The sequence below is a fragment of the Megascapheus bottae genome, chromosome 10 (genome assembly GCF_031878675.1).
Source record: "Megascapheus bottae isolate mThoBot1 chromosome 10, mThoBot2.hap1, whole genome shotgun sequence".
Classification (NCBI taxonomy): Eukaryota; Metazoa; Chordata; class Mammalia; order Rodentia; family Geomyidae; genus Megascapheus; species Megascapheus bottae.
Genome location: NC_143518.1, coordinates 28,149,993 through 28,222,081, shown reverse-complemented (window position 1 = coordinate 28,222,081; position 72,089 = coordinate 28,149,993). Strand labels below are relative to the sequence as shown.

General features: G+C 36.9%; 1 protein-coding gene across 4 annotated transcripts; it reads left to right on the top strand.

Annotated features, from left to right (window-relative positions):
• The first annotated feature begins 40,087 nt into the window (after nucleotides 1–40,087).
• Nucleotides 40,088–64,460, top strand: Gorab (golgin, RAB6 interacting). 4 transcript variants are annotated; one of them, XM_090340473.1, is made up of 6 exons: nucleotides 40,088–40,228; nucleotides 44,804–45,173; nucleotides 47,242–47,343; nucleotides 50,192–50,332; nucleotides 56,555–56,801; nucleotides 64,282–64,460. In XM_090340473.1, the coding sequence occupies exons 1-6, from the start codon at nucleotides 40,093–40,095 to the stop codon at nucleotides 64,300–64,302; spliced, it is 1,017 nt and encodes a 338-aa protein (XP_090196599.1). In that variant the 5' UTR covers nucleotides 40,088–40,092; the 3' UTR covers nucleotides 64,303–64,460. The 4 variants fall into 4 exon arrangements, with proteins under 4 accessions (XP_090196599.1, XP_090196598.1, XP_090196597.1 ...); XM_090340472.1 differs by lacking the exon at nucleotides 64,282–64,460 and having other exon boundaries at nucleotides 44,804–45,161; nucleotides 56,555–58,624; XM_090340471.1 differs by lacking the exon at nucleotides 64,282–64,460 and having other exon boundaries at nucleotides 56,555–58,624.
• The last annotated feature ends 7,629 nt before the right edge of the window (nucleotides 64,461–72,089 follow it).

Here is a 72,089-nt window from a genome sequence, read left to right as displayed (position 1 = left end):
CAGCCTGTGTGGAGCTATTGTCCAACTTGCAGGCACCTGTAGGTTGAGAACTCCCTTGTGTGGCTCTATGGCCAGTAGTATTAAATGGATAAGAACGTAGGATCCAATTCTAACAGGGTCTACAAAAGTAGAGAGCAGAAAAGATGTGGTACCCATCTTGTTAACTTTTGATTCTGAAAGCTTAAAGCCTGGAGTTTCAGTGAGAAGTCTCCTGCTCAAATTCCAGGTTCAGGAGTTATGGATGTATCTTGCTCAGTGTCATAGTTCTGTACTTAACTTTTCTCTCTGCCTGGATTTTTTTTCTCCAGATGCTTAACATCATACATTCTTACATGCCACCTGCTCAGAAGCACCTTTTCAGACTATTTGATCTAAATAAATAAAACTTCAAGCACTCTACCACATTACTATTTTCTTTTACTTTTTCCTGTTCTGTGGCTTAACTCAGTATTTTGTGCTCTTGTTTGTTTATGGCTGACACTCTATCCACTTGAGATTTTTGCTAGATGATTGGAGTCTTGAAAAATAGTTTTTAATACCATTATATAGGTGAAGAATCATTTAACTACTTGGGATATTAAATGCCTAGAAAATTTTATTTTAATAATACTTGCCTTACCAGGATGGGAATATTACCAATTAGGTATTTGTATCAAGGCTATTCCTTGTGTGACTATAAATTACACCAACCAGCAAATTGTAGCTTGGCAGGTGAATAGCTAATTCTTTTGTACAAAATAAGAACTATAATGTACACATAAATAGCTGTATATTTGCATAAAACACCACTGTTTACAGAAGGAAAAACTGTTGTTAGCTTATAGATCAAATCAATCGCCAAAAGTGAATTAAATTGTTGGTAAGAGCAAAAGTAGTTCACTGCGCTCTTCTAGTGTCATGGTCACAGAGGAAGCTGGTTTGTGATTCACATGTGGTGGTACAAAGATGAGTTTGTTATGTCCTTCACTAGACTTGTGCCTTTAAACAAATCATTTATTGTGGCTGAGGCTCCATGCTTTTGCTTTTCTCCCTAAGAGAGATAAGAATATAAGAATATTTACTGCCCTGAACTTTTCTAAAGTTTGAATTTTATAATAAAAACCAGAGAACATTGCTCTCTCTAAAGATTCAACATATGGTAACTGCCATTGTCATCAGCAACATCATTAATATCATGAGATACTAAAATAGCTCAGTCTCATTATTTTAAAGTGATATGATTTGGTGAAGACAATGGAGCTGGGAAATATATTCATTGCTGGAGCCCCTGGGATGAATATCTAAAAGTTCTACTCTCCTGTGGCCATTGTGATGGCAATATTTACCTTCTATACATAGCCTCACACTCACAAACTACAGGCAACTTCTCCTATCCTTTCCATAGATCGTCTGGCTACTTATAACACATTTTTTCCCTTTTGCTGATGGAGCATGTAAAGAAAAAATAAAGAGTTGGCTGAGGATCATAAGACAAGCCATAATTACCATAAATCCCCAAAGTCTACTCCTGAGTTTAGTCAAACAAACTAGGGTTACCATGGGTTTAACAGTGAGTCAAATTTGCAGAGATATTTGGAGCCATTTTCAAACAATTTGTGTGTATGTTACAGTTCTTATTTTGTACAAAAGAATGAATTGAATTAGCAAATTGGAGAGTACATGAAGTAGGGTAAAGGAAGTATGAGGGTCTGCTTCAAAAACAAACTAGAACTGATTCATGAGCTCTAAGATTATTTTGTCAACAGAAAACCGAAAGAATAAGTTTAGTTCAAGGGAAGATAATTAAATGATTGGTATGGTAAAGTACTTTCATGAAGACCTTTTAATGCAATAAATTGAGAGGCCAGAGAGTAGAATAGAAAGAATGTAGAAGAAGTAAGAAAGCCAAGTGTAGTGGAACTTACTTGTAACCCCAAGCAGGAAGATTGCAAGTTCTAGGGCAACTTAGGCTATATGAGAGATCCTGTGTGAAGTATACTCCAGAAAAAAAGGAGAAAGAATGAGATGCAAGAGGCAGAAAGAGACCAGATAATTAATCAGACTACTTGACAGAGATCATATAGTTGCTCAAATATGAAAATTTAACCAATTCTATAGAATGTATAAAGACACAGCACTAGTTTTGTTTTCTTGGTGCTACTAGGGTTTGAATCCAAGGCCATATCCCCTATCTCTTGGGCCCAATACTAGAATTTTTATGAATTTGCCTTTTTTTAGTATCTTTAAGTATCTGTACAAAGGAGTTGGTTTACAAATACAATGCATTTTGATTGATGTTACCCCTTTCAACATCAATACTAGTATTTTTAAAAGTAAAAATACACATATACTTGGTATCCTTGCAATGTTTTAGTAAACACTGATTATTTTATGCCACCAAACTGGCTCCCAAGACAAAAAATGTAATATTAAATCTTATTTTCCTTTGCCCACAAATAAATGTTTATTATCCATGAGACACTTGATATTATAAAGTAATCAAGACCTACAAACATGACCCCTACCACGGAAAACCTGAGTTGGAGGATAAAACATAAAAGGCACATAGTTAATAGAGTTAAATCAAGACATAGTTTGATATTATCTACAAATATAGTTGTAGAAATTCATGTTGATGAGAGTTAAGTTACAGAAAGAAAAAATAAGAGGAAATTTAATTTGAAATCAAGCATGATTAATTCAATCATTAGAATATAAGAGTGGGTTTCCACTGAAAGAATGAGAACTAGACATGAAGAATCAAGAAAATTTTCAGTAAGAAAAAATTTTTACAAAACTCATCAAACACAGGTGGGTTGGAAAGGAAATAAAAAGTAAGAAAACCTACTATAAGATATCTGTAATAGCTCAAAGGTAGGAACAAAGGTCTATAATAGAATGTTTTATTGTGGGAATTAAAATGAGATAAACCTTGAGACATATTTTTGAGATATTTCTTGGAAAAAAATCTCTAAAAGAACAAATTTGATTGAATGGTGAAAATAAAGATAAGAATAAGAAAGAACCAAGAATGTCTGTGGTTTTAAACCTCAGTATGGAAATAGCTGAAACCACGTAGTAACATACAATGCAAAGTGCTTTGAAAGTGGCAATAGCTCCGAGATGTCACAAGGAATTAAAGATAGGTCACAGAAAATCAGACAGTGGTAATCAAAAAAAATTAGAGCTATAGTTAGCCAAATCCCAATTGTCTGTAAATATGCTATGTATCTTGTAGGTAAGGAACTATAGCCCATGTCAGAAGCAGACCTACTAACTTCATGTAACTTTAGAAAATGATAAGCTACATTTGCTCATGTGACCTAATTCCTTTTAGGGTGTGTGCAGAATAAATCAATAGATTATCTTTTGCTACAGTACACTAAGAATGAGAATTGATAGCTCATGTTCAAGACCTTACTAAATGTAGCTGGAAGAATAATGGTTCCCTAAAGAAACCCATTTTTGAACCCTTGTGAAAATGACAGCTTATACAGCATACTTTGTAGATGCGGTATAGTTAAGGGTCTTGCATTTAAAAGATGAGCCTGGACTATCCAGTTGGGCTCACTGTAATTACAGGGTTCTTTAAAGTACAAGAGGGAGGAAAGAAAATCTGCTCTGAAAGAGAATAAAAGATGCTATGTTTCTGAATTTGACAATGGAAAAAATGACCAGAGGCCAAGGAATGTAGGCAACCTTTAAAAACTGGAAAAGGCAAAGAAACAGATTCTCCCCCAGAGCCTCTAAAAGATATGCAGCCCTGTCAACACCTTGATATTAGCTCAGTGAGACCCTCTCTGGACTTCAGGTCTGCAGAATTGCAAAGTAATAAATTTGTGTTTTTTCAAAGCCACTCAGTGAGTGATAACTTGTTACAAAAGCAACAGGAAACTCACAGAATAATGCTTTGCATATTTCCTGAGCAAGTCATGCTCATTATAGAAAGCTTAGAAATTAGAAAAAAAAGCATTCTTTGTAATAATATGAAGATCAGATTTATTTTTCTGGTCATGACAAAAATAACTGGTTTCTGACTTGTCTTCAGGTTTTTACCAAGAAAACTTTTGATAAAAAAGAAGAAAGAACTTTAGACACTCTTGTGTAGACTGTATTGTCTACAAAATGGGAAGAAAATAAGGTAGGTTCAGTTTCCTAGCTTTCCCGTGAAAACCTTTTTGAGACCATGCTGAAAATATCACATTTCCAGAGAAAATATATATCTAGGATGTTGAGCTAAAATTCAGGTAGTCTATTTGCAGTTAAACAAAACCCAACAGTTTTAAATGAAGAAAACAAGACATATAAACTCATTAATATAATATTCATAATGCCTTGCAACAATCATAATATTAAGTGTTCAAAGAAAGTAGCAACAAGGACCCATATTCAACAGAACCATAAATTAATAGAGACATGCAGATGTGATATAGATGGTACAATTAGTAGACACAAATGTTAAGACACTAGAAATATGACTGTGAATTTAAAGTTAGAGACAAACACAAGAACCAGAGTAGAAATTGTAAAGAAGAAAATTAAATTTGTAATCATAAAATTCATCTATAGAATTTTACTACAAGATAATAATAATAGATTGTACTTTTCAGAAGAAAAGATAAAAGTTTTAAAGCATGGCAGAAGAAAAAGGAAAAATTATGAAAAGCTAGGAGCTGTGTTTGGGAACCAAAAAAGTGAAAGACAACAAGTCGTAGAAAAAAAGTAACATGTTACCAAAGGTGTTTAAATTGCTAGCTAAAAATTATATTTAGATGATTTGCTGCAGGTTTGTTCTTTTTGTTATTGGTGGTGGTGGTGTTATTGGTGGTTTGTCTTCTTTGTTTTAACTAAGGGTCTCAAGCTCACTTATCTTGCTTGCTAGACTGATGCTCTTTGAGTCATACCTTAGCACTCCTTTATTCTGGTTAGTTGTGGAGATGGATTCTAATGGACTTTTCTGCTCAGGATAGCTTCAGATTGTAATCCTCCAGGTCTTAATCTAAAAAATAGAATTACAGTCATGAGCCACTGGTGCCAGCTGCTGTATGTTTTTGATGAACACTCAACACTTATCTCCTATTCTCTTAAAAAAAAATCTTCAGTTAAATCAACAGTTTGTGAAATTCGGATTGTGCTGAGTTCAATAACAAGTTTGACACGCAACTTTCAGAGTCTTCCAACAAAGCTCTGGTAGATAAATTTTGAACTTTCTGAATCTATGGTTCTTAACTATAGATCATGTTGTGAAGAATGATTCACTATTTGTGACTGCAGGGATGTTAGATTTTACGCCCACAATTTAGGAAAATGCACAATATTCTTTTCAGAGAAATGCCAAGGAAGATAAGAATGTAGTCAATTTTATCATGGGAAACTTCAGAATTAAACAGATATTAAAATGGATGAAGATTTGGGGTCTTAAAATTCATAAACCCATTCATAAACCACAGTGAAAGGTACTTTGAAATACCATTCAACATGACTATATTTCTCATTTTATAACTGTATATTAAAATTATGTTAGTAGCTCCTTTATCCTGACTAGATAGGGCTGAGAATTCCATACCATGAAAACTGTTCAGCAGAACAGTAATGTTTTACATATTTTCCAAATGTGGTGGTGGTAAAAAAAAAAAGTCCTGATGATTGCTTATTAGTTCCATTCTAATAAAATCAAAAGTTGACATTTTTTTTATTTTAAGGTGCCTTTAACGGTCATAGGCACTGTTAATAAGAATGAAGGTAGGTTGCACTACAACTTTAAAAAACATCAATTGAGCTTCCTTGGTTCCCAGGTACCTGACCCAGATTATTCTGTTTCTCACTGAGAGATGGAGGAAGCAGAAGTCAGATCAGATGGTCTTGGCATTTAAGTATTCTATGCAGAAGGCTCTAAGGTTTCATGTCTACTTAATACAATTAATTGAACACAAGTAACTCCTAATTCAATTAGTTGATACAAGCACGGTGGTCACTTGCATTCTCATCTCAACCTCCACCACTCTCAGAGAATTTCCACTATGGCAACCCTTAATTTTGGAGAGAGGGGCCTTGAACTCAGTGGGCTTGAGCAGCTGATGAGTCACTCTTGCTTCATAAAAATCTTCGACGACAAGCTCTAAGAGCTGAAGTAGACACAGCTTCCAATGAGCAGGACGGCAGCTTCCCTTCTAATAAGTTAATCCAATGGTTTTTGTCATGAGCAAAACAAAAAATCATGTTTTTAATCATGCTAAAAGGTCTCTGCATCTTGTTAACATCTGGAGTTCAATCACTTCTGTGCTAAAAACCGGGGAATGCTTCAGCAGGGCATAAATCTTGCCCCTCATTGTACATATGATCCAGATGCCGAGGGAGAATTAACGTTGGTTTGTAACGCATCTGGTGTCGGCAGCTTTGAGCAAAGCCCTAATGGAAAGAGTGCGGAACTAACCTGGCATTGCACCTTCTCCCAGGCCAGAGGTTCTAGACTGAAGGCAAAGACCTGCAGGTGTCCCTGGGGGCTGAGCAATAAACTGATCTAATCAACTCTGGCATTGTGTTAAGTGCTGGGTGTTTTGGATTTTCCACAGAAATTTCACAGCCCCGTCGTTTTACATTCCACTTCCATCCGTCTGCTTCTGACAACTCTTCAGATGTACCACCATCTTGAACCTTCAAATGAAAGGACTCAGCAGATTTCATTGTCAGGGTTTGGGCTGTCCAGCAAGATGGGGAAGAGCAATTTACCATTGGAGCACTGGAGAGCATAAGTAATGAGACTAATCTTACCTGTGACTATAAGAAATAGCTTGGCATCCACCACTGAAACACAATAGGGTGAAGTCATTCAGAGTCCCTGAAATTGAACTAGGGCATCTGAGCTAAAGTCCCATATCTGTATGCATACAGAAATCACTGTTTCTCACCAGAGACATGGAAGAACTAAGTCCTTTCTGTAACAAAGGACCAAGCTCAAATTCCTTCCTCTCTCCCTCCCTCCCTCCCTTCCTTCCTTCCGTTCTCCTTCCCTGCCTCTTTTTCCTTTCTTCCTTCCCTTTTTCCTTCCTTCCTTTCTTCCTTCCTTCCGTTCTCCCTCCCTGCCTCTTTTTCCTTTCTTCCTCCCCCTTTTCCTTCCTTCCTTTCTTTTTTTCAGTACTAGATGAGAACTCAAGCTCATGTATTCCATGTGCAAGTGTGTTCCACTGCAGTCACACTTCGGGTTTCCAAATTTCTTAGAATACTTTTCTAATTTATTTTGGAATATAAACTTCTTTTCCAAACTCTTTCATCTTTAGCATACACTTGGATTTTAAGCTATGAAAAATACCTTGCTTATTGAAAACCTGCTGCATAATTTTGTGTTTTGGAGCCTCTGTCTAAACTATTCCTGTTTGGTAATAATATTTTGTCTCCAGCTATTTATCTATTCATTACTGTACATGCCTTTATCATGTCTTTTTTCTTATTATCTATTTTATGTACATGTTTTATGTACTTTTCCATAGCTAGACTGAGTACAGGTGTCTACATGAAAATCCTTAAGAGAAAGATAGTAGGTAAAGACAATTGAAGGTATTTAAAGTCTTAGGGATTTATTTCACATTGCTACAGAGGCTACTTGTAGCCACTGTTCAATGAGAAAAGTATTTAAATTTCTCACTGGATGATCTGTGTTAACTAAACACAGTTCTAAAAAATAATCAGATAAATGCATTTTTTATGATGGCATTTTGTTCTGTTTAATGTTAGGCTCTGACAATAAGGATATAAGAAGTACACAAGAATTAAAACTATCAGAAGAAATCCAAGATGGTCAGAATGTATGTCTGCATTCATATATCCATGCACATGCTTTGATTCAGAGAAAAGTGGATGAAATCTTCCATTCAAACTGTTCTTCATTTTAAGTTGACACAGTATTTATGGTTGAATTTCTATGAGTAAAATATTCATATGATGTGGCTTTACCAATCATGTTTTGAAACTGTCATATGTAATTATAACTAAAATCCCTGAAGCTACTTGCCAATTTTGATTTTAAATCTGCCACCTCACAAGTAAATCACATAGACATTAAAAAAAAACATGAACATGAATAAATGCTTATAATCTCATCTGAAGAAAACCATGAATTCAGTTGATACTAGTGGTTCAGACCCATGAACCATTTATGAGGTTGAGATTTAGAAGATATAGTTCAAAGCTATCCTGGGCGTAAAAGTTGGTTAGACTTCATCTCCAAAAATAACCAGCAAAAAAATCAGTTCTGGAGATGTGGTATAAGTAGTAAAGCACCAATCTAATGCACGCAAGGCCCTAAGTTCAAACTCCTGGACACTACTGCTCAAAAATGTGAATTTACAGAGTAAGTTTAACAAGGGATTTCAAGTCTTAGGCAGACAACTTTTCTAAGACTATTATCCTAATAACTTTACTTTGCTTTCCCCCCCATTCATTCACTTGCCTGCCTCAGATTTACTAGCCATGATCAAATCTAGGAAAGAAAAAAAAAAGAATGAAGTCATCAATCTAACACAGTCATACTACAGGTCTGGTAAGGTTTCTAGTAGAAAGGTTTTCTAAGTATATGGAGGCTTGTCATGTAAAATAGTTTAAGATTAAGCAAGATATACTCTATTTAGATTTATAAGCAAATAATAATGGAAACTAAAAGTAAGAAAAATATACAAACAAAAGATTTCCCAACCTGCTGATCTCGGTGAGAAACATCAAAGCTGTTCAGTGGTAATATATGTGTTTTAGAATGTGTGAGGCTTAGCTTGAACCCTCAGCACCAATAAAGAAGTAAATAAATAAGTGTTTCAAACCAAACACATCTGTGCTACATGTATGTGTGTGCATATACTACCTATACATGCTAAGGTACATATTTTAACAGAAGGAAAATTATAAGCAAAAGAAGAACAAGAAGAAAAGCATTACTTTGGAAATGGTAAGTATGTACATAAACATGAAACCACGTTTCAAACATCAATAGCACTGTCTTCTGGGGCTTATGAAATGTAGGCAGTAATTAAACATGTGGCACAGTGCAGTATCAGGTAATGCAGATGTACCATGCTAAACTTCTACTGCTGGAAAGAAGTAGAAATGTTGCTATTGAGCATGGCTCATTGCCCAACGTGCATAGGAGCCAGGGCAGCAGGTTTTGCCAAAAAGGAGTCTTTCCTGTGAGGCCAGGAGCTATAAACTAAAATCTACTCCTTGATAGGCTGTTCAGAAGAAGTTCACAGAAAGAGAGAGGAAGAAGTTGCTTGTTGATTGGATGCCCTGCCTCTTTGCAGATCATATGTTTCCTTTTGGCAGGAGCATTATTTCATACAGGAGGTGTTGAGCCTGTGACATAATTGGCTGGAAGAGCTGACTTTTACTCATATCCATACATGAAAAGTTAGTTGCACACTATAAAAATCATCACTGAAAGGCCTAGAGGCTTTTTCCTGGAAGACAACTTTAGAACTTTGCCATTTTTATCTGGGTGTGTCTAGGCTCAGTCAATTCTGGCATTGATTTACAAGCATAATGACTTTGCATGGGCCATATAATTTTTAAGAGACTGCTAAAACAATGACTAAAAAGCATAGCAAAGGTCTAACCTAGTAAATAAGATAGTGTATGAGTTATTTATTACAAAGGAAGGCAGAAAAGAAGGACAAAGTAAAACAGAAAAGAAAAGTAGAAGACAAATATGAAGATGGTTTAAGCACATCTTTGTTCGTAATTGCGTTCTATGTAAATGAATGAAACACAATAGTTACCAAGATTTTAAGATTGCATTTTAAAAATAATATAATTATGGCAGAAGGAAGGAATGTTACTGTCCCAAAAAAGAAATGTACTCAATTATTAAACTTATGAAATGGTTGAAGAGGGAATGATGGGTCTAACTGGTGCCATTTTGACCACATGGTGTATAGGGAATTGGACTTAGCTAGTGACATCTTGTTTTCATGGTGGTGGAAAAGGAAGTCCCACCTGAATTCCTAGAGGCAGGGGTGTGGACGTGGACAATAGGTTATTGGACCTACCAGTCACCTCAAGCTTCTTATGACTTTGTCCCCTGATGTGACCCTATTTAGGCCCAGACTAGCTCAGATGCCATTATGCCATGCTCCATGCCTGTCTCTCCAGGCTCTCCTCTGGCAATCATGTCATCCCCATTCAATTTTCCATTGGGGTTAATCTGGTTTGTTGTTATTGTTTTTCTGTTCTCTCTTTCCCCTTCTGTTCTCATGGCTCAGTTTTCTGACAGTGTTAGGGGCTGCAAGTCTTTGTGACAAGAGCCCACCTGCAATCACCAGCTTTCAATACAGATTCCTAATTCAATCTCTCAAAAATATGGCTTCTGGAGTGGGAGTTTGACCTGGTGGTAGAATGCTTGCCTAGCATGCACGAAGACCCAGGTTCAATTCCTCGGTACCACATACATAGAAGAAGCTGGAAGTGATGCTGAGGCTCAAGTAGTAGAGCTCTAGCCTTGAAAAAGCCCAAGGACAGTGCTCAGGCCTGAGTTCAAGCCTAGGACTGGCAAAAAAAAGTGTGGTTTCTCGGTTTGTCATGATTGGGTTACAACATTGTAACATCTCTCAAAAATATAATTATGGTAGCTAGTGATAAATTAGAAATATATATAATGTTTAAAAATCAAAAAATGGAAAAAAATCACACAGCGTGAAATTACTCAAAGTCAATGGATATGACTAGACTGATATAAAAATAGTAGTATTTTTAAGGTAGAAATTAAGAGATGATAAAGGATAGTTTATAATTTTTAAAGGGTCAGATTTTTTATCAGAATGTAAAATATCGAACAATCCCTTACAAGGTAGATTTAAACTACAAATATGGAAAGAGAGAGAGAGAGAGAGAGAGAGAGAGAGAGAGAGAGAGAGAGAGAGAGAGAGAGAGAGAGAGAGAGAACAAATTACTGAAATAAAATGAAGTCAGCGTGGTAGCATATGCCTATAAACACAGCACTTGGGAAATCCAAGCAGTAGAACTACAAGTTTCAGACCAGTCTGGGCTACATACATAGTGAGATCCTGTTTGAAACTTTTTAAATTAATTAAATGGAAATTTTATAAACATTTAAAAATGAGGATATTGGAAATAACTTTGTGTCAATAACTTAAGGTGACCAAAATCCATTCAAAATGCAGCTTAATAAAATCTGTGTTCAGTCTGTTTTAATGCTCTGTTCAATACCTTCAATAGAGCCACACATGCTGAAGGCTTAGATTTCCCCAACCTGCAGGGGTCTGGGGCCTGTCACACACTCTGCTGTCCCAGGATTCTCTGAAGTAGAGCATCTATCTCTGTTTTGGTTTGTCTAAGACCAAAGGGTGTCCCAAGACAGACTTTTAGTGGTAAAAATCAGGAAATTCCCAGAAATTTCTTCTACATCTTCTATCAGAGTCTGAATTTGTGGTACATAGACTTACATCTACATAAAAATAATAATTGCAAAATGTCTGCTCCAAATGATCAATATGCCTTACTTCTTTATATTCTTAGAGATTGTGCTCAATTTTTTTAATGCTAGCCACAAAGATTTTTGGATGTTCAGTACAGAAAGGAAAGTTAACCAGTCAGTGGAGAGGCAGGGTAATAGTAGAAAGACAGTAGACTGTCCTCCTAAAGAATAATCTTGTCAGAATAAGTTTGAAGTTCCTTTGATCTGAGGCAAGGATCGACATAGGGGAGTAGAAAGGGATTGATGATGGGAAATTACCTTTCGGGGACAGGATGCTGTGAATACTGAGAGCTGATCATCTGTAGAGTGTGATGCCACTGCAAATCTTGAAAACATCTTAGTTACTTTTGATATCTTCAATCTTAAAGTGAGAGAAGAAAATTAGAATGGTTGAAGTACTTGATAAGCATTATGGGAATGAAAAAATGAAATCTGTTGAGATTTTTTTAAGGAATGGGTTTTCCTTCTTTCCTTTTGGAAATGAGAGAATGAGATGAGGGGTGAGTTTGATCAGGGTATATTTTGTGTACATGTGGAAATGTTCAAGTGAAACCCCCTTTATATAACTAATGTGTGCTAATAAAACAGGAAAGACATAAAGTAAAATAATATAGTATAAAATATCTTCTCTGACCACAGTAAAATAAAACTAAAAGTCAGTAACAAAAAAAAGAACAACACAAAGACATTAAACATCATCCCTCTGAAAAACTACTGGGTGAAGAAATCAAAGAGGCCAGATATGGTAGTATATACTTATAACCCCCACACTTGTGAGACTGAGTCAAGAGGATCACGAATTCAAGGCTAACCTGGGCTCCATAGTACTAGGCCATTCTGCCTTTCAAAGCAAGATCTTGTCTCAAAATTTAAAATAAATTTTATTTATAAAAGGAAAAAGATCCAGGATTAGTGACTCAAATCTATAATCCCAGATACTCAGGAGGTAGCAATTGGTAGAATCACAGTTTGAGACCAGCCTGGACAAAAAAAAAAAAGATAGCAAGACAACTCATCTGAATGAAAAAAGAGATCCTAGTGGTTCACATACATCATTAGAGCCATACAGGAAGTTTAAGTAAAGTTTTGTGCTGTCGGCCAGTATGTGTCTAGATCCTACCTGAAAAGTAGTCTAAATTAAGCCAGACACTGGTGGCTCAATGGACTAATAAGTAATTAGATTGTAGCCATAATGAAAACTTTCTCATAAAAGAAAACACAGGACTTGATGGTTTCACTGCTGGATTCTATAAAGCATTTTAAATGAGTACTAAAGGATGAAGCAGTGCCAAACTTCTTATGAAGTCAGAATTACCCTGCTACCAAAACAAGCCCCCGGTATAACAACAAAAAGAACTACACAGATCTTTTTCCTTGATAACCATAGATGCAAACTGGGGTTCTAGGCCAGCCAAGACAAAAAATATTCTTATATTTGCCAGTAAGAGGCTAGGCATGGCTGTTATCCCCATTATGTGGGAAGTATATAGAGGAGGCTGGTGGTCCAGAGCAGCCCAGGCATAAATGTGATACCTCATTTTAAAAATACCTAAGATAGCTGAGTGTCAGTGGCTCCTAGCCACTCAGGAGGCTGAGCTCTGAGGATCCTGGTTCAAAGCCAGATCAGGAAGAGATTCACCTCCAATTAGCTGCTAGAAAGCTGGAAATGGAGCTGTGGCTCAAGTGGTCGAGTACTATTCTTGAGCAAAAGAGCTCAGGGACAGATTCTGAGTTCAAGATTGCTTCCCCCAAAAAACAATAAGACACTGAATTAAAACCTCAGTATCACTTACACACAAAAGAAACTCTAAAACGAAAAGTTGTTGAAAGAATGGCTTAAGTGGCAGAGTGCTTAAGCAAGCATAGGCTTTGAGTTAAAATTCCATTATTTGAAAGAAAGGAGAGAAAGAGGAAGGAAGGAAGAGAGGGAATGAGGAAAGGAATAAGGAAGGAAGGAAGGAAGGAAGGAAGGAAGGAAGGAAGGAAGGAAGGAAGGAAGGAAGGAAGGAGAAAAATGTAATATAAAATTGTATATAACAGCTGGGCACAGTGGCACATACCTGTAATCCTAGCTACTTAGGAGGCTGAGATTTGAAGATTGCAGTTCAAAGCCAGTCCAGGCACTAAAGACTGTGAGATTCTTATCTCTAACCACTAGAAAACTGGAAGTGGTGCTGTGGCTCAAGGGGTAGGACAGTAACCTTGAGCTGAAGAGCTCAGGGACAGTACCCAGGCCCAGGGGTAGGGCAGTAGCCTTGAGCAGAAGAGCTTAGGGACAGCTCCCAGGCCCAGAGTTCAAGCCCCATAACTGACAAAAAAAATTGAGTAAACATTGATTGATTGATAAATGAAGCACATATTTTAACTCTGGGCACTACATCCAACATTATACTAGCAGGAGATTACTTATCATTTCCTACATACATCATAGAACTACCATAGCTTTGTTTACCTTCTTGCCTACTTAGAATGTCTTTCATTCTTCTTTTTATTTTCTTGCCTGTCAAAATTCAGTTCATCTTTAGATCCTCTTTATATTAATTTTCCTCTTCTTCATTTGCAATATAACCATCCCAACCTCAGGCCTTTTTTAAAAATAAATAAATACATGGTAGCAAAGTCAATTTAGTCTATAGAACACTAAAAAACAAATGAACAGCTACTAAATGCTCTTTTGTCATTGACTTCTATAACAGCCCTATAATTCTGGCCTCTTCCAGTTTACAAATGCTGAAGCCAGTGTGGAGGGATCAAAGCATGTTCTCAATGTCACACCTGTGATCATTAGAGGTCTGAAAACTCAGATTCTCAGTTTCCAGAGATTTCTTTATCCCATGGAATAGCTTTGTGCCTGATGAAAGTTTTGCCACTTTTCTTTAGAAATCAAATGTTTGAGATCATCTAGTTTGAGATCATTTGATTCACAAATGAAGAAAACAGAGCAGAAAAGATCAAGAGCTTTGCCAACGAGTTTGTTTAGTGTCACTGGAATTGGATAGAGGTCTATAAAAACACATGTATGTAATTAAAACAAGGGATGTAAAGTCAACTTTACGCTTTTATAATAGAGTTTAGAATTAATGGGATAATGGATAGTCTTTAAAATTAAAATGTTGGCACATACCACAGGATGGGAGGGGGAGGAGGGTCAAAATGGAAAGCACAAATTTGGAGAAGGAATGACCATGAAAATTAATGACCCTCTATGACATTCATACAAATGCATTTGTGTTATGTGGGCTTTGCCAAGCATCTCTGTGAGCAAAAGACAAAATGAGTTTTTGACATTCTGATACAAAGTCCATGTGCCCTACATTAAAATGCTGAAGTTTTCAGTACTTTACTTCTCTCCTCCCTCTTATATCTGGCTCCCATCCCACAGCCTCTACCACACTGACTCAGGAAGTAGGCAATTTCCTGCCTTGGCTGAGCCGGATATTAAGACTTCTTTGTTCCCTTATCTCTATGAAATAACACCTTTCTGTAATACTCCAATGGCTAACTGACTCCTACTCAGAGTTACCTAAATGGTTCTCTGCTGTTCTTTAACATTAGTGCTCACTGCAGTAGAGCAAGTCATCCACATACTAACTGTAAAATGCCATGATGTGATACTCTGGATTACTCTAGGTTGTAGACATTCTAATATGAGAGTAAAGGAGATGTTTTTAGAAGTCTAAAATGCTAGTGAAACTGCCCACCCCAGGTGGCCCTACACATCACCCACAAACACACATTTACTAACCATGTATGGAAGTGTTCTGTCTGATGGGAACAGCTGATGCAATACAGTCATGTCACTACGAACTAAATTAAAATTTCTAGGCTCGGTAACATGGGCAGTTTGACTCTTCTCCTTGCAGGCAATATATAGAGAGATAATAACTGCTGACAAGCCCTTGCTACATCCCCTTGTATAGAGACACATGACGTATCGATCTGTACACAAAGGCTGTGTTCTCCATTTGACTGATGGCTAGTGATTCCATTCGCACATCCGCAGCTTGTCCCATTTCCAGGTTTCTTACATTTGTTGGAATGCGCTTAAGTCAATATTCCTACTCAACACTTCAAAGCCTTTTCAAAACATTTCACTTTCCCTGTAATGCATGCTCCTCATTCCAGCTTCTTCTGTTTTGGAGCTCTGATTCTAGGGTGAGCTAAAAACAGTTAAAGCATGATTATTAAGCACAGAAAACAAAATGTAGAAGTAAAAATGTAGGAAGCAAAATTTATCTTCCTTCTTCATGCAAGGGGCTAAAAGAATCCACATCACCTTGAAAATAAAAATTAAAGAATTGAAACATTTTATATATCTTTTTTTTGCCAGTCCTGGCCTGAGCACTGTCCTTGGACTTTCTCAAGGCTAGAGCTCTGCCACCTGAGCCTCAGCACCACTTCAGGCTTTTTTCTATGTATGTGATACCAAGGAATCGAACCCAGGTCTTTGTGCATGTAAGGCAAGCACTCTACCACTAGGCCAAATTCCCGGCCCCAAGAATTGAAACTTTTAAAAAATTCATGATCATTTCATCTCACTGGCTCATTTTCTAAGTGATAACTATAGTCTGGGTGGCTAACAGGGATGCAGAATTTTTCAGATGAAGAAAACCAAGATTACATAGACAAATGGATGCTGACTGTTCCACAAGCAAAAGATCTAGTTATATCAGGAAGAAATAGAACAAACAAATAAGTAAAGAGGCTATTATAAAAAAAAGACCATGAAATTTCCATTTTCAATTGGAGGATCAATTTCCTACTTGCCTGGAAATTTAGATATTGAATCATGTCGGTTAAATTTAGAAAAAAGATGTCAACTCTATGTCTCTCCTTTATAACACTTTCTCTATTTATAATTTTTATTTGTTTAATTTTAAAATCTTTGATGCTCATCATATCTGATATAGTTAGAAGGCATATAGTAAGTTTACAAGACTGTCCATTCAATGAATGAGGCCTTAGGTAAAGAGGGTATCCTTTTCCATAACTACCTGAACAGTCTCCAAACATCCTCAGTAATGAAATGTAGCTGTCACCAAAGTATCCTGAACATCATTGGCAAGGTATCACCTTCTTTTGGAAGAAAAACAAGAGGCTTGGTTATGTCACCAGGATGCTCAAGGTCAACAAAGAGAAGATTGCTGAACGTTTCTATTAATTACTGTCTGTAAGTAGAAGAGAATTAAATTAGCATATGATGTATTAGATTTGTGGATTCATAACAGGTGGAAGGCCTGAGTCCAAATCCTATTACAGCCCCCACTTCAAAAAATTCATTCAAAAAGATGTCCTACTTCCCCACAGGCTCCATGTAGCTGGAGGGGTAAAATGATGGACATCCACCAATAGATACACAGGTACCAAGCACAGGCATGAAAGCTACTGATTCTGCTCATTGTTTGGCAACATCAAGGGAGTTTTTGCCAAAGAGGTGGCTTCTTACCTGAGTTATAAAAGTGACTGTCAGATGGAGTCAACCAGACTCATTACAAGGAGTCTGAGAACCTAGTACAGACAGTATAACATGTCTCAGACTGGCTAGAAACCCACTGCAATCAATATGCAGAATTTCCATTGCAATCTTTATAAAGATTTGCTTCCCCTGCCTCCACCCATGTACATACACATGCACACACACCACACCACCACCACCACCACAACTATCACATACATCATACTACATCTAGAGAAATGACCTCAGCGGCTAGCATTAATAAGCAAAATATTCTGTTTATATAAATGTAAGGATGTAACAGAAGGAATTAACCGTGCCAGACATAGTTAATTTAACTGATTAACTAACATTCAGCAGACACTTGTCTAGCACTCAAATTTTAGGATAGAGAGTAAATAAATACATACTAAGCAATGGTAGAGAAATTTCCTAGACTTCTCAAGTTTGCCAAAAAAATTGGTGGGCATCCTCTACAATTTATTTTTAATATGGATAGAATTGGTCTCTCATGGGAACATATACCTTCCTGTACATTTATTGCATGTGAATTTTTACATAAAGCCCTTCTGGCTTTGAGTTGGCCATAGACCACCTCGTTCTCTCACTTAAAGGAAACTCAGCAGAGAATTTAAAATTAAAGCTGTTCATCTCATAGGCAATCATCCAATAATACCAGAGTAACAGCAAATCAAATTTGCTGATATTATGCCAGTCCTACAGAGAAAATGAAGTTGAGATACTCAGTAAGTGACTGGTGTCTGATTGTTGCTTGATGTTAATGGATACTGTGAGAAGAATGACTACTCATGAATAATGTTTCTGGTCACTCAACACACTTTCAGACTTGGGAAAGCATTACATTTTCAGTTGTTTCCACTCAACACAAATACTCCCGGTCATCGATGAAGCAGGTAGAGACAGTATTTCCAGAGCATGCTGCTGGACCACCCATGTTTATAACTCATCAGTGATACCAAGGCTAAAGGGGATATGTAGCAGGGATTTGCCTGCTACTATCAGGAGAAAAATACTTTAAAAAATGATGGTAAAGAGTGACTTTTTTCAGAATATGTGCAAACGCTGAATTTGAGAGTGGACCATACTTTCTTTGCCTTGAACTTGATATGCCTCTAAATCCCCAGAATTCTGTGGTTTATACAACCAGATAGTCTTAATGAGATCGTGGAAGATGATGTGGAAGTGGCTTCAGCTTCACAATGAGTCCTCAGAGAGGGAACTGTGCTGATGCTGGAGAGAAGACATTGAGTCTTCTAATGTCAAGAGCTTTAATGTGATCAAAGGAACCAAATATACTTTTGAAGAAGAGCTTCTAAAAATGGAAATTTCACAGAGTTATAATGAAGTGACTTTGGAAGAGAGGCTAACGGAGACACCTATAAAAAGAAAAAGTCAGTTCCATTAGGATGTGTAGAAAGAAACAGGATAAGTAACCCAGAAGCAAGTGTGGAGTGGGGAAACTATGTCATAGCAGCATGATCTTTCTTCCAGGCTGTCACACCTTGTCACTTAAGGAAAATAAACGTGGGACTTTATAAGTAATATTACAGATGATGGGTCTCAACTGTACCACTTTTAAGCTGGGAAAGCGGAGGGTCTATAGGATTGATTTTTCTTGGCTGCACAGCTAGTAACTCCTCAACCAGATGTAAAAATCAACCTTGTGATAGTCTCTGATTTAGAGTTTAGGCTGGTTCTGTAGCAATTACCCACTATCAGTTCTATCAACTTCTTATAATCAGTTTTTCTCATCTATTGTGTTCCATGGTTATTCAGATACAATGAAGATGTGGCATGTGTATTCATGGTAAAAGGCAACTTGTACTATCTAAACACAAAGTATTTTTATTAGATGTTATCTTTCTGGAGTTTAGAGTTGAACATGTACTTTATATCTTCCCCACAGTCTAGCATAGACATGGCAGAAAAACCAATGAAATATATACCTCCCATTTTTAAAATAAATTTAAAATAATCTGATCATGAAATCATCCAGCAAAGCAACTTCTAAAAAGTTGGATGATATTCTCATGTGTAATGCATGCACTCCTTAAGGGAAAAGCAAAGCTCACCTCCAACTACGTTTAATGATTATATTGAGCAAGTCATTGTATTTCATAACTTTGGAAACTAACAAATAATTTCTAATTGTTATGCAACTCATCATCCTTTTTCTTAATACATTCTCCCTCCCTCCCTCCCTTCCCCTCTCTCTCTCCATCTCTCTCTGTGCACAGCATGTGTGGCAGTGCTGGGGCTTGATTATAGGTGCCATTGCTGAGCTTTTTTTCCTCAAGGCTAATGCTCTACCACTTGAACCACAGCTTCACTTCCAGCTCTTTTTTGGTGATTAATTGCAGATAGAGTATCATATATTCCTATCCATGCTGGCTTTGCACGGCTATCCACAGATCTCAGCTTCCTGAGTAGCTAGGATTCCAAACATGAGCCATAAATATCCTTTTTTTTTTGCCAGTCCTGGGCTTGAGCTCAGGGCTTGAGCACTGTCCTTGGGCTTTCTCAAGGTTAGCACTCTACCACTTGAGCCTCAGCACCATTTTTGCTATGTATGTGGGGTACCGAGGAATCGAACCTGGGTCTTCATGCATGCTAGGCAAGCACTTTACCACTAGGCCAAACTCCCAGCACCAAGGAGTTGGTTTTTTTTTTTTTTTTTTTTGGCCAGTCCTGGGCTTCAGCTCAAGGCATGAGCACTGTCCTTGGGCTCTACCACTTGAGCCACAGCACCACTTCTGGCTTTTTTCTATGTATGTGGGACTGAGGAATCAAACCTGGGTCTTCGTGCATGCTAGGCAAGCACTCTACCACTAGGCCAAACTCCCGGTCCCAAATATCCTATTTTAATAGAGAAAACATACTAAAATTATCCTTTCCTGTAGCAGCAAACTAAGTAATATAAATTCTAAAATGCACAGGGACACTTGGACAATCTGGTTAATAGATCAATGGAATTAATATTTACCTTAAAATACTATCAGCATATATAAACTGATTCATGAATTCCTCCCTGAAACTATAATTTAGTATAAATTTAGCATTTGAGTTGTATAAAAATATAAAATAAAATGCACTCCACAAAAACAATCTATCAATGTTTTATTTTCCATCTACTTTCAAGTGGAAGAACATGCCAAACTCTACATTTCTTTCTTTCTTCCCCACTCTCGCTTGGATGTGCTCTTCTTTCCTCCCCCTTGTGGTTCTTTTTCAATGATTTTTTTAATTCAACAAAGTGGTATTCTATAGCCTAACCTAGCTTTGAACTCGCAATCTTCCTGATTCAGTCTTCCAAGAGCTCAATTATAGGGCTTTTCCACAACGCATACCTACATTCACTTTTTTGTATCTTCTCAGATGATATTCATCACCTATCACAAAAGATGACAGCCTCTTTCATTTTGGAAAGAGCTGAATTTCAGTTGGTATATTTTGTAAAATTCAACCATCCTGGTACTTGCAGACGACATGGTACTATTGCAAAAGAAATAAGATACCCAAGGTAACTGCTATCAGTCATTAATTTTGTACAGAATTTTAATAGATAGAGCCCTTACTAACATTATCAAGACTCTTTCGGGCTCTTAAATTATTGATGACTAATGTCACTTAGTTTGCAAAGATGGAAAAATGCTTCCAGAGATCAGAGCATCATCCTTGTCTTATAAAAGATATGCTTAGCATTACAAATATTGTGATATGTGAAACTGTGACCATGGATGGATTTTGCTACCTCAGTAAAAAAGATTTTAATGTCTCTTCACAGCCCCCTTTTCCTTTTTCATAGGAAAAGTTGTAAAAACAGAAAAATTAGTTGTACAGGATAAAAGAAGACATCAACATTGTTTTGCCTAAACAATCTGTAGCAGGGAACTAATCAGTAATCTCTAGATTAAGGTAAAAAGAATATACAAGTAAATTGGGACTATGAACGTTGACTTGTATATTGTCCAAGACGGTATGAGGTATTTGTTTATCAGAAGTCTGGACAAAATAGAGGAAGTAAGTTGGCGTTAGAAATAGTAGTTCGGGGGCCAGGAGTTTGGCCTAGTGGTAGTGTGCTTTCCTAGCATGCATGAAGACCTGGGTTCAATTCCATGGTACCACATACTTAGAAAAAGCCAGAAGTGGTGCTGAAGCTCACGTGGCAGAGTTCTAGCCTTGAGAAAAATCCAAGGCCCTGAGCCTAAGCCCAGGACTGGCAAAAAAAAAAAAATAGTAGTTTGGCTACCTAGTCATAAAAACTTATGACTCTATAGACATAATGTTTTATTACATAGATTAATATGTATCTACGATATACAAACCCTCAGCCTAATTATAATTATGTTCTAAAATCTAAGTGCCAGTGATTGTAAATAGATTCTCTTCTTGAATACCTGTTTCTTAAATATGTCATTTGAAATATGATGTAAAATCAATGTTAATAAATTCTTTAATTAAAAAATAAAAAAGAAATAGTAGTTTGGTAATAACCCAGAGATTATGAGATTTTAAAAGATAAAAAAATCAAATATTTTGCCTAAGACAGATCCAGATTCAAATATTCACTTTGTCACCCAAAAGCTGACATTGGACCCGTTACTCATGTTTGAAAACCTCACTTGTGTATCTGGAAAGTATGGATGACATTGACTAACTAGTGGGCTGCTAAAAAATTAAGAGGCACATAAGTTGGAATACTGAGCCCATGTCTGCCAACATGTAGGAGCTGAAGAGATGACTATTCTAGGGGACCAGGGATGTGACTGAAAAAGATGGGGTAAACTAGACAGAGATAAGTGGTATGCTATAATGACAAGTGAGAGGGCATGATGAAAAATTCACAAGTCATAGTTAAAGTGTATTTCTAAGCAAAATTAATATTTGTAGCCATATAAGCCAAATTCAAAACTAGAATGAAAAAGTAGATTCAGCAATAATTGGAGGTAATTTTAAGATTACCAGCTATCATATATTATTAGAAGAGGTGGCACACAATCTCAGAGGTAATCAATAACCTCAGCACCAAAGAGGCTGAGGCAGAAGGATAACAGGTCTGAGGACAATTTAGATTACATAGCTTTGTTTCCACCTCAAAAGAATGAATGAAAGGATGCATGAATGATATGTAAGTCAATATAATGTGTTGTCATCGAGCAATGAAGAATTTTATCCACTAAAGCAGATTAAATCTGGCTGTAAATAATTCGTGCCTGTAATCCTAGCTATTCAGGAGGTTGTGATCTGAGGACTGCAGTTCAAAACCTGCTTGGACAGGAAAATCCATGAGACTCTGGTCTCCAATTAACCATCAAAAAGACCAAAATGGATCTACGGTTCCAGTGGTAGATCACTAGCCCTGAGCTAAAAAGCTGGGGTTCAAAATCCAGTATTGGCACCAAAAAAAGTAAAAATATTGAAATAATTGATAATATATATATATTTCAGAGTAACTCTAGCTAGCCATCATTAAGAGAATCAAGACACTTTTTACAACTCTCCCATGTCATCCTTGGCAGACTAGGAAGACAGTGATATAATAAGCCTTTTCATTATCCTTAGAGCTTAATTATGAGTGGCTGTAATTCTTAATGTATTATGTTTTCCTTTCTTCTTTTATGTTGCCCTTTGGTTAGTCTCATATTGTTACAGTATCCCACTTTGTTACCTGGTATATTATATAGATGTTTAATTGTTTATTTGAAATAGGAGGGTAAAAATGAGGGGAGAAGGTGGGAGAGGGAAATGGGGACAAAAACATGAGAAGAGGTATCAATATGGAAAAAGTAATGCACCTTCTATCTGATGAATATAACTGTAACCCCTCTATACATTAAAATAAAAAAAGAAGTTAGTCACCCAGTATCTCCACATACAAAAAAAATGTGCCTGCCATTCAAGAAACTAATTATAATTTTGAAGTAAACATAAACCAAATCCACATTTTTATCCTGTGATGGCTAATCATGACTTCCAACTTTATTAGGTCAAGAGACAAGTAGGAGATGAGTAAAGCACATAACAAGTGTGTCTTGCAGGGTATTTACTCAGACATTATATCATGAGGGTTCTGATCTAACCTATGCATGAAGTCAAGTTAAACCTATGCATGAAGTCAAGTTTGAAAGACTACTGGGAAATGGTAGAACTGTGAAAGGTGGGGTCTACCTGGAGGAAGTGAATCTATTTCTTGATTTGGACTGGCCGGTGTTACATTTCCTGCCTTCCTGCATGAGATCGGCAGCTTTGTTCTGTTATATTCCCTACCTCACCACCAGCCCATGGTGATGGGCTGAATCACCAAAACCATGAGTCAAAATAAATCTCCCAGCCTGGCACAGTGGCTCACGCCTATAATCCTAGCCTCTGAGGAGGCTGAGATCTGAAGATCAAGGTTCAAAGCCAGCCCAGGCACAAAAGGACCTGAGACTCTTATCTCCAATTAACCTCTAGAAAATAGGAAGTGAGGCTTGGCTCAAGGGTAGGGCAGAAGCCTTGAGCTGAAGAGCTCAAGGACAGCACCCAGGCCAGAGTTCAAGCCCCATGACCCACAAAAAATAAATTAATTAATTTAAAAATTAAAAAATAAATATCCCCCCTCAAATTTGTTTCAGGTACTTGTCCTAATTATCAGAAATGTAATAGCTCCTAAAATGGATGATTCTCTGCTTCCTAAGTATAGTTTAGTTTAAACATTTATATTCCTCCAGTATTATGATGGGCTTTTTAACTAGAGGGAACAGCAAAATGTATAATAGTGAAATATGCATAGTGCATAGTTTGAATAAAACAAGTTATATGTGTGTATATTTGTGCAGTATATGTGGATATATTCATGTACAACATATGTGGGTATATGCACTTATACATATATATGTATATATAACCACATATATGTATGTATATATGCATATTTGTGAGAGAGAGAGAATATACTCTCAGATTCAGTTTTTTGTCATTAGCTGCTACTCTACCACTTGAGCCCTGCCTCCAGTTCCAGCTTTTCACTCATTAAATGGAGACCAGATTTGTTTCCCTTGTCTGAATTTCAAAACTGGTCCTCAGATCTCAGTCTCCTGAATTACTAGAATTGTGGGAGCTTGGCTGTTGCCTGGCGCAATGTTTTTTTTAATATTTCAAAAAATAACCAATAAGCAATTTTCCAAAAGCCACAGGGGAAGCAAAGCAGTTCTAATATCATCTTGGCTGACAAGGAGCCTGGACACCAGGAATAAAATGGAGCAAGGATTCCTCTCCTCCTTACTAATCTCAGGCCTTCTTTTTCTGCAGGAAGGGTATAAAATAATTTTGAGAGCAATATGAGATTATTCTCTATCAAAGAATAGCAAAGATTATAAAAAGTTTGAGAAACACCTTTAGAAATGGGCCAGCTGAGTGACTATTTAAACATCACCAGAGACAATACATTTTCCTCTTGAGGCATGTTCAGGAAGGAGATGTGCTTAAATCCATTAATCTCCCTTGGTAAATAGAGCTGAAAAATCAGATTATAAACACAAGAATACCAGCTTGAGCGGCTCCTCTGAGATTTCACTGCAGTGACTCTGTGTCAGACTTCTTGTTGTTCTCTTACAAGATATGATTTTGAATCACATGAATAAGATCCCTGAATAGAGATTTACTTCTTTACACAATTACTAACGCCATATCCATTTCAAAAAGGAAAATGAAAAAAATTGCTCAAATAGTCATCAGTTTCAAATCAATGCAGCACACTAATCATTTTTCTCTTTAGCTTTCATTGAGATCTTGTACCAATATGGCTAATTGTGCTACAGGAATAAATTCACTTTTGCTTGTTTATGAGTCTGGTTGCCTTCTGCTTTGAAGTCATAAACCTTCCTTAATAGTGTTATTTTTTGGCATAATTTGGATATTTTCTGCATTTTCAGCCTCTCTCTCTCTTCCTTCCTCCCTCCCTTTCTTTCTTTCTTTTATTGTAAAGGCGCTGTACAGAGGAGCAGCAGTTTCGTAAGTCATAAGTCCATTTCATTTTGAACAGTGTCACTCTTCCCTCGTTTTCTCTGTTTGTCTCTCCCAGTCCCCCTCCCTCGCAGGTTGCATAGTTCATTTTCAGCATAGTGTCTAGTGAGTATTACTCCTGCATTTCTTAAATGTCATCCTTCATCAATGTTTGACTTTTTAATTGAAATGATATTTCAGAATTATTTGGGTGAAAATTTCAAGTTAAATTTTAAGTTAATTTAAATCTAATTTAAATTTGATTCATTTTTAGTTTAGTTTCCAAACATTTTTAGTTTAGTATTTTGAATTTTTTAGTTTAAATTTAATCTGGAGTCCAATTTAGTTTACTAAATAAATGCATAATAAATTTTTTAAATTTTCAATTAAATTTTAGTTAAAGTATTCCAACATTATTTGGGTGATAATTCAATATGATTGGCATAGTTCTGAAAAAAATTCTATAAGGGGCAATCTTGTATCACCTGCTTCTAACTTTCTAAGTACTTCAGAAAAGTTTGTTGTTAATTATAAATCATGGTTACACACGCAAAATATTCTGTTGGAATTATCATCTGATACTTCTTATATAGCTAGATCATACAAGCTCCTAATTGGAGCAAGCATGCCAGAGAGAATGGAATTGTACCAATATTGGCTTGTGGGTGGTTATTGAGTGGTTTGTGACAAGGACTTTGGGGCTAGCTTGTTGTAGGACTAACTTGATAAATCAGTTCAACTATGGCTGGGCTTAAGGCCAAGTGCCTGGTAAATAACCAATCAGATAGAAGTTGAGGTTATCCAAAAAATTATGTAAAATAAACCACTATGCCATTCAGTCAACCTGTCCCATTTGCTCACATAAAGTATACACAAAAACAGTGTTGGATAAGGATGTAGCTCAGTTGTAAATCATTTGCCTTATATGCATTAGGTTCTGGGTTCAATCCATAGTACAAAAACAAGAATTAAAATAAAATCTTGACTGCTATTGATAAGTCCTCACTAAATATGCACCAAGACTGGAACTGACAGATTCAAAGTGCAAAGCAGACATTCTCTACAGATTATATACTGGACAAGATTGAAAATTCATACAGAGCTACATTGAAATGAAGTTATAAAGTTAGTCCTGCAAAACAAAGAGCTTGTGCCTCATCTTCAGCAGCTGTAGCAATCTTCCCTTCATGTCCAGCTGGGTCACTCCGAAGTCATTATGTCTATGCTCATGCTTTATCCCAGTGGACAGCTCAAGATTAGGCAACAGCTGAGTGAGGCAGACTTAACCACTGAGATGTGTCATTGGCAATAGATTCCTGACATCAAACTCAGAAGACCTCTTATAAACAATCAGCATGGCTATGTATTATTTGGATAAGCCAGGATGTTTGTAAGATTATTGACAATTATTTTTAAAAAGTAAAAGGCTTTCTGCAATTAACAGAAAAACAAAATCTTAATTTCACCTCGGCTGGTGAAGGAACCCAGAAAAGAGAAAACAAATGGATTAAGAGCCTTCCTTCTCTCAACTATCTTGGAATGTCTCTTTTTGCAATCATGGTGTAAAAAAATTTCCAGAAAAATACACTTTGTTTCTCTATCTAAAGACAAAGGTTGAGAAAGCCATGTGAACACCTACCAGCTGGAAAATTGTTTAAACACCTTAATATTGAATTCGCCTTTCAATTTTCTTGCAAGTTTAAGATGGGTTCCTATGTTTGATATTTTTCTAGTATACGATGGAAAGGAGGAGACCTCAGACACATTGATGATCAGTTCAATATCAAGGATGAATATGTATTTTATATTAAATAAAATAACACATAGAAAGGTAAATGGAATAGTGTTCCTAGAAATGGACTATAAATTAGTATCTTATATTTGGCCAAATGCAATTCCATATGAAAAAAAATGCTGTTTCTTCCTTGTGTCAAAATAAATGCTAGACAGATCAGAAAAAGAAAAGGGAAGGAATTATGATACACTTTTATAACACTAGCACTATGTTTAAATAAATAATTAATATGGTAACACTCATTATAGTGGGTGACGACGATATGCTGAGAGGAGACTCTTTTAAGAGTTTAGTACAGGCAAAATACTTTTCAGGATAGTGATTTCATAAACTCATGGACTAAACAGTCATTCCTAGATCTTCTCTGGAATGTAATAAATCATTCCTGGCATGTTAGTCCAAATATAACACTAAGGGGTCCTCAAAACTTTAATGAACAAAAAAAAAACATACACATACACTCTAGAGTGTTCTCAGGAATCTATGTCAATGTCTGTATCTTCTGACATAGCTAAGACTAATAACCATTTCCTTATTCTCATTTAGTTCAAGAGTGAAAATTCTACTTAACATTTAAGTATATACTATATCCAAAATACTTACCCTAAGATATATATGGATAGTATTTGTGCAAGGGAAAAGAATCTCATTACAACATATGTTAACCTCAAAAGGAAATAGAGCTAATCACTTGTGGAGCAATTTCTTACTAACATGTTGAAAAACAAAGGTAAAATTTGGAGTATGATGTACATTATCAACCTTTTTCTAGAAAAAAAGGGATTCCAGTCCCTTTTTAGTCCATCACACAAAGAAGAGCTGACAAAATGTAATGTAACCTTTATGTGTTTTAATTTTAAAACCTTTTATTCTTGGAGTAACTTACCATAAATTTGGTATTCAGACACAATTGGTATGTTACTTGGACAAAGGAAAGGGAAAGTAAAAAGTTTTAGAACAAATTCGAAGCAAAGACACTCTTAAGATATTAAATACCAGTGAAGAATGCTTGCACGAACAGAAAAATGTAATTCTTAACCTAAAATTGAAGCAAATTCAAATTCTACTTAAATTTAGGACTAACCATAATTTTTAATTTTTTGCTAAAACTAAACATGTAACAATAATTGGTGCAATTTAGAACACACATATACATACACACAAACCACCACCACCTGACCACCTGACCACCACCAACCGCCATTACCATCAGTGTATCTATATTCAAAGCTTCACGTAACCTTGCTTTACTACCAGTTTTACAATAACAGAACAATCTCAGTCACAACAGCTCAAAAATATTGTGAACAATCTATCACTGTGACTATTTCAAATGGAAGAAATCATAGCAAATGAAGACAATTTAATGGAGCAAAGTTTATATCCTAGTTCTCAAGCAAATCGCAATCTATTTAAAGTATGAATTTGGAAAGCCCATAGAAAGTAAGTGCAATTTGTTGAATATTATTTTCGGACAGCTCAGGATAGAGTAGAAACTTGATAAGTATTTGTTGAGTGATTTGAGTAAGTCTAAAGATTTCACAAGTTTGGCATGCTTAGATCAATTGGTCTGAGCTCCAGTGCCAACAGGATTCTATAGCAGATTCAAGCCTGAGACTTTTAGATGAATCCCCAGAGAAGAGAGCTCTTAACAATCTTTAAAATGTGGGAGGGTAAAGGGTACCAAGACATGTGAAATGGTATCAATGTATGTGAATTAATGCACCTTCTATATGGCAAATACCATGTAACCCTTTTATTAATTACAATAAAAATATATAAAAAATAAAATAAATAAAAAATAAAATGTGGAACTAGTTGTTTTAGAGTCAGGATGTGAGTCCTGACCTAAGGAATAAGAGGAAGAGGAAGAGAAGTCAGACATCATGAAGTATGTATGTTATATTTGTGAGGATACACAGAATAGCTGTGTCCAAAATTATTGTCTGTTTAAAAAAAATCTCATAAAAAACTATTTAGGTTCCTCTCTTATATCAGCACTGGTATGATCTGGTTAGTGCCTGAACATGGATTTTTTTTTCTTTAGACTCCTGGGTTAGGTGACGCGTGCATAAATCAGTATCCAATATAAAAATTCTACTCCTAAATGACAGATTTTCAACAGTCTGACCTTAATCTTCAGTTAATAAAAGCACTTTTGTGTTTGAAACATACCTATTCATGATATGCAACTCATCTTGTTTCCATATGAATGGGATTGCCAATGGAAGAAGCAATGAACTCTCTCTTCCTCTTTCCTCTCTAATGCGTGGCCAGGTTGTGAGAGAAGAAGCACTAGGAGACTGTGGTTTGCCATGTGGCCTTGTACACTTGTCTATCTAGTAGTGGAAGCCGGGGACTCTGTAGCCCAAAGGGCCAGTTCTATGCTACCACTCTGCCTGCAGTATCCTTGACCACGACAACAAGAGGGCAAAAACTCTCCATTGCTGTCCTCCCTCTCCCTCCCCAGCTGAACATGGAATAGACATTAAGCTAAGCCCCTTTCACAGAGAGCATTTTCCCCTACTGGAACATTCTCTCACAAGCCCCCTTTGTTCCCAGCTCTCCGCCCCATCTATATGCCTCCGCAGCAGTCACCCAGATGTTCTCTATCAAAGCCTGAGCCATGCCAGCAAACTTTGGCACGCACGAGAGTGCACTGAGTACTGGCCCTCCAGAAATACCTTTCCCCCACATCCCCCCTCTGATTTCTGCAAATATTTTTAAATGTTAATGGGTTCCACTCACCCACAACCTAGGGGGAGGTTACAGAACAGGACTCTGTGTGTCCAGGAAATTAGCAGCCTGAGGATATTGCTTGGCGCCTAGGTTCTGTCCCACCCTCGGGCGTTGGCTGGGGTTCTCTAACCTTGAACTGTTGAGGCCAGTTTGCCAGCACATAGCTTTCTAGTGACAGAGGTTAGATGAGTGGTTGACAGAAAAGTTGCTTTGAGCCATAGTGAGAGAGAGAGAGAGAGAGAGAGAGAGAGAGAGAGAGAGAGAGAGAGAGAGAGAGAGAGAGAGAGAGAGAGAGAGAGAGAGAGAAAGAGAGAGAGAGAGTCTATCTTCCTCTGAGAGCAAGCATTACTAAAAAGGATTTGAAATGTTCGCTTTCTCCTCTTATTCTGCTCGTTCAATAAGTAGACACACAATCATTTGCCCGTGCTCTGGTCCTTTGGTTGATGTCCTTGTTGAGTCTTTGTAATAGAAAACTGAATCATTGGTGGAAAATGTTAATAAAATGAAAAGTTGGATCTTATACATGAACGCAGGACAGTGATATGTACTTAGAGGAGGAAGTAGAATGGTGGATATACACTTTTTTTTTTTTACACAAACCAGTTTATCTTGCTTGCACTGTTTTGAACTGGTTTAGGGCCTAATTGGAAGCAGAATGAAAAATAATTTCAAGCTACCTGATATGGGTTGAATGCTTGTGGTTCCCCACATTTGTATGTGAAACCCTAATCTTCAGTATGATAGTGTGTGGAGATAAGGGTTCCTGGAAGGTTAAGAGATGTCTGTGAATTTGAGGATTATTGTTACATTTGTGAAATCAGTATTTAAATTAATTGAGTAAGATAGGATTTATTCTCACCCCAAATAGAAAGCAGCAAAAATAGAGAACAAATTCACAGCAAGTAGAGTCTCAAGAATAGCTGAAAATTTCACAAGAGCTGGAAATAAGTGAACAAATGAACAGAACAAATAAAAAATGAATTAACTAAAGTATAGTAGACTCTATGGACAGCACAAATGGTGTAACATTTTTAAGACTAAATAAAAACCCAACAAAAAATTACCAGGAAATGAGTTCTTGCGAGAGGGTTGGATAGGGCCAAGAGGAGAAAGGTAGAAGAATGAAAGGGAAGGGAGAAGAATGAAGCCAAGAATTTATTGTATATATTACATGTACAAATTATTGTATATGGGGATATCCTTGACTTCTGTCAAAGATTTATTTGTACTCCTGTAGCTGTTTCAGCTCACTAGCCTTGAACAAAAAGATACTCAGAGACAGTTGCCAAGCCCTGAGTTCAAATCTCAGGACTGGCTCTCATCCTTCTACTCCCCCCCCACACAAAGTACCACAAACAGCTAATCAGTAAGAACATGATATTACAAAATTAGTTTCAAAAATATATATGCCATGAAGAGGTGCTAATTTGAAAATAAAATAAAATAAAATAAAAATCCATCATTGAGCTTTTAGCCAGGTGTGATAGTATTCACCTGTAATCTCAGCTACTAGGTTCCTATAGGTATCTCTATAGGCATACTCAGTTCATTTCTGTTTAGAGAGGAATCTCATTATCATTTTTGCTCAGACTATCCTGGAACTGCCATTGTCCTGATATTCACCTTCCAGGTATCTTGCAATACAAGTAGGAGCCACTTCAGCCCTGCTCAAATTTATAGTTTCTTGACAGATGATTTGTATTAACTAAAGGCAAATTTTATAACCCAAAGATTATCTGCTATAGAATTGTTCTTGCCTTAAAAAGTCTACTCTTCACTATCCATCAGATACCAATGATAGTCTCGATCCTTCATCTCCATTCTCAGCATCATAAGCGATGAAATATTCAAAATTATTGGTTAATTACATTAAAGATTAGTTGGATCTCCTTTAAACATTATTTGAGGAATATAGTATTTCAGTTAAAAGCATTAACTCAAGTCAGAATAGTCTGGGATTGATCCCAAATACTATCTTAGTAACTTAAATTCATTGATTTTTCAGCTTTTTCATCTGCAATGTGAGATTTCTCTCATAAAGTTGCAATGACACAATGAGAACTCCTTAGAATGGACATTGCTGAAGTAAATATTAGCAGCATCTATTTTATTTATTTATTTATTTGTTTGTTTGTTTATTGCCAGTCCTGGGCTTGAGCTCAGGGCCTGAGCACTGTCCTTGGATTTTCTCAAGGCTAGAGCTCTACCATTTGAGCCTCAATACCACTTCTGGCTTTTTTCTATGTATGTGGTACCAAGGAATTGAACCCGGCTCTTCGTGCATGCTAGGCAAGCATTCTATCACTAGGCCAAATTCCCGGCCAACAGAATCTATTTTAATGAACTATTTTCCTGAAAGATATTTTTCGTAGAGCCTTGTTAACATACTTGCAATACTAATGATGACCGTTTTGAAAGATCCAGTAGAAGACACATTCAGAGCAGAAGGGGAAGTCTTCATGAGTAGCAAATAACACATAAATAATTTTTAAAATTACTTTCTTAATATTTTTTACTTCTGTTCATTTTGTCAAGCCACTTATCCAGAAGCTTATTTGAGTTTCTGAGTAAGCGTTCTCTCAAATGCTTGCACCTGAGAGGAGAATTAAATTCTAGCAAAGGGCAGGGAGTTTGGCCTAGTGGTAGAGTTCTTGCTTAGCATGAAGACCCAGGTTCTATCCCTTGGTACCACATACACAGAAAAGCCAGAAGTGGTGCTGTGGCTCAAGTAGTAGAGCTCTAGCCTTGAGAAAGCCCAAGAACAACACTCAGGTCCTGAGTTTAAGCCCCTGGACTGGCCAAAAATAAAAAACAAATTCTATCAAAACCTTTTTTACTTTGTCAGTCCTGGGGACTGAACTCAGGACCTGAGCACTGTCCTTGGGCTTTCCTCAAGACTAGTTAGTACTCTACCAGTTGGGCCACAGCACCACTTCTGACTTTTCTATGTATGTGGTACCAAGGAACAGAACCTGGGTCTTTGTGCATGCTAGGGAAGCACTCTACCGCTCTGCCAAATTCCCGGCTCCCTACCAAAACTTTTCTAGCATGTGCAAGACCCCTGGATTCAACCTGTAGTGCTGCTAAACAAAACAGAAAAAAATAAAGCACACGCAATACAATTTTCCAGGTGATTTATGCCCAAGATAACAGTGCTAGTCCATCTTACTCAATTAAGCCATCCTTTGTTTTTCTCATTAAGGTTGGGCCTTTATAAATGATAATTTTTATGAAGGTTTAGCAAATATAAAACAAATCCCTTTTCGGTGGTCTCCTATGCTTAGTTCATCAGAAGGTAAGAGATAACTGCATACATCCCCCTTTTTACTGCTTCATTTCACATTTATGCTATGGAAATCAGCACATCACATCAATGGTTTCCTCTCTGGGAGAACTCTGTCAAACACTGCCAGAATATCACTGCTTCTAGCTCAAAAGAACCAACCTTTGTAAAGTCTCCAAATAAGAGCACCCATATAATCTTTTAGAATTAACCAGTATGCATCATGATCTGGTACCAGAGGATATACACATTTGCACAAATCAAAGAATTCTATCTAGAATACTCAGGTTATTTTGGAGTTAGTTTTATATAACATCTGAAAACCTGAACACAGATCTCCAGCTGAAATAGTAACTTTGTAGTATTTGATGATTACACATGGCAAATTAGCTTGAAAATACTGATACATGATGTAAGTGCTCTTAGAAAGGTAGTCTGTTTTATTCAAAACCATTTAAATCCAGAATATTTTATTTCATTCTGTAAATTTCATAAAGGCATTTTGCCAAAAGCATTAAATATTTGATTTTACTTGTTAAGATTTGCAGGAACTGCTTTAAATTTATTATAAAAAATAACAGCTACAGTAACACATTTTCCCCTTTCATTAAGGCACTGAAAAAATGGACTTTAAGAGTCTTTCCATAAAAATGGTCTAAAATATTCCATTAAAATTAAAAAGGCAACTGCCATTTCACACGTGGTCAGATTTAACTATTCAAAGTTATTTTAGGTATATCAGTCCCCAAAGACTAAACTACCTGAGAGTCCAGCTGTGTTCAAAGGAGATGCTGATCTCCAGACGTGGACCTCCAGTGTTAGGTGGGCTCATAGAAAGAGTTGTTACACCAGAGAAAGGAAGGGTAATTCTAGATTAATTATCAAAACCTTACCTTCTCCCAATTATCACTTGACTGTAAGGGAAAATACAGTGGAACAAGGAGCTTGTAACAAAAGCCCAATTCTCACATTCATAGCATGTGATTCCCATAGTGAATTGAGAATCTTAGTAGCAGCCATCTTCCAGGTTGTTTAAAAAAAAAAAAAACCACCCCAGCATTTGAATCAAAATCCTAAACTCTTACAAATATAAAAATATTTTGATATGACACAATATTATGCATATTTATCTTTATTATATTCCTTTTGGTATGTTTCTCCTTGACCAGTTTTGCTTTATAGCAATGGTAATACATTTCAAATATGGATCAAATATTTCCATGTATTTTGGGATGGCAGTCTATTACATACATAATTCAATTAATCTTGGAATCAGATTATTAAATGTTTGTTTTACTATCCCAAATATCAGGAATTTAAATTAAATTTACAATTTCAGTTCTTTACAATTGACTTTTGCATCTTAACGCTTAAAAAATCTTTCCCTAGATTATTTCCCTAGCATCTCCTAGAACCCAAAGAAAAGTAAATTACTTTTTCCTTAGAGCCAGATGATGATGCCTATGGAATTTTATGGGTATGATATAAAATGTTATCAAAAAGGTAAACTAATGACTATAAAATGCTAAGAACTACAAACATAAGTGGCACAACTCACTAAATTAAAAGAATGGGAAGTATTGCCAATGTTTATATCTACTTCCTGAACTAGAGGCAGAAACAAAACATGGGACCAGAAATATTTTTTGTTTCATTTGCACGTGTGATTGCAATCAAATAAAAATTCTAGAGAGTGAAGCATTGTATACACTTGGAGTATAATTCTGACTCTTTCATTTCCTCATTTGCTTGACCCTAAGGAAGTTGCTCGTTTTCAAATGGCTTCTATACCTCACCAGATTTCCTTCCAAGCCCATCAAAACTGGGAAAACAAATAAACAATACTGCAGTTATATTATTTATACAAGTACAGTGCATAAAATGGGGAAAGGTAGGACAACGCTAACTTTCCAATCAGTCCATTGCCTTTCAATGAGAATATCCCAGTTAAGAGCTTAGCTTCTGTTCTAGAATGGTTCCTCCTTATGTCCAGTTACAGCATTATTCCAAGAGAGTGATTCCTTCAAACTCACAGGTGCCCTCACTACTTTCTGGCAACTGGTGGTCACTAGCTTTTCTTCCATGTAAATGAGGGAAGGGGCCACTTCCAGTGCCTAACCCTACTCATTTACTGTGAGCTCAACTCCGTTGGTTGGAAAGCTGCCATAACCTTTATGAGAGCCTGAGGGATCTTGGCTGGCTGTCATCTTTCTCTTACTCCCGCGCATTTCAACAAATGCCCTGGCAAGGTTACTGCACCTGGACACCACTCCCTGCAGAGCACCTTGTTAACCAGAATTATAGAAAACTTGGACGCACTTCAGAGAACAACTACTAAAATGGTTAAGTGACTGAGGGGGCCAATTTATAAGGAACTCAGAAATGTTTGGTTAAGAGGTAATTATCCTCAAAAAGGTGTGGCGACGTTGGCATTAAGTTTACATTCTCAGCCCCACTTAGCACGTGGACTCTCTTCAGGTCTTTACATTTAGAAATATTTTCAAGGAGGGCTAGAATTAGCTTCGGTCTCCAGCCACACAGCACAGCCGGCTTGGGTGGTATTCATCCTCAAGGGTAGTTCCTTCTACAAATAAGCACAAAAGGCAATGCAGTGAAAAGAGAGGGCTCTTCTAGGACAGAAAAAAGGGAAATGTCAGGAATCATGAAGAACCAACCTGAGCTAAGAAGGGCCGGTTCCTCCATCAAGTTCAAGATTTATCAACATCTAGTGCCCCATTCTGCTCAATGAGTGGTTCCATTTGGAAAGAGCTACCAACAAGAGTCCAAAGTACACAGTGCTCAGGGTGTTGGTTGTGTTAAGTGTGCATGTGTCAGCGAGCGTTCTTTCTTGGCCAAAGAGGATGGCTTAAGAACAATTATAATAGTCGAGGAGGCTGAGTGAGATATTGTTACATTAAAGCATTTACCCAAATGACTTTTGAGTCTTTATGTACTACTACTCACATTAAAAAAGTTAATAATTGAAATAAATGAACTCATCTTATGTGTGTGTGCTAGGTTTGTTTTTAGTAGCAAGACTTCTTGGAGCCATTAATATGTGATTGTCTATTATGGCTCTCCTAGGAAGCAAAAGTGCACTATACCCCAAATTCAGATTAGATTAGAATGTCTCACTCCTTAAGCACACTACCTTTGTGTAAAAACTCACACCCACAATGCCTTTTATAATACTGCTCTCCATAAATGAACAATTCAATGAATCAGTCTAGGCAAGAACCGAGGGCTGAAATCACAATCCATTCATCTTTCCCCTGCTCTGATATTCTAGTTGTTCTTTATTTACAGTGCTTTTCATTCTATATAAAGGAAATGGAACCAGAAACAAAATAATCTGATTCTACTAAAGCTCAAGCTTGCAGCCTTCTCACTTGAAGGCTTCCAAATTCTTGCAACTAAATGCAGACTTAGGGTGTTTTATCTTTTTACTTTTCAAAGGGGGCCCGCAGAATAGTGTGATATTCATATTGTATGCCCCTACTATAGAAGATTAAATTAAGTTCGAACCAAAATTCAGAGTTGTGACTGAAATATTAAAATATGATGGCACTGTAAATTAAAATTTACTTTGCATTACTCCAGAGTCACTTTTAACAATTCCTCTGTACTTTAAAATTAAAATTCATCTTAAGAGGTTTATCATGTCTATTATTTTTCTGTTTTTAGATGAGTATCTTATCCAAATAATCATATTTTTATTCTCTACATCTGTCACCATTTGAGATGATAAGTAACCACTCAAATCCATCACATTGTATTACCACAGCTATAATTCTTTGTGAAGGCCATCTGAAGTTTTTGCACCAAGTCTTTTCTATGTAGTAGAAATTAACATTTTTGAAGCCTGAATCTACAGGACTACAATTTGGCATTCTTCAATTCTTTAAGAACTTCATTTATGAAATTCATCTTGTCTTCTGGAATTTCCTATATGCTCCCTGAAATAAAATAACTTCCAGCTTAATAGCCACCCTGTCTTCTTTCCATGTGACATTATGCCTTCCAAGTAAAATCTTATTATTTAATCCAAAATAAAAACACTATTACAATATATAAGATTAATAGCAGACTGATGTTATTTTTATCATGACTGATAAACCAATTTTAGACTTTCACTTTAGATATCCACAGCTTGTAGGGTCTTTTAGCCTATTCATATTTTGACAAGATATTTTACAAAACCACACACACAATCACTAACACTCTTGTGGCAGACCAAATGCCGATTGCATGCTCTCATTTTTCACAGTAGTAACTAAATTATAAAACTAAGACTGGGAACAAAACACAAAAGTTTTACCTTCGAGTTTCTTCCCATCATCTTACTGAGAAAATTATGCTGAGTCTAAACCAGCAGTTGTGCACTGCCAGGCCATGTTCAGTCATTTCTAAGCCAAAGGGGAATTGATAGATTCCCCTTTTACAAGGCTAGTGTTTGTAAATATCCAATGAAATTACTTCATTCAGTCAATTATTTCTGGAAGAGAACTGGCAGAATAAAGTGGTAATTAAATTGAAAGTTGATGGAAACTATTAAACAGGAAGGTTATTTTTCTCAGCAGTGCTAGTTAATAATCTTACATATTTTCATTTTTAAAAAATGTTTGCAATACTGAGGCAATTAAAATGAATTGCCTCTCCATTGGAAAATACACATTTAAACACATTTACATTCCTGTGAAGATAGCACATGACAGCAATTTTCCAATGTCTTCTTAGAGTTAGTACGATGTACTTATTTTAATTGTGATGAATTCTGGAGTCAGAAATAATAGAGTGGTAAACATATCCCAAAGTGAAAACATCATATATCAAGACTGAATTGTCTGATGTTAGTTAATTATTTCAACCTTAATATTCTGTCTGCCACATGTTTTTCTTGGTAGTCATTCTCTGGTTCTTCCATCTGGCTAACTCTTCTAGTTCCAACCAGCAGTTTTGGTTGTCCATCTAATAGCCAACTAGTCAACTGGCTGAGCAGCTAACAGTACTAAGCCAGCATTTTAGGCATTTGGTCTAGTTATCTGTAATACAATAAGAAACATATTTCTCCCCAGACCTTTCCAAGGATCTGAGGGCAAATTCAAATCTGAAAGTGGAGGGAGAGTCCTTCCTGCTTCCCTAAAGGAAAAGCATGCTGTTAACTTGTAGCACTTCATCTTCAAATAACTCATAAATAGCCACCATCTTGTTCAGTACCTGTTGTCACAAATACAAAGATTAGTAAAATGGAACTTGTTAATCCACCCTTAACAGGGTTAGGAGTGAGTTAAGAGACTTTGGCAAAAGTTAAGAACAATTTAGGGAATATATGTCAAAATATTCCAAGGTAGAGTGACTGGGTTAGTGATTAAAAAAAAAAGCTTCTAATATACTTCAAATATCTGTCTTATTTTCCCTAGGATTTTGGGGGTGTGGGCAATGATTCAGCCAGGATATTGCCCAGGATCTCAGTTCAAAATTGATTTTGGACTCACAATCCTCCAGCCTTAGCAGTGATGAGTAAGAAGCTATTCTATACTCTTAGCAAGGGGACAGACACAATTAGGTATTTTATTTTTTATTTTTTAAGATTATTTGATTGTAGACTAGCTGTTTTGATGGAGAGTCAATATTTGTCGCATCTGGTGTCACATCTATGTGACATATGGAAAAGGCTCCATAAACACATAAAATGGTGAATAATGTATAATGTTTTATATAACTGAAAAAATATATCACAGGATTAAAAAAGAAATTTTTTAAAGACATTACATAATTTAGGTCCTTGAAGTTAAAATTTCTGCATATTCTTAAAAGAAAAATTAGAAAAGTCTGAAATAATAGTTAATATTTTATTAAACTCAGCCTCGTGCTCTAATGGGGATAAAGAACAACTATTCACACACATACACAAACATACACATTCACACAGCGTTGATATCTGAGGCCTATCTCATAGATAAGGAAGGATCCAAATGCTTATTACAAGCTGAATAAATCTAGTTTAACACAATTGAGACTTGTAAATTCCAGCAAAACCAATCTATAGAGGTTCTCTCAACCCAGAAGATGGGCTTTAGGAGAACAAAGACCTTCTTTGAAGATAAACTACCGCTAAAATATTATACAGCATTTGAACAAACCAGCAACCATAAGGGAGGGCCAACAGAAACAACAAACAGGAGACTTAGACCACTGGAAACTGGAAATCATAATTTTATACAGATGGATCTTATTATCTCTTATTATATCTTGTTCATGCTTTGGCTCTCATTCAGGGCCAATGCAATATCTTTAAAAAATACCATAATTGTCATTTCTATTAGGATTATTGATAATTCTTGAAACTCGTCCAGAGTGAACCAAAGAAAATTTATGTATGAAATTCAGTATGGGGCCCACAAATTGGTTGAACACTGCCATTAGATGAGTTAAATGATTTCATGACTGGTGTCTGTAAATAAGAAACTAAACAAACTACCACATCTACACTGATTCATATTTACTATCTGGAGCTAGATAATCTACCCTTCAAGATATTTTGCCACTGTCAAAAACTATATGAAACAATATCCTCTGATACTTTTGAGGCCAGAAGTGCTACTACCTTGTGCCATGAAGTCTACTTTTCTAATCCCTCTGAATGACATCTAACTCTTTTTTTTATTGTAATTAGTAAAAGGGTTACATGATATTTGCCAGATAGAAGGTGCATTAATTCACATACATTGATACCCTTTCACATGACATCTAACTCTTAAAGTGTATTGAAAAATGAATCTCCGTTTAAAATAAACATCAGTAGCATCCCAGAACTCAAAGATTAGAAGGGATCCTAGAGAGATTAGAAAATGAACCATTTTTGATCACGTACAAGCCTGAAACATGTTTTCCTTTTCAATTCTTGGTGTCATATTTTTCAGCCTATGTCCTTACTTCGACGTTTACACACCTTTTTTTGACACAGGAAGCTGGAAGTTTCAAGGCTCTGCCCAAGGATGTAGGGAGGATCCCAGAGGCAGCCACGCCCCCCCACAGACAGCCACGCCCTCCCGGAGACAGCCACGCCCCCTTCCCATTGCTTGCTCTTAGCCCCTTCCTGATTGCCTACTTTCCCCATTGCCATTCCCCTTTATATCTTGAAGCGTGAGCCAATGGCCATGAGGACGCCAATAAGAAGCGCACGTAGAGACAAGTCACGAGAAACGAATGTCTAGCAAGGTTTCTTGTGACAATATTTTTTCCGGCACAGCTGAAGGCAGCCTCGAAGAAGCCCTAGCTTGACTCTGGTAGGGGCCTTGTGTCTAGGAACCCGGCGCGCTGATTGGCTGATCGTCTCGAGGCTGGGGACAGGAACCCGGATGTGCCAAGGAGGCCGAGTTGGCAGCCCAGGCCTGGAGTTTTGGGGGCTCGTGAAGTGCGGGAATCCCGGGCGGATGGCGCAAGGCTGGGCGGGCTTCTCTGAGGAGGAGCTGAGGAGGCTGAAACAGAATAAAGGTAACGAGATGTACGTGCAGATTTTTAAATCTCGCCTGCTGAGGACTAGGGGCGGAGCTGCCGCTTGGAGAGGGAAGGGGGCGTGGAAGGGGCCGGGGATGTGAGCTGAGGGCTGGGCTGCAGTCGGGGCTCCGAGGTGGGTGTACTGGGAGAGTTCTGGAGCCCCTTGTAGGGGTCTGACTTTTTCCTGTGGGGACGGGGGGTATGAAGTGGGCCTGTTTCCTGGGCATCGCCTGTTGGAAGTGTGGCTGCATGAATGCTGGTTGCAGGATCAGGGCCTCAGTAGAGGAAGGAAAGGCACACAGCACATACAATGTTAGAGCTGTGATGGCTTTCTTGGAGGGAGTTACTGGAAGGGTCTGAATAAACACAAAAAGGGTCTTTGGGAGTGTTGTATGTACTACACATGTGTATGTGTGTGTGTATATATCATACATGTACACGTGTATGTATTCACACATGTCATGTACATGTATATCAAGTGTGTATATACACACACATGCTATAACTAACTTTTGGATCAGCTAAGATCTGTGTTGCCCGTTCTGCCTTATGGAATGATTGTTGTATTCCTTTTGTGTTTATATTTTTATTTTGATGATACTTGGTGGAAATCCTTACTGCTTTAGTTGTGATTGATATTTCATAAAGGTCTTTATGGTGATCCTGATAAGGAACACTGCTTCTGTGAGAAGATTCTGCCAGGTACTGTAGTTTAAGAAATTTATTTGGGAATAAAATTAAATTCTGTCATGCTCGTTACGACTTTGGGAAAAGTGGATGTGGTGAAGTACATTTTTATCATAGATGTGAGAGTAATAGAGGGTTGATAAGTGACAAAGTTCAATGTCCATTACTTAGATTGGAAAAATTTTAACTAGCCTGAGGACCTTAAAATTACCTCATAAATGTTATACCCCTAGATGTGGTGAGGTGACTGTCTAGTTGGATGTCTCTAGATCTTTTGCAATGTGATTCCATCATCCATGCATATATCTTAGATGTACATGAGTGTAGAAACTCTTGCTTCTGATCTCACTTCCAAATTCTAGGGCTTAGCTTCTGCATTATCCATGCCAAGATGAACAAGCTATCCTAAACTTCCATCACCTAATGAGACAAACCATACAATAATATGATCGTAGATGGTTTAGGAGATGTTGCCAGAAGCAGGAGGAACTTCACTCTGCTGGGAGGTAATTAGATGGAGCCTTGGAATATTCACAGGAGTTACTTTGCTATCAGTTTGCCAGGGCAAAGAAGATTTAATATAGATTAACTATATTAATAAATTTAATACAAATTAATGCATTTTGTATGTAGATGCGTGTTTTAACTTATCTGTGCAAAGTAGAGGATAGTAAGAGCATGAATATCAAAGCCCCAGGTTTAATAAGGATGTGGTAATATGGATATTGAGCCACTAGTCTGTTGCTGTCTTGAGAAGAGAGCACATTGTAGCATCTTTATATACACATAATCTAACACAGTAATTGGCCCAAAGACACCAGCTGTTTTCATCTTAAGTTTCCTCCTAAGTTTCTCATTTGTAAAACTCCATGAATTGGATTTTTCCTAACCTTAAAAATACAGTTAAAGAACATATAAAGATTAGATTGATTGCCAGCAAAAATAAGGACAATATTCTGCAGAAATTGGGGAACACAGTGAAGAATGTTCTTAACCATCTTGTTTATAATATTAATGATTTAGGAGCAACAAGCCCATTAACACAGGAGTGGATACATAGGCTTGCTGTACATAATCTAATAGCTGTATATATTAATTGTACAGCTATGGGTAAAATTTTAAAGTTGCAGATGAATGTATACTCCGATGCCATTTATTTAAGATCAAAATCATATAAGGCAGGTATGTTATTTTAGAAACATAAGCAACCTAAAAAGTATTAAAGGAATGAAACATAAAATTCAGTGTAGGAGGCATTGGAATATGTATGACCAAGGAAGGTCAAAAATAAAGGAAATTTCAAAAGCACTGATGATTATGACGTCAGGTTAAGACAAACTAAGGTGAAGTAACAAATGAAATATTAACTATTTTGAGTAATGAATCAAGCCAGGTACAGTGGATCACTCCTGTAATCCTAGCTACTCAGGAGGCTGAGATCTAAGGATCAAGGTTCAAAGCCACCCAGGCACAAGACGACCTGAGACTCTGATCTCCAATTAACCTCTAGAAACAGGGAAGTGGGGTGTGGCACAAGGGTAGGGCAGTAGCCTTGAGCTGAAGAACTCAGGGACAGAGCCCAGGCTGAGTTCAAGCCCCATGGCCCCCCCTCCCCCCAAAAAAATAAATAAAATAATGAAGCTTTACCTTTCACTCTGGTGTCTTGTTTGATGCCCGTTTCCAAGTGACTGTCACACAGCGACTCCACACCATCTTTTGGTGTCATCGTAGGAATTCCCCTTGGCAGTAGGAAAAGAAGATTGACAATTCAGTCCTTTCCCTAGTAAATGACTGCTGTCATTTCCACTTTTATTTTAAAAAAAATAAGTAATATGAGTTTGGGGACAAAGAGTACATTTCTCTCCTAACTTCAAGAAGATGGGATATGGCTAATCATGTCTTCATTTGTAAAACTTATTTTAAAAACAACTCTTTACAGAGTAGAAGAGAGTTGACATATGCATGCACGTATTTCATGTGTGTTTCCATTCATTATGAAAAACTGGGAGTTTTTCATGCATATATTAAATTATTCTACTTCTGGGTTGATTTTCCATACTTCCTCTATCATATACTGGTGATTTCATGAATTAATTTCTCAGTGTCTCATGGATTTCCTTGCCTGAGCAACTGTGATCTTCAGATCTCAGTCTCCAGAGTAGGTAAGATTATGGGCATGCGCAACCACTGCTTGGCCTCTTTTGCTAATTCTCAAAAATACGGAGGGTATTCTGTGTTAATGTTAGTAATGAAAGTTTCTGTCACTTTGCAGTAATAACTTTCTGTTTTTCAGATAGGAATTTGCTATGTATCATAGTACAGCCTGGAATTTACTGTGTAGTCCATCCTGGCTTTGAACTAATGATCTTTGTGCTTCATCCCCCCATATTCTGGCTTTAGACATCACACCCATATATCCTTTTTTTTTTAATTCGCATTAAATAAGCAAGTAGAGGGTCTCATTTTGACATTTCCACACATGTATACAATATATTCCAATTTATCTTTCCCTTTCCTCTTTCCCTTACCCTTGGTAGTAATATCTTTAAAAAAAGTATTTTTATGCATAATCAATTCTTACAGTAACTTACGAGTTAAGAACATAATAATATTCAACTGGTTTTTAGGATGAACAAATAAGTAGAGAATAGTTAATTGTCTTGCTTCATGTTACAGGCTAGTCTGAAACAAAGCTGTATCTGTGGCTCCAGAGGGTTTGTGTGCTGCTACAGGGATTTGAACTTAGAGTCTTGTGCTCTCTCCTGGTCTACTTGGATGCAACTGGCTCTTGAGCCATGTCTCAAGTCCAGCATTTTGCTGGTTAATTGAAGATAGAGACTCTTTTCTGCCAAGGCTGGCACTGAACAATGATCTTGTGATCTCAGGTTCATGAGTAGCTAGAATTATAGTTGTGAGCCACCAATACCCAGTGACTCCAGAGCTTTTAACTCTACTTTGGGAAATTTTAATAGGCCTGTGTTGCTTCAAAGCTCAAATGTAGAAGTGAAAAGGCCTATCATTTGTCAGGACTCAATTTCATTTCCTAGGCATTTTATAGCAATTGCTGTTTATAAATATTATGAAATATGGTATAAAAATCAAATTCTCCTACTGTTTGTCCTAAGAGGTCAACATTGTCATTACCAGAGCAACAGTGTTTAATAAAGTATTTGATTTATGCTTTAAAATTTTTCCCACTTGTTTTATCTTCTTCCATTGCTTTGCTAAGGAATTAGCAAATTAGTTTGAATACATGGATCGGATCCTGGCTAGAGTTTAGGAAATAGAGCCTTTAATAAAACAATTTAAAATTAACTGGCATATCTATAGTAAAGGTGATTGCTTAAGCACATTTCTCTTGTGTTATCTATGAAGAGCCCAATAAACAGTTAAAGAAATCCCATTTGAAAACTAACCACTATTTTCTTTCAGGAATGCAGGTAGAACCCTAAGTCAAATGTAAGACCTTATAAGAAAGCTGTTTTCTGCCTAGTTTGATAAAAGTTAATTATTTTGATAATTGCCAAATCAAGTTGAAATGGAAACCTTGGGAAAGAGGCATGGCCCAGCTGTGCTAGCCACAGAGTGAAAGTGTCAGGTATCCCAGTCCCAGTATCAAATCTAAAGGGAAAGAAATGGAAACTTTGTTTCAGTCCCAATATCTAACTCACAACAAAAATGGACTATTTGTTAAATATTAATAGCATGCTATATGTGTTGAATATATAGAAAATTAATTGGGTTTTTCCTGGGTTTTCAAGACAAAATGACATGGATTTCTAGAATTATTATCAGAGTGTAATGTCAATACTTCATTTTTTTGAGAAATTGTAGTTGAAATTGTATTTATTTGCTGTTCATGCAAGCATTTTTGTTTTAATGTAGATCCATTTGAACATCAACGCCGTCTCCCTCTAAAGAAAACTCGGCAACAACTTCAACGAGAAAAAGCCCTTCTAGAACAAAGCCGAAAACTTGGACTTCAAGATGGATCTACCTCATTACCTCCAGAGCAGCTGCTTTCTGCACCAAAACAGAAACTTAACAATCAAAACCCCCATTCTTCTTCCTCTGCACTTCCTAGTTCTCTTACACTCACTACTTGTGTTGGTGATGGAAAGCCACAAGGTACTGAAAGCAAGCCAAGGGAACCAGGACTTGAGAATTCCCATGATGGACACAGAAATCTTGAGGTTCTACCTCCAAAGCCAGATTGCAAATTGGAGGAAAAGAAAGTGGAATTGTTAGTAAGTCTGTAAGACTTTCTGTTTTACCTTTTTCCTTCCTATTTAGTGTTAAGGAACTATAGCTTGTTGATTTATTTTACATGTTCGGTAGTTTGTATGCAAGCCTAGAGTTGTGATTAGTAAACCACTGCAAAGAAACTACCATATAAATAATAAATTGAGGGATTGTTAAATATTGTACATTTTCTGTCAGTCTTCACAGCAGTTTAGTAGTGTGTGTTTATTGGTTATGCTTCATAACTCAGATATCCAGGGCACAAGAAGGATTTTATCTAATACTTGGTGGTACTCACATCAGTAAGCCTTGCAATCATAAGTAGTCTTCAGGAGGTTGAGTCAGGTAAATGGCCACCCTGAGCTGGTATATTCCAGGTACATTGCAAGGTTCTATCACAGCATATAAAAACAAAACATCTTCCTACATATGCTGCACAACTAATAACTAATAGAGCTAAGATTCATATCTATGTCTCTCTGAACAGTACCCTTGTCAATCCTCTGAAGCAGTGTTTGTAGGCCCAGTGCTGCTCCAAGTAGAATCTCTTATTCCATTTCCAGGTGGGAGTTCATTGGCCCAGAAGATAGTTGTAAAGGACATCTGAAGGTACAGTCATAGGAAGTTTAGGGGACAGTTATATAATTTAGTTGCAGAAGTGAATTTGTTTTTATTCTTTAATGTGTTTGTTTTAGAACCTTGTGATTTCATTCGGCCACACTGATAGAAATTGTTGTTCTGCAAATTCTTAGAATAATATCAGAGAAAGGATAGCATTTATTTTTCTTTTCTATTTCTGATATACTTCCAACTTTTGTTGATTTATGATATTCTGGACTATTGAGTTTAACATGTTTTCTGCCTATTGGAAATTGAAGACTAAAAATTCATTTTATCAAGAGATACAAATTTATACAAATTACAAACCCAGCATTGAAATATTAGATACGTTTAGGTATCTTTAAGTGTATTTTACCAGCAAGTGCCCAAGATCCATTTGAAGAGGGAAGGAGTACAAGTTGAGCTGGGTAGTTTGTTTTCTATTGTATTCTTCGCAACAAAGTTTTCCTATGAAGCCTAGGCTTGCCTTGAACATGATTTAGGTAGACAATTTAAGTTGGATATAATGAGGAAAACTATTTTTTATTAGATACAGGGGAAAAAGATGTTCTGATTGAATTTAATGACTAGAAATATGCCAGGTGTCGGTGTTACTATTTCAGAAGTTGTCAGGCAACCTGGAACAGAGGAGCGTGGTGAGGGAGGAAATATCTATAATAGAAATGAAAAAAGACCAGTGCCAAGTTCTGAGGTAGAAAGTTGTGCGAATAGAGAGGACTCTTGGAAGTGGTTACTAGGTTCATGAATGAAAACTTGAAATAATGGCTGTAAGAAATGCCAATCATAGGAATAAATAGTTTTGTTATTACCTTAATTTGGTTTGGCACCAACTTCATGACTTTATGGGAAATTTCAACATATTTCTTTCAGAATTGGGTAGATTGGAGGACAATATGTGTACTTAGATCTTTGAAATTTTTCTTTAGCTCACTTCAATTGGGCTGTTGCTCATAATGCTTCGTTACATTTTAAAATGTTTAAGCATTAGAAAAAAGCTAAGCACACTGAAAGAAATACATGAAATCATTGACCATTGTATTAAGGATGGTAAAGGGACTTTTCATTAGAGCAAACTACAAAATATGACATGATATCAGCTGCAGGCCAATTTATTTTGATCTCCATTTTGCCTATAACACATAATTAACTTACACATTTCTTTGTACTTCTAAAGAAATGGCCACAGTACCCTGGTTTCCAGTTTGTGGGTTTCTAGATTATATACGTATAATGGATTTCAAAGGACTAATTTATGTAAGCTTTTTCTACTTCAGATCGTCGTCTTTGTTCCTATTAAAAAGAATAATGAGCTGCAGATGGGTCTTATAAGAGGACTTTTGAAAGAAATACATGTAATCTGCTTGGTTAAATTTTATACATAGGAAGCAGACTTGTAAGGTGTGGGTAGGCTAGTACTGTCTTTCATAAATTAATTTTTTTGTATTTTTTTTTCTCCCTAGGCAAGAAAAATCTCGCTGGGAAGTTCTTCAGCAAGAGCAGCGACTAATGGAAGAGAAAAATAAACGTAAGAAAGCTCTCTTGGCTAAAGCTATTGCAGAAAGGTGAGGCACCTTAATCAGGAGAGGTTGCTTAAAAATTGTTCCTTTCCTGTTTCAATTCTGTTATAACTGTTCTAAAAGACTATAAACATTCTTCTAATACTATCTAAATAAGCTGTGCTTTAGAAGTGTTGTAAACATTCTAGTTTTAATTATTAAGGGAATTTTTTAAGCATAGATCTTTACCAATGAACTTGCAAGTCCAGCTGCATTTGAGATCCTGCTTCCATTTTTTTTCAGCTGTGGTCATCTACACATTCTCAAGGAACGCAATGAATAAATATTAGCATCAGTATATGTCAGCAAGAGACGAACTCAGGTTTTAATTGTGATATGGAGGAGCCTGTATCATTTGACATGTTGTGGAATAAAATCATTCTACACAAATGACTTACATTGCTAAAAATCTTAAAGTGTGTCCTATGGGCATATTTTTCAAATATGCCCCATAAATAGAATATATGTAATATTATTTAAGCTTAACATATACTTAAGCTTTTTTGATATAATTTAATGGCTATCCAGAGTAGCCATTACAAAGAGATTTGTGTTTTCTGATACCTCCAAGTGCTACTTTGTCAGTGTCCCCTTCTCACTTAGTGCATTGTATCAACCTCAAACAGCAACATTCCCATTTGAGCCATTTCTTCCATGCCAGCCTCTCTTTTTGTCCTTTTAGTTTCTGGTTTATAATCTCTCATCTTTAGAAATCTTATGTTTGATCAGTGGTTGAAAATAGTGTTCATTGAATAGCATTTTCATTTTAAAACCTTTAGTAAAGTCTGGCAAAACTATTACTTCTTGAGCCTAGAGAGACAGAAAAGATAAGAGGAAGAGTTAGAATTAAGTTAGAATTTTATCTACCAGAAGTATTTGAAAAAAAAAAATCTTAACCTGGACCTTTCCTGAGACATTGGAAATAGAAAAGGAATGAAATATAAAAGAATAGCGTCTTATTTTTTTCCCTACAATTGTTTTTTGAAAGGCATTTTAGTAATCTCCAGTTAGAAGAAGTGGGGAGATACTTTACTGGGGATATTATGAGATTGGTAGGATCAGCTGGGAAGGTGGCATGTACCCACAATCCTAGCCCAGGAAGTTGTGGTAGAAGGGGCACTGTGAATGGGATGCTATCTGGGCTATCTAGTAAGAGCCTAAAGATTTGTAGGTTCAGTTCAGTTCTTCTCTAAGTGCCAGCGACTTAACACAGAAGTAGGAGAGACATAGAAACATAGGAAAATGCACCAGGATTGATTAATACACTTGGTCCTAGCCAAAAGGCTGAGAAGTAATAGGATTGATTATTCATAAATGGGGAATGAAGTATTTGAACTGAAAGATTGTGCTGAGAACTGAATTTTGCCTGCAGAAGGGAAAGTAAATGCAATGTGCAGTAAATGTGGGAGGAATGTAAAGTTGCAGCAGTGATTTCATGTTAGGTTTTCTTTTCATGGATGTGTGTGAAATTTTGAAATGTGTAAAGTCATGATGAATAATTTATTATACTCTTTGTTCTGTCTCATAGTGTATATTCTACTTGTATTCTTGAGTGTGTATCTGGAGAAGGGACAAAGAGTTGGTGAAGTTGGACATATTTCTAAATAAAGAAATAAGAAAATGTGTTGTTTCTGAACCCTATAGATCATTTTGAGAATCTGTAGTTTTTCCCTAGAGAATAAGACTCAAAGTAATAAAAATAGGGAGAAACAGGGCCTTAGAAAATGAAATGTTTTCAGATATATAAAGTAATGCTGTTGGAGGCAAGTGCCTTTTCTATGTCACTAAGTATCAGAAATGAAAATAGGCTTAGCAAGAAGACCTCACTGAGAGTGGTGACATGCCTGTAACTATCCAGCTATTAATAGGGATCAATAGGTAGGAAGAGGATGCTCAGTTCCAGGCTACTCTGGATACTACATAGCAAGCACAGGCCAGCCTGATGTTTGTTCTGAAACTGACTCAAAAAAGGGTGTGGCACGGGGCCAGGAGTGTGGCATAGTGGTAGAGTGCTTGCCTAGCATGCACGAAAACCCGGGTTCAATTCCTCAGTACCACATAGTAGAAAAAGCAAAAAGCGATGGTGTGGCTTAAGTGGTAGAGCTCTAGCCTCAAGAAATCCCAAGGACAGTGCTCTGGGACTGGCAAAAAAAAAACAAAAAAAAACATATATGGGGGGGAGCCAGGGGCATGGCCAAGTGGTAGAGTGCTTGCCCAGCATGCATGAAGCTGTGGGTTCAATTCCTCGGTACCACATAAACAGAAAAAGCCAGAAGTGGAGCTGTGACTTAAGTGACAGAGTGCTAGCCTTGAGCAAAAGAATCTGAGGGACAATGCCCAGACACTAAGTCCAAGCCCCAAGATTGGCAAAAAAAAGAAAAAAGAAAAAAATGTGGGGGTGGGGGAAGTTGGGGGGGGGCAGGAGGGGATTGGTCAGTTACAATGTTCAGTGGTACAATGTTCAGTGGTAGAGTGCTTGTGCTTGCCCTGTATAATAAGGCCCTGGGTTCCATCCTCAGTAGAGCAGAACAGAGGGAGAAAAGGAAACAGAAAAAATTAATACTAGTAGTGTCTGTCCTGGGCCTTTTTTAAAAGCCTTTTCTCTCCTTGTTTATGAAAATAATATCATCTAATAGAAAATTTGGAGAAATAAGGGAAAGATCCCTCAGTATAGTCTTAAAGGTATACCAAAATGTTACCAACATTCAAAAACAAATTATGTTCTGTTTTTTCCTAGTCTTTTAAAACTCATAAGCTGTAATTATAAACAGTAGCTTACTTTTTCATTTACATTATGTATGAATCTCTGTATTTTAAATGTTACCTCCCTTCCCCACTTTCCTGATTTTTCTAGATCTAAAAGAACTCAGGCAGAGACCTTGAAACTAAAGAGGATTCAGAAGGAATTACAGGCTTTAGACGACATGGTGTCAGCTGACATTGGGATCCTCAGAAACCGCATTGATCAGGCCAGCTTAGACTACTCATATGCACGGTGAGTTGGGAAAAGGAAACTCTGAACAAGGTCTAGTTTAATTTGTGTGTGTGTGTGTGTGTGTGTGTGTGTGTGTGTGTGTGTGTGTGTGTGTGTATAGTTTAGCTAAGCTAGTAGGTTTTATGAGTCCCGTCATGTAAATCTGATAGCAACCCCTTAAGTACTATATTTATTATTTATTCTTCTTGGACCAATTTGAGTGACTGAATCTATCCTACCTTTTAGCTTTACGTTACTGTTAGATCATTTTCTGCACTATTTACCTTATTAATTTATACTTTTGTCTTTCTGGTGAACTTTCACATATTTAGTATTTGCACTCTTCAATCTAGCAATGGAAATGCCTGAGAAACTTGCATCAACAATATTATTCTACCACTATGTCTAGGCTCCTTCCATTTAAAATGTTTGATTGTTTGATATAGTCTTTATTGGAGCCGAATTCTCACTTTTGTTTTCATCAAAGTAAGGCCTCATTTATTTTTTTAACGCTTATGAATATTTTAAAGAAAATACCACTGTAAGATTCTTGAGGTTTATACTTGGTACAAAATGTTTTGATATCCTATGTTTCCTTGGATCCAACCACTGGTGTTTTTGTAAAGAAAAAAAAATCATAGAATATTTTTTTTAATGAGCTAGCACATGTAAAAAATTACATAGCCTTTACAAAGAGATAAAAGGGCAAAAAAGTATTCCAATTTCAGGGTTTTCAAGTCCCTTCAACATTGCTTTAATCATCCTGGTTTGTCTTTTTCACCAGGGAATGCTGTGTTAGTGACTCCGTTTTGCATCTTTCACTGTAACACTAGAAATCAATCAGAATGCCTCATTAGTCCAGGGTAAACCACAACGTCAGAATGTTTATGTAACGATTTAATAAAGCGGAAATGCTTGATGATGGTTTTTAATTCACTGTTTAGTGTTTAGGAAAGAGGTTTATGATTGTCTTTGTGATTCTTGTAATTGTTTTTTGACCAAATGGACTGCCTTTATTAATTAACAACCTAATAGGCCAATGTCACTAGTGTCTGATAAGTAAATATTCCAGATTCTACTGTTAACCTTTTTAAGGCACTAACCAAGATTTAATTAAAATTAAGCTTAGACTTGAATTTTGGTACATTTTATTCTTCAATATGAGAATTACCTTTGTAGCCTTTCATATGAATAATCCATAGTATCAGGTACAGCACTGGGTACCTCAGCTGAAAATACAATCTGATTTTGTTCTAATTCTGTTCTAATTCTGTCGTGGTGAATGCTGGGGAAGGATATGTTTTCCTATTAATATTATATAAGATTAATAATCTTACATTATTATATGTTATAATTCTAGCCTATAGAGAACCATAAAGGAGGTAGAATTATTAAAGGAGAAAATAACCTGTAGTATGTAAATATTCTTAATGAAATTTTAGTAACTTTCTACATAGTAAAAATACTTTACATGGTACACTTTACATCTGTAATGAGCCAGTAATGTCAGTTTTTCTTGATTCTGCTATTCACATTGCTTTATATGAATAGATGCTGGAAGAGGCTGGTTTTATAAGCTTAAGCTTCAGCCGGGCACCAGTGGCTCATGCCTGTAATACTATTACTTAGGAGGCTGAGCTCTGAGGATCTCTGTTCAAAGCCAGTCCACACACGAAAGTCTGTGAGAATCTAATCTCCTGTTAACCACCAGAAAGCCAGAAGTAGTATTATGGCTTATGTGGTAGAGTATTAGCTTTGAGCTGAAGAGCTCAGGGATAAACCCCAGGCCCAGGGTTTAAATCCCACAACCAAAAAAATAAGCCTAAGTTTAGGTATGGCGATGCATACCTGTAATCCCAGCACTTAATAGGGTTACAAAGAGGATTCAAGGCCAGGTTACTATACAGTGATCATGCAGGATTCTATAGTGAAAACCTGACTCAGAAGACCAAAACTGGAAAAAGCTTATGCTTTTGGGGTTGTTCATACATAAGACTGAGACATTTTCTAGATGTGCATTCATAGAGTTACTGAAGAATTACAGATTAAAATGATAATGGTCCAGGGTGAGGGATGGCTGAGAGGAAGAGCCCTTGCCTCGCACACAGCAGGTCATCTTCATTCCCAAACACTGCACATACTTTCATTGTACAGATTTGTACTAGAAAGTAGTAATATGTGGGGGATTCAGTTTCTGGAAGAGATTTCCTGGATTTTTTTTAATAATAAAAAATAATACCTCAGTTCTATAGTCTGACATAGTATTGTACATAGAGGATTCTGTATAACAAATAAGACAAATTTTACAGTTTTATTGTAAAATTGGCACTAAGAGCCATAGCTGTTCTGCCAACTTGAGAGCTGCTGCTGCTTTGGCCACAGTGGGGGTCCATGCTGCCACTTAGAACATGGAAGAGTGTGTAGAAAGAACAAGGCTTTGAACCCTTAATGCACCAGGGAAAATATTTGTTCTTATTTGTACATATACATTTTTAAATCATTTTATTAATAATTGTTGGAAGTAAAAACAAAAGGATTGTGGAAGGTAACTTTGTAAGACTATAAGCACAATAAGCCTCTTTGTTTCTGGTAATGTTTGACTCAAAAATGATGAAAAAAATGTAGTTACATCCTTTTAGCAACATAAGAGAGCCAATTACTTGGAATATATTGACTGATTAAGTTCTTCCTGTTTAAATTATTATCGATTGCATGGGACTATCACATTTCCTTTTTTTAAATCCTTAGAGGCATAATTTTTACTCAAGAACCCCATTGGTTCTTGAATTTGAGGAAATTCACCCGGATGGGTTTTGTACAAGATTCACATAGTCTGAGATTTCACTTGTATTGTCAGTGTCACCACCTCTATTCCAGAGACTGTATCTTGATATTGTCTCAGTTTCTTCGTAATGTTCTAACAAATTACCACAAACTGAATGCTTTAAGAGATCAGAAATTTCTTGTTCTGGGAGGCTAAACATCCGAAATCAAGGTGTTCATAGGTTTCCACTTCTTCAGAAGCCCCAGGAGTCCATGCCTTCCCTTTACCACTTGTGGTGGCTCTCAGTTATTAATCATGGTTCCACTGCTCCCTTCTGTGCCTCCCTTGTCATATGACTTCCTTCTCTTCTGTTTTCAAAGGATACTTGGTATTGCATGTATAACTTAACTCCTCAAAATCCTTAATCACATGGGTTTTCTTTAAGGTAATTTTATGGAAAGTAGTTAATATTCACTAGCACTTCTATCAATTGTGAAGTAAGTGCTGTCTTTGGAAGGCTGTCTTTTAACCTACCACAGCATTAATCTTTCGGTTTCTCTCACAAGAGTAAAAGGTCTTCCAGTTTTCTCTGTGTTGCCAATATGTATAATAAACAAAAAATAATAATTCTCAACTCTTTTCAGTGAAAATAAAGAACAGATGATGCCTTTGGACTTTTTTTAGCGCCTTCATGAAGTGAAATACAGCATTTAGAGAAATAAACAATGATGATAATTTATTTCACTACATCTCTTTACATCCTCTTTTCAATCTTTGCTTTCTTATTGTTTTAATTTTTGGCATAAATGGGTTATATTTTGAGTAATGATGAAAACAGTGCTAGTGTGATAAGATCATAAAATATCTGGAGAGAGAACATAACTTCAGATTCCCTAATATATCTTAGATTTTGCAAAAGGGTTCATTGGGCCCATCTAATAATTGTAAGATATGATCCATTTTAACTCAGATAAAAAAATGTATATTTTTCTTGTCCATTGAAAGACTTCTAAGAAATGATAAATGTGATATATTTATCCATGCAAATAGTTTAGCCTACTTAGAAACTGAAACACAAAACAAACTAATGTGATGGTATGTCAAGGGTTAATGATTGAATTTTGGGTTTTTTTTGCGTTTTGTTCTGTTTTGTTTTCTTTCAGATCTCTGGGACACTAAAACTAAAAAATAGTTTCTAAAATCCTTTAAATAACATTCATTAAATCGTCAGTGTTCCTTTAAAATAACAAAACAATTCCATAATTACATTTCCAGTTCAATATGTCTTGCTCTGTTATGCATAATGCTTGTATTATTCTGTCCCCATGTATGTCATCACACTCCAACTTGGAATTATCCCCCAGACCCTCAGGCTAAGAGAGCAGTTTGTGAAACCAATCAATGTTTTAAACATAAATCACTCTGCACGAGAATATATGTGCATGTTTCTGACCAGAAGGACTAAAACAAATAAACAAAATCCACAATCTTCAGTGATTTATCTAGGGTAAAAGATCAATAGAAAAACTATTGGCATATAGCTTTTGCAAATGTTAATTTGCAATTAACTAATAGGATCTATTTGCAACTGTTAATTTCAGTTCAATATTCATGAAACTGGCAGAGTGGAGTGGATTTGTTATGGAGCCTCCAGCTGTAACCATATAAGGCTGTGAATTTGACAGGCAAGTTCAAGTAAGAGAATAGGAATGGCTTAGGGAAACTAGCCTGATTCTCATGACTTGCCTGTGAAATTGCCTCTGTATCCTAAGATAAAGTTAATTTTTCTTTTCCTGAGCTAGTTTAACTGTATAGCTGTTCTTTGTATCCAAAGACTAAAACAGGTACCCACAGGAAATGACAGAAAACTTTTGAGCCCCTAGTTCTCTAAAGTCCAAACCTTTTGTGATTTTCACTATATTACTTTCTAAGACAGTGTCTTACATTAGGAGATAGACCTTTATTTGCTATAAAGTACTAAAAACTACTTCCTTTCTGGGGTTTAAATGAATGGGCAATGATAAGAGACAGCCAACATGGCCTCCACAACTAATTAAATTGAAAATTAGTTGGCAAATAGAAATAGTCTCTTTTCTTGCAAGAGAGGGAGAAACTTCATTGTTGCAAAAACCAACACATGATGTTGGAAAAACAAGAGGTAATGGATGCAGATATGGTAACTTTTCTTTTTATACCTAATTTAAGGCAAAAGAAAGGGGAGATTGCAGCAGCCTCTCCAGTACAACTGTCCTATTTCAGCAAGACATTAGAATCAGCTGAATGTGGTACTGTATGCCTATCATTAATGTTACAACAGGAAGCATAAAATGGGCAGATTGCCATTCAAGTGTACAATGGAGCCAAAAGTGTGCCCAGGCAAGACGACAAGACCCAGTTTCACAGTAACCAGACAGAATAGGGTTGGTAGTATGATTCCGAGGTAGAATATTTGCATAGCAAACACAAGACCCTGAGTTCAGATTTGACCATCAAAAAAATAAGATTGAATTCAAGGACTCATACCTGCTAAGTAAGCCTTCTGCCACATAGCTATAGCCTAGCCCATAAAATTTCCTAATAAAAGTGTGACAAGCATCTGTTGCTGCCAACTACAGAGTAAGAAAAACCTAACCGAGGGATTTGTTTTTCAGCTGAGAGTAATTTTGCCCATCAAGAGATGTTTGGCAATGTCTGGATAAATTTTAGGTGGTCAGGGTTAGAGAGTTGCACTAGCAGTTAGTAGGCAGAAGCTAGTGATGCGACAGGATCCTACAAGGAACTGGGCGCCTCTGCATGAGAAAAAATGGCATGCCTAAGTTGACAGCAATGAGAAAAACCCTGCCCAGTGTATATTGAAGTTTTCCATTGTACTCTATTCACATCTTTCCCATCCCTGTCATTTTGTTTTGTGTGTTCTGTCCTGCTTATGTTCCGCCACCCAACAGTCTTCCATATCCTTCTTCAAAACGTTTCTTACTGTTCTAACTCATTAACTAGGAGATGCCCCATCCCTTGTTTTACCTCTGATAAATTTAACCAGTGTGGGCTTCAGCTAGCTCATCCTAGTTCATGGGAGCAGATCTTGTACATTTTTCCAATTCTGCACTTAATGATGTCACATAGGTAGCTTGAAACTGGCCACAAGGGTAATATACCACAAAAGCTTCACAGAGCTTCACAATTAAGAGTTGTTTGCCTTCACCCTCATCCCAGAGCTAGCAGACCAATGAATTAAAATTAGCCTGTTTTCACTTAAACACAACTTTGGAAAGAACTGAGTGTATAAGAATGTTGTTCTAGAAGATGAATCCAAATAAGGAAGCTGTGAAAGTTCCAGCATCTGTAACTTAGCTCATCAGATGTGTAGACAAGTGTTTGTGCAGTATTAAAATCCATGATGCATTGTACATTTCTTTCCCATTGCACATTTTCTTCAATGGAAAACTAATAGACCAATCTTTGCCCCTGTCCTGATATAGGAAGCGGTTTGACAGGGCTGAAGCTGAGTACATTACGGCGAAGCTAGATCTGCAGCGCAAGACTGAGATTAAAGAACAACTCACAGAACACCTTTGTACCATCATACAGCAAAATGAGCTCCGGAAGGCCAAAAAGTTGGAGGAGCTGATGCAGCAACTGGATGTTCAAGCTGATGAAGAGACTTTGGAACTCGAGGTGGAGGTGGAAAGAATGCTTCAAGAACAGGAAGCAGAAGCAAGGAAACAGGTAGTTTCCATAGAGAAGCCATGCCCATCTTCTGGGGAGAGAATGACATTAGAATTCGCTCAAGAGAACAGGAATCCTCATGAACAAGCTGCTTCCCCAAAGGTAGACAACAAGTATGACAGTGCCAATAGCATCCCTCATCTCAATCCAGAAGGTCCAAACCAGGGAGTTAATAACATTTCAGCTGCTCTGGCCTCATGAAGTGCCAATATTTTTTTCCATTAATGTGATATTAAATTGATTATTCTATGGTAAGAGTGTATCCTCAACCCTCATAAAAGCCTCTTTAAAACTGTTTATTATGTTTGCCTCTTCTAAAGTTCAGAATGATGATATTTTTATAATGGGGCATACTTCACCTTAATTCTGGTTCAGTTTTTTTTCAGTGTTCCTTTAATTATTTTACTAAGTTAACTGACTTAAACGGATGGAAGAGTTTGAAGCCTTGAGTTTGAACCCCAACGTTCCAAAAATCAAAAAAAGACAGGAGAAAAACTACAAAATTAAAGTGTTTCTTCTCAACCATATATATATATATATATGTATGTATGTATGTATATATGTGTGTGTGTATGTACATGCACACATGCATATGATAATCTCCAAACTCATTTATCTTGTGGGAAAAACATTGAGAATGCTCCTTTATTTAATTATTAAAAAGACACAAATTACCATGTAAGAGACTGGAAGAGAACAACAAAAGTAATAGATTGAATTAACTATATCTTACTATAGCTGCCAAACATAGCTTGAAAATTACAGTTTATGTAAATAACCAGACAAGTTAAGCCAACTTCACTCTTGCCTTTAATTTTCCTTTAAGTGGTTTTATTATAACTTGAATGTTAGCTGACACATATACGTATATAAATGTGCTCTATGTATATAATTTTAATATGGTCGGTTTTCTTCAGTCAGTAAATACAATGAGTTAAATTTAGACAATAAATCTCTAAAGTGAAAGTTAAAACATAGAAAAATCTCATTTTTACTTTTGACTAACCAAGCAATGTCTTTTCATTCTAAAACTACCTGTTGGGCATTAATTTTTCCTATTATAAAGCATTTAAATTGTTAAAAACGTTGATTTTGTTTTACTTTAGTAGTTTGTTAATTACCTATTATTCATACTTGCTCACTACATTGTGCTATATGTGAATGTATATATCAGACTTATAATTTTGCCTCAAAATGTGTCGATGTTACCTTAAATTATGATCTATTTATCAGAAGTTCAAAAAAAAGATTACATTTTAAGTTTTGAAAAAAACTTGTAGAAAAGTTATGAGTATCCTATTTTTAAATGAGTTTATTTGGGACTCTTCTTATAATGTGGATGAGCTTTGTACTTCTATATAATTTGAATTGCAATTGATTTTTCCATTACTGACTTATCTAAACACAAGTGTTATATAGACAGTGCTTTTGTTAATTTATGAATAGCATATGTACAAATTGCATATGAATTGAAAGCTGCATTGCCTAAGACATACTTATTTTTCTAAGCAGTGAACAAGTCTGATGTATTTATAGTGTGGTGTCTGTTTACTATAAAAGGAACAAATTTCAAGCAATTTAATATGTATTCTTAAGCAGCATGTATCATCAGTGTGTCTTTGGTTTTCTTGTAGGTAAAACAGTTTCCTCACTGTTAAAGAAATATAATAAATGAAGTCTTATAATGTTCTTTAAATTCGATCTCTAATCTTGTTACAAATATTTGTAAACTATATGGAGAGAAAAAAAATTGCAAACAAAGGGCTGGGAGTTTGCCCTAGTAGTAGAGTGCCTGCCTAGCATGCACAAAGGCCTGGGTTCAATTCCTTCGTACCACATACTTAGAAAAAGCTGGAAGTGGTGCTGTGGCTCAAGTGGTAGAGCTCTAGCCTTGAAAAAAGTCCAAGGACAGTGCTCAGACCCAGGCCCTGAGTTCTAGCCCCACAACTGGAAAAAAAAGAATGTGAACAAAATTAGTTAGATGAGAACGGAGAGATTATCTGATTAGGCCATCTCATTTTAGGTTGTGTTGGTGCTGTTTTGGTCAGTCATGAGGCTTGAACTCAGGGCCTGGGATCTGTCCCTGTAATTTTCACTCAAGGCTAGTGCTCTACCACTTTGAGCCACAGTGCCACTTTTGAAGCCATCATTTTATAGTGACAAGGTTGAAAGCTAAAAATTTTGTTAGGCACTTGTTGAAGTAGCTTTTTTCCCCTCCTTTTCCCTCCCCTCTTCCCCTTCCCTTCCCTTGCTTTTTCCTTGTTTTCTTCTTTTCTGTTTTGTTCTTCCCCCCCAACCCCTTCCCTCCCCACTCTAGATAGATAGATAAGATAGATAGATAGATAGATAGATAGATAGATAGATAGATAGATCTCTTATCTGTTCAAGGGCTTGAACTCTGGGTCCAGGCAGAGTTCCCTGGACTTTTTTGTCAAGAAAAGAAGCTTCCCTTCCAACTTTTTTGTGGTTAATTGAAATTAAAAATATCATGGGCTTTCCTGCCTGGGCTGGCTTTGAACCATATGACCCTCAGATTGCAGCCTCTTGAGTAGATAGGATTTCAGGCATGAGCCACCAGCACCTGCCTTTTTAAAACACTGTGACTAGCTGGCCCTGAAAGCACAGTCCTTTGCCTTTATTTTCCAAAAGTACCTTCACACTTTGCACAGCTGTATATTCCTAATGTATTGCTGACACATCTTTGGGCTATGAAGTTTGCTATCTCCCTTAACCATTTTGCTTTATAACACATTCATGTGTGTGTTCGTGTGTGTGTGTGTGTGTGTGTGTGTGTGTGTGTGTGTGTGTGTAAAATGCTTTCAAATATGGCTATAAAGGATCCACTGAAACCATTATTTCGAAAAAAAATTACCTTGCTTGCCTTTTCTAGGGTGGTATCTGAGTGTTCAGGTGATGATATAAGTGACAAAATTATATTGCATCAATTTCAAACCAAGGCAGCTGTAGCCCATGTGTGCAAGGAGCAAGAGCAATGAATGAGATATGGGGCTCAATGATCCAAGGACCAGATGCACTGACTTCCAGGATAGTGCTGATACTCTTTTAAAATAAAATACATCTGAAAGGCTTTGATAAAGAAATTCACAAATACTCAATAATTGTTTCTTTCTGGGAAGGAAATTGTTAGTTTAAAATTACAGCTAATTGTTATCGTGTTAGTTTTATTTAAAATACAGTCTTTACCACATTGTAATTTTCACTTATTATTGTAAAGCATACTTGTTATTTTTGCTACACTTGAGTTCCTAAAGCCTCTTGGTTCCCTGTGACTTTCTTTTGAGCTGGAGCAACTTCTCATTCTCCCCCGCCCTGCCTCAAAATATTCAACTTTGCATGATTCTCCTAACTTACAATACTTGCAGGTAGTAAATCTGTACTAGAAGTACAGCTGGCTTTCCACGACAGATAAAAATATCTTATTGGAATGCCTAGAGCATATTTCGAGACTAGATTGGCATTTGAGTTATAGAGTAAAACCTCAGCTATAAACCTTTCTCCTCCTTTGTTTGGATTTAGCCATATAGTACTTTTAAGGAGCCATTTCCTCTTTCATGACACTGGCACAAAATGGACTGGAGTTATTCTGACCCAGGCTATTCCCAATGACCTTTATAAATGATGCTGGGGGTTTTGTATTTCTACGGAGCCAAGTCAGCATTTTAAATGGCCCTGATAGATATAACTCAGTCTGCTAGACAAGACCTGGGGCCAGCACTCTGGACCATGGTAATTATACTTCTTCTCAACATAGATCTACCCCAGGCCTAACTTGAACTGCTCTCTGGAGAGATGGAGCAGAATACTGTTCTCCAACCTGCCTTTACTTTAATGTTAGGCTACTTTTGCAAGCTCCTAATCCCAAACAGCTGTCGTGAAAATGCAATGTCATCTGCTTCTGCAACTGATCAACTACATGTAGCTACCATCATAGACAACACTAGCAGAGGGTCATGTGATCTGTGCTTTTTGTCCTGAAGAAGCTGATAGTCTAATTGAGGCAATAGAATGTATGAAATAATCATGAAAGCTGATAGAGAACCTATTTGAATAGTAGTTGGGATATGGATAATCCCTAAGAAGTGCTCGATTTTTAGAGCATTCTTCCTTTTAAATGTCCTATCCAGTTGTTTGGCAATCTGAATATGTCTAGGAAGTGCCATATTTTTATATCCCTTTTAGCACTGAGAACAACACATATAACTAAAAACATCCATGGTAGACAGTATGCATATTTTTTTTAGTTTAAAGTACTTAGAAACCAGAGCACAAAGGAAAGAAGGTAGGGTTTTGAATGTCATCCATTTAAAATAGGGAATCTCTTGGGATTCTCTAGTGCCCAACTCTATCAAGACAATATTCTGACAAATTGATAGTATCTTTCCATATGGAAAATAAATATAAGAAATCATTACAGTTATTCAAAGGGGCAATCATCATTGTTTAAGGCCAAAACAAGATGGATATGGAACAGTCTGAATTTAATGGTAACTCAACATGGAGTCTTGTTCAAAGATTACACATGAGAGAGGTCTTTCCAAGCCAAATGACTCTAGGAGCCTAAAATAGAGACATAATTAGGCAATAAGATGTGACAAGGATAACATTTCTCAGTGATTATTGAATGCCTCAAGGGATGAGTCACCAGGCCAAGAGTTCATATGAGGAGTGAAATAATGACCCTGCAAGGTATAGTGTCAGCCTGTTTTACAAGGAGAAGGAAATGAATAATTGGAATTAGAAGAGTCATTTCTGAGCTATTATTTCAATTGTTGGGTAATACTGCCATGTGTCTAGTACATGTGGCTATTAGTTGACTCAAAGATGCATTTATATGTTTAAATCTTCATAGAATTGCAATCTCTTCATTAGCCAAGCAAAAACCAAACAATTCAAACACAAATTTGTATATCCATAACCCGATAGATAGATAGATAGATAGATAGATAGACAGATAGATAGAAATACCGACTGCTAGAATAACAATCAGTTGCTTGGAATGGAGAAAGTAAGTGAAATAACCACATTGAGTCATCTTCCATACAATGACTTACCTGATGTCAATTTATCTCAGAAATCACTAATAAACACATCCTCAGAGTTACATAGTTGAAGTTTCCCTTCCCTACCACCATGCTGCTTATAGAAACATGAGGACTCAAGGTAGTGATGAACCAAACCTTATGGGACTTTGGGTACAAGTCTTTAACCAAGATAAGAAGTGAGATTCCCAATAGCCATAGGTAAAAAATACTCAAACTAGTAAGAGTCCCTGAAAAGTCCTTCAGACAGAAACAGGTGTCATTGCTAGGTTGCTCCCTGTGTGTCAGAGGAAGGTTAAAAATGGGGATGAAACTTCAGGCAATGTTTTTTCCATGTTCCTTAATGTGTACCATAGCACAGGACAAGGCTGAGTTCTGGATAGAATTCTGGGCAAACTGGCTCTTAGATAGTTTAGCTCCTCTTTGAGATGACTGATAATCTCACTCTCTTAAAAATCTTAGGAAAAGATCTGAAAACAGTGTAGGGAAATCCAAAATTTCCCCTTTAAAGCTTCAGTAGTTTTGTCTATGTTATAGTCTGGGCAGGGGGAGGGGGTGAGGAATATTCAACATTTGTTATCATATGGAAATACAGGAAACTGACGCAGAGTGTGAGACTCAATGAAGAGGGCAGATAATTGAAATGTTTTAAGATTGACACTGTCTAGGGGAACAGGTTTGTTTCTTTGCCCATTAAAGAATTTAAGGTAAACAGAGTGAATTTTATTTGAAAATGAAAGGAAAGCATGGAAAGAAAGTAACTCTCCATCCAGAGAGGGGCCCAAAGACGAATCTAAGGGTGTTCGCTTGGAGGGCAGTTTTATAGTATGGGGGTTTTGCACTGATTGACAGATGTCTTGTGCATGCTCCACACCTGCTCTCTGCCTTGAATGAGGGAGCACCCAAGGCATTATGGGAACTTAGAACATTATGGGGAAGAAGCATGAGGGCAGGAACCTGAAGCACTATGGAAATAAGCAATGCCATCATGGCATACCTATCTACCGAACATTTCCTTTTCTTTCTCTCAAGACTGTCTTCATCCAGGAAAGGGGAGTGGGGGAATAAGCAATTTTAGAAGCATAGCAAAGTATTTTCAATGAAGATGAATGGGCCCAAAATGGATGGCCCTATTTGTTTTTTAGAAGGGTGGGGGTCTGGGACAAAGTTCTAGAATCTAGATAAAACATTTGACTTTCATTCTTACTGCAATGTGAGTTTAGTCCATAAAATTTCAGAAAGATTATGTACAGTTGTATTCCTCCTTTGATGGTTCTGGTCAGGCACATACGAGAAGTTAGAAGTCTCTCCTCGCTATGGGTGAGCAGGCAAAGGATGGCATGAGATCTTGAATTAGAAGAGGCTTCTTAGGTCTCTCAGAGTTTCAAAGCACCACTTTTTGAGGTCACATTTGTCTGAACCTCAGTAAGTTACTTACATCTTCAAGAAACACTTCGATCATTTAGGCGCCTTTTCCCAAGCTTGCCATGCGCTTAAGAGACCGATAGGCCCAACAAGTTCAAATTGCTACCCAACAAGAAGCTGAGCTGCTTTCCCAGACTTGCACAAAGTTTTCAACATACATCATAGTTTGATTCTTAGAGAGGGTTGTCCAGCCTGGATCTTTTTGGTTATGTCCTGGCAAACATCCTCTAAATTACATATGGCATCACTGGTTCCTGATACTCAATTCATGTACATTATCGTCCCTTAAACTTTGGGATTGCTCGAAGTCTGTCTCTTTTGGCCTCTTCTGCATCTCCCTAGGCGTGTCAGGCTCATGTCACGCCTCTGGAAGGTGACAAAGGGGCAGCCCCAGACCCTTCTCTAGTATGATGTGCCATCTTGTTCTTTCAACTTGAAAAGCCCACACTGCCGCCAGGGCTTACCCAGTGAAAGGGGCAGAAGAGATCAGGAGCCCTTCTCAAGGACTGTATAGCTTCTAACCCCCTCTCTGGCTTTGCCTTAGAATAGCCTCCTGTATCCCAGCCAGGGGAATTTTTATCTTACAAGGGCAGGAAAAAAAATTGGCTCAAATGGATCAAATAGTCTTCCAAATCTTTTTTGTCTGAAGCCCTGAAGCTGAGCTTTTTCAACTCCAAAGCCAAGAATTTGTCTCTTTTGTTCTCTAGTTCTGCTGTGACAACCCTCCCTGGAGGCAAGGAATGACTCATGGTCTTGTTGCCCAGATGGGGGAGGGTCAAGGGTAACAGGAAATCTTGGGGAAAAACACATTGGTTCATACATCAAAATATTAGCCTGCTACATTAGGGTTTCTATTCTTTTCCCAGTCTCTGTTAAATGGAGATGAAGCATTCATCCCTCCTTATAAGCCCTTTTGTATTACCTACGTTTCTTTGGAAGTAAGCAATAGAGATTAACTCTTTTTTTTTTTCTTTGCACCCCTTCTTTCCTTAAAGAAAATGAAACACAGGTGCTAGGAGGAGAGGTCTGGAGTCCCAGATATGAGTCTTCATGAAAGAACCAAAGTTCAGAATTGCCATTGGAGACATGCCTGCTTTGGTTTCTGTTCTCTTCTGCATGCTGACTTTGTACATCTCTCCATGACTTTACTTCTCCTCTGTAGAAAAAAACCTAAACATTCACTCTGTCTACCTCGAGGAGATTGAACTCCTACTGTGATATCTGAATTCTGACAGAAGGACTTCTAAACAGGCCAGCTTGGTCAATAGAAGATGAACTGGCTGAAAGAGCACTGGGCTAAAATGTCTGCACAGTGCCCACCTCCAAAGGAAAGGAGGAAAAATTCTTGCCAAAGGTGAAGTTGGGCAGAGAAACTCTTACATGTCTACTTTACCTTTCCCTCATTGGAAATGATTTTATCTTTATTGAAACACCTGGGGAGTTTTTACACGCCTACCACATTGCATTTATTCTGTTTATGTGTCTACTCTTTGTGGTTCTTTTCTCTATCTTCTAATAGACCCACCAGAAAATTTTGCCTCCATTTAACTCATCTCCACAAAACCAGAAACTGCCTACACACAATTGACATCCAAAGGTACATGTTAAATGATTAAATCAGTCAAGAATGGAAAGAAAGGAGTTAACTGGATCACTAAACAACAGTCATAAAAAAAATGGTGGATATCGTTTCAAAACCAAATACTCAGGTACCTTCAAATACACACAGCACACTGAAAGTTTTCTCTAGGCAGGGAAATAGTTAAGTGGTTTTGCACTGTGTTCATGGACTTCTGACATGATATAAAACACTACAATTTTGGCTTTTCCATTTTAGCTGACATAGTTTAAGTTGATGAATATTTTGATTTGTGCCAGTCTCAGGCAGTTTTAAATGCTATCCCTGCAGGAGTCAAGAAGTCCAGTTATAATCATAACAATATGCCTGTCAGTCAAAAGCACCGGAAGATTGTTTAGGTGCAAAGAAAGCATTTTTCCTCTGAAAGGAAACAGGGCAATTGAAATCACCTACTTTTCAAGGCATTGAAGTCAAAACTGTTACCATCTTCATGGTGTGAAAATCCAGGTCTCAGCATCCGCCTGGTCTGACTCCAGTATGTCCTGGGGCTATCTAGACAAAAAAAATAAGTTACACAGTAAAGTTCAGAAGAAATTAGAGAGGAAAAGCACAGCAATCAAGGTTGATTTCCCCATCATTATTTGCAGGTCACCATTTCAGCAGGGACTACAGAATGAATTCTCCTCCATTTCTTCAGTCATTGTACATGGCTATAGATAGATCTGCAGACGCAACAAATCAGAGAATCCATGCAATTACACAAGAGTGGGGCAGAAGGGCTCCTCCATCTATCCCCTCAAAAGACTGAGAAAATAATAGTTGGCAGAGTTAACCTAAGGGTTGTATCTTAAGAACTGGATGCATGACAGTAAAACATTTTAAAATTGACCTAGAATTAGGTTCATAAGAAAAAAAAAGAGAAAGCCAGAAACTACTGTGGGAGAAAGAAAGGAAGAAATGAACAACTCAGAAAAATAGATTTCAAAAATTGGAGGCAGCCCCAGATTATTCAGATCTTTGGGTATGTTGATGTCAAGACCTTCTTTTCTCAATGTTAGTGTGACCTTAACAATTCCAGCTGCTCAACAAATTTGCTCAGCAACTTTGCCCCACCAGAGGAAAACTGAAACATAGGTCTGGTATGCTCTTTCAAAGTTTATTGCATCAAGAACCATTTTAAGGTGGAAATGAACTGGTTAAATCAAGAGGTACTATAATAGAAAGTACACCTTTCACCCCTAAAGAATTCCATAAACCCCATGCTGATATCAAAAGAATCTCCTCATGAGAAACAGCAATGTGGAGAGCAGAGAGAAATACGAATCTGGTATTCAGAGTCTACTGGGAGTGTCACACAAATATGAAACAATGACTTCATGTAGTAGATAAATTTCTCACATTCTTCAACCAGTTTTATTGGCTTAATATCCATGTATCCAGTTATAAGAACATAAAGCCTTCTCAAATAGGAACCCAAGTGGGCATTAAAAAATATATCCAGGGTGGAAATCTAATCATTGCTGGTCCTTTTGTCTAGAAATTTATAAAAGTTTTCAAATAGTTGGTGATGCTTTTTATTTGGTGGGGGGAGGGAGCAGTACCATGTCTAAACCCAGGGTTTTATTGTTGCTAGGCAGGCTCTCTGCCATTTGAACCATACCTCCATCAATAGTTGTTGATTATTTTTTTCAATTTGAAAATTCTAAGAACAGAGGGGTTGCAGTTATGTAAGTCAAATAGCACATTTTCTTTGGGATAATATCACCCATTCCCTCATTGATTCTTGAAGTCATTTAAAAATACATCTATGAAATAGAGGATAGTGTTTTACAAATATGGGAATAACTTTGAAAGGTAAAATTCTTAAAATAATAATAATACAACAGAGCCGCACTTACTCTCATATATCCAAGTCTAACCTTCCAGATTCTGCTGCCCCAAGGTGCAGGACACACCACAATTTATCCCAGACTTCCCTCTTGGACTCTACCTCCTTGTTCTCTACTGTAAGAAGCTCTCTTTTCATTTAGTAGCCCATTTCTATTCATAGTACCTAACTGGACCACATGATCTGTCTCTGCACCTTACTTGCCAACTTCCATCTCTTCTGTAGCCTCAGCACCATCACTGCTTCAGACTTCATAAAGTCCTCATGAGCCTCCCACGCCCTTTTTCTGGTCCCTCTCATCTGCAATCTTCATAAATGGCACTTGTCTCATAGTTTCCTTGTTCTCTAAAGGCTATGCACATGGCATGTGGATTTTGAAATCAGAGAGAGTTGGTTTGAAATCCAAGTCCTTCCTGAACAAACTATGCTAATTTAACCTATCTGAGGTTTTATTTTCTCATATATAAATAGGGAGTCATATTATCTAGTTTAAAGCTTTCATGGACAATCAAAACAAATCACAGAGACAAAATGCGTAGTTCCTTATACTACAAGTAAATCAGTCAGATTTTGTCTTTGTGGTGGCAGATTTTATCTGTGGTACCTGTAAGAGTCCTAGAATCACAGCTGCTCAATTAATACCTATCAAATGAACTGATGATTATTTGATTGATTATTTATGACTATTTTCATTAAATTAGTTTAATGCAAAATTCTCTTTCTTTGAATAACCTATAATTCTCTGGAGGACAAGGATTATATTGACAACTCTTGGTACACTAGCTTTGAGGAGTTTTGATGATTTCTCATTTATCTTCCTACTTATTAGATAATTTCCAGTGGCATACAGAGATCCACTTATCATGGCAGTTATTTCTGCTATGAGCTTCAATGCCAATCTTCCCAGATGGAAACAGTAGCAGGGCATTAGAAAATATAGAGTCTTAAGAAAAACAAGGAGCTTGAATAGAGCATTGAAAAACACCTTAACCTTTTCCACCTTCCTTGCATGCTGAATATATCATAAAACTTAATAATAAAATCAAACTATCAATAATGAAGGTATTTAAGGAAGAAGTAAGGGAAGGAAAGAGGAATAGAGGAAAGGAGAAATACAAAAAGGCAAGAAAGAAGATGGAGAGGGAGAGAGAAGGACAAAAATGTAAGAAAAGAGGCAAAAAGAAGCAAAAAGAAAGGAAACAAATTTACAAACATTATGTTATTCCTCAGGGTTGCATGCCTTATGTTTATTCCCAGACCTTCCATGACCATTTGGGCTCAAGCTGCACATAGCCTCAGAGGAGTCAGAAATCCCTAAAGAATACTGGTATTTAAAGACAGACCTTGCCAAGATAACGTACCATCAATGTCTTTTCTCTGTATCTGTCACAGTAAGATACTAGATCTCAGAGACTAGATGTTCTTTTCTAGATATTAACCCAGGGACTTTTCGAGATTTTGAAAAATCAGTTTCTGTGAAGGAAAGGCCAGGCTGTGATGTCATGTCCACACAGTTTGAAGTAGTTAGGACAGGCTGTCCCCTTGGCATAATGGAAACCACATGCAACCATTATGGATTTCTGGTGCTCCACTAAGGTGGGTACACATTGCTTTGAAGAAAAGGAAGCCATTTCCACCCACAACTCTCCTGATTTATGCACCATCCCCAGAAGGGCCAGACACGTTGGAAAAGATTTGGTAACTGGAGAAGTGACAGGGGGTGAGAAAGTATATTTTACAAAAGACTGCAAACCTGACTCTCACTCTAAATCCTTGCCTTGGGCAATGTGTGCTTTACAGAGTTTAAATCATGTTAGTAGTTTAAATCAGATTGAGGGTGAAAGGCTACACAGCTCTATGAATTAAGGCTGGATTGTTTGGATAAAAACATTTTCTACATTGCTTCCACATAAATCAGTCCTAACGAGGCACCTGTATTCCAGGCAAGGCTAACGACCCTCATTACTCTTCACTCATTCTCATTTTATTTTTCCTATTTGCATTCTGCCCAACCAAAAAAACATAACAATGACATTTTTAATGTTTTTCTCAGTCCAAAAGAGAAAAGAAGAGCCCTGAAAGACACAGGTGCATAGTACAGGGCACAAGCGATTACACTGCATTATCGAGGAGCCTAAAAACAGAGGGCATTAGCTGTGGATGTGGTAGAATTTTCCACATTTGGGAATGAAAATCCCATAGTTCAGTGCAATGTCTTAAGAATTCACATTGACTGTCACTGGGCAGCTGCCTTCCCATCTTTGTGTCCCAGTCAGCCATCTCCAGCGCTATAGACATCAGCTACATACATTCTCCTATTCTTGCTCTTTAATCTGTGAATCTTCTTGATTCAAGAGATTCTTCCCTTCCCTGCCATGTTTTTGAGTGGCTCTTGTCTACCTGTGGAACCCACTCATAGCTCTTTCTATTAAACTTTGGTTTTTGACATTAGTATTATTTTTCATGATTGTTCAGTTACTAATATGTCAAGAAAAAGGTTTGCACCTTTGAATCAATGTTCTCTTTCCACTAGTAAATAGCTTTCAAGTACCATATGAACCCTAACAACACAGAAAAGGATTCCACAGTTATTTTGCCTGTTTGTGGACTTGTAAACTGCCCAGATAGATTTGAAATTTTTTCTACAACAAATCCAGAGGTCTTGGAATCATAGAATGCTGGTGTAGAGTACTCAGGACTTGAGCCCACATTTGATTCAAAGGCCCTATTACCTTCTAGATTACTACATGATACATGATAGCCAAACTACTGTCATCTTTCTTCCCCAGTTCTTTATGGTATTTATTTGCCCACAGTAAGAGATGAAGTTGTCAATAATCATATGAATGATGAGGAAGGTATCCTGTGACATGTATGGTATAAGTTTGTCAAACTACATTTCATGTACTTATTTTATTGATGCAAATTAAACCCAGGATGTTGTACATGATAAGCACATATTTGATCCCTAAGCTAAACCCCAGCCTGCTACTTACTTTTTAATTGATAGAGGATTGTATATATATATATATATCCTATTAATTATATATATATATATGTGCATGGTAGAATGGAAAAGGTACCTTTCTGACTCATTTCATGCACCTATCTTTTTTCTGGTGAGAACACTTAAAGCTGACTGTTAGAACTCAGAGAAGGGTTCAATACAGGGTTTGAATTCATTTTTCAGCTTGCTTGCTGGGCAATTGCCCTGCCACTTGAGCTATGCATCCAGCCCTGGTTTTTGTTGTTTATTTTGATAGAGTCTTGCAGACTTTTATGCCTGGGTTGGCTTTGAACCATGATCTTCTGAGCAGCTAAGATTACCAGCATGAGCCACTGGCAATCGCTGTTAGAAAAAAAATAAATACAATACACTGTTATTAACTGTGGTTACCAACTGTACAATAGATTTCAAAAACTCTTTTGCCTATGTAAGTGGAAATCTGAACCATTTAAGCAATATAACTCCAACCCTACCCCACCCACTGTCTCTGGTAACCATCTATTCCCTGATCCTATGGATTGAATTGTTTTTATTTGTATGTATAACTTAGATCATTCAGTTTTTGTCTCTCTATGTTAAGAGATTTCCAAGTTCAATTATATTTTCAAAAATATTAGAGTTTCCTTTTTCTTTAAGGTGGTACAGTATTTGATTGTATAGATGTACCAAAATGTCTTTATCCATTGAGGCTGATAAATTTCAGTCTTTCTTTTAATGCTCTCTCAATTTTTTGTAAGTCTATAAACTTCTGATCACAATTTCTTCTGAAGAATTTCTCTCATGCTTTACCCTTTTCTTTAGTTCTCTATGGTATTTTTCCTTCCATGACCTGGGTAGATTCTTCCATGTAGCCCCTGAAGTTAGGCTGCCTCCTGTGGCTAGTCTTGCCATCTGCTGGTACCTGAAGGCCTCACATGTCCTCCCTAGCCTGCAGAGGAACTGCTTTAAAAAGCAGAGAGACCTTTTTTTCCCCTCCATGCCCTGAAAGATACGTATTCAATTGTTTCATTCCTCATGGAGAGAATTTTACTGGAGGCCTCTCTTGCATTTTTTTTGAAGACTCAAGCAATATTTTGTGTAACTGTTAAAAGCCAATGCCAATCTCAATTTCTGAGAAGACTTTGTTTAGCCCTACAATCTGACTCAGTCCCTATAGACAATTAAATGCCCAATAAAGCTGATGTCAACTCTTGGTGGTTTACTTATGAAGTCACTCTCAGTGAGGAAGTAGAGAGGGAAAAAGTGAAGAAATGGTACCACTACTGCTGACCACTGCTTGAAAGGATAGTAAAGAGACTTAGCTAGGTATTGCCTAGCAAATATACCCAGGGCAATCTTCTGCAGATAGCCTAGATGAAGAAATTCCACTCCCGGAAGATCAATAGGTATAAGGAGGAAGAGAAAATCTATTTGACCAGTTCTCACCAGTTTCCGTTCTCCAATTGGAAGAAATTTGCCTGAGAGGACATTTGCATTTTCAGCCTTCTGGTGACATTTTGGTGGCTGTGATGTCAGATACTGTATTACATATATAGTATGTCAGTGATGGTCTCTTTCTTTAAATATGAAAGTGATAAATCTGGCTCTCTGGGACTCTGAGCTGAGGGGGAGGATTGACATTTGCAAGTCAACAGTCTGGGTAACCAACTGAGTTGGTGAGTGGTGGCTAACCAATGATGCCTCCAACACAATCCCTAGGGTGGATCAGATGACCTCTCTCCCCTCACAACTCCATCCCACTCTTTCCCTCAGTCTTGTGATCATTCTAAATTCCTCTGCTATTGCACAATTTAGCACAAGACTTGGTTTACTTTGAAATGTGTGCTATATTAATATACCCCGCTAAATTTTGACAAAGTATCAGGTATGAATCAGGAAGCCATATCCTTTTCAGTAATCCAAAGCACTAAAACAAACAGCTCTCATTAACTAATATTTCTCAGGGACCTCTTACACATACTTCTTAAAAGATGAAACAAAGAAATACCTTGCATCTTGTATAATCATGAAAATGGTACGATGAAAACTGCCAATAGAAATAACCCAGGGAAGACTCATTTCCATTTTAAAAACACCTCAGATTCCTTCAAAAAGAGACAAATTAATGTTGAAATGGAAATAAACTAAAATCAAAACCACTACACCCCCACAATACAAGATTGTTTAGCTCACATAGTAGAATAAAAAGTGGTTTTGTTTGGATCTCTTTAGTTTGTTTTATTGTTATAGTTTTAAGTTCTCCATGGTTAGAGCCCAAGAAACTTATAAGTTGTTGGTGGGCTGGTAAAGATACAATTTCATTCTAATGTTTAAAGAGCGCAATCTTCCT

Bases quoted from the DNA above. Each gene is read 5' to 3' on its own strand.
- Gorab (XM_090340471.1), top strand. From the start codon at position 40,093: ATGTGCCAAGGAGGCCGAGTTGGCAGCCCAGGCCTGGAGTTTTGGGGG. The intron at 40,229-44,803 runs GTAACGAGATGT...GTTTTAATGTAG, and splicing joins GAGGCTGAAACAGAATAAAG to ATCCATTTGAACATCAACGC. The intron at 47,344-50,191 runs GTGAGGCACCTT...TGATTTTTCTAG, and splicing joins GCTAAAGCTATTGCAGAAAG to ATCTAAAAGAACTCAGGCAG.